This window comes from Coregonus clupeaformis, chromosome 17 (assembly GCF_020615455.1).
Source record: "Coregonus clupeaformis isolate EN_2021a chromosome 17, ASM2061545v1, whole genome shotgun sequence".
Classification (NCBI taxonomy): Eukaryota; Metazoa; Chordata; class Actinopteri; order Salmoniformes; family Salmonidae; genus Coregonus; species Coregonus clupeaformis.
Window position 1 is genome coordinate 34,132,373 of NC_059208.1, and position 71,750 is coordinate 34,204,122.

The 71,750-nt window shown below is 43.5% G+C and overlaps 4 protein-coding genes across 4 annotated transcripts in view; all 4 read right to left on the reverse strand.

The window, feature by feature from the left end:
* Window positions 1-4,600: 4,600 nt before the first annotated feature.
* Window positions 4,601-10,698, reverse strand: LOC121586286 (NADH dehydrogenase [ubiquinone] flavoprotein 1, mitochondrial-like). Its single transcript, XM_041902872.1, has 11 exons — window positions 10,619-10,698; window positions 9,744-9,862; window positions 9,546-9,628; window positions 9,162-9,332; window positions 8,737-8,920; window positions 8,329-8,518; window positions 7,867-8,079; window positions 7,357-7,523; window positions 7,023-7,104; window positions 6,736-6,881; window positions 4,601-4,840 (listed from the first exon to the last, which is right to left on the reverse strand). Exons 2-11 carry the CDS (start codon window positions 9,852-9,854, stop codon window positions 4,763-4,765), a joined length of 1,425 nt encoding a protein of 474 aa, XP_041758806.1. The 5' UTR covers window positions 9,855-9,862; window positions 10,619-10,698; the 3' UTR covers window positions 4,601-4,762.
* Window positions 10,699-26,879: 16,181 nt separating this feature from the next.
* LOC121586287 (potassium/sodium hyperpolarization-activated cyclic nucleotide-gated channel 2-like) lies at window positions 26,880-43,729 on the reverse strand. Its single transcript, XM_041902873.1, has 9 exons — window positions 43,487-43,729; window positions 42,453-43,017; window positions 31,650-31,854; window positions 29,970-30,194; window positions 29,192-29,353; window positions 28,748-28,966; window positions 28,332-28,478; window positions 27,833-28,073; window positions 26,880-27,493 (listed from the first exon to the last, which is right to left on the reverse strand). Exons 2-9 carry the CDS (start codon window positions 42,983-42,985, stop codon window positions 27,300-27,302), a joined length of 1,926 nt encoding a protein of 641 aa, XP_041758807.1. The 5' UTR covers window positions 42,986-43,017; window positions 43,487-43,729; the 3' UTR covers window positions 26,880-27,299.
* Window positions 43,730-52,735: 9,006 nt separating this feature from the next.
* On the reverse strand, window positions 52,736-64,334 carry LOC121585740 (alpha-tectorin-like). The gene is made up of 5 exons (XM_041902051.2): window positions 64,087-64,334; window positions 63,650-63,849; window positions 61,404-61,781; window positions 60,982-61,259; window positions 52,736-52,796 (listed from the first exon to the last, which is right to left on the reverse strand). Exons 1-5 carry the CDS (start codon window positions 64,145-64,147, stop codon window positions 52,736-52,738), a joined length of 978 nt encoding a protein of 325 aa, XP_041757985.2. The 5' UTR covers window positions 64,148-64,334.
* Window positions 64,335-64,342: 8 nt separating this feature from the next.
* LOC121585743 (IgGFc-binding protein-like) overlaps window positions 64,343-71,750 on the reverse strand; it is a 14,714-nt gene continuing 7,306 nt past the window's right edge. Inside the window, exons 8-14 of the mRNA XM_041902055.2 lie at window positions 71,020-71,587; window positions 70,583-70,782; window positions 68,306-68,707; window positions 67,554-68,121; window positions 67,117-67,316; window positions 64,840-65,241; window positions 64,343-64,654 (exon numbers count right to left, since the gene is read on the reverse strand). Of these exons, the coding sequence (XP_041757989.2) occupies window positions 64,343-64,654; window positions 64,840-65,241; window positions 67,117-67,316; window positions 67,554-68,121; window positions 68,306-68,707; window positions 70,583-70,782; window positions 71,020-71,587 (2,652 nt within the window). The remainder of the gene's footprint in view (window positions 64,655-64,839; window positions 65,242-67,116; window positions 67,317-67,553; window positions 68,122-68,305; window positions 68,708-70,582; window positions 70,783-71,019; window positions 71,588-71,750) is intronic.

The following is a 71,750-nucleotide window of genomic DNA, read 5'->3' on the forward strand; positions in this document are numbered from 1 at the left end:
TGTGATGTTCTTGGGGCATATCATCAGTGCGGATGGTCGTAGCTACAGATCCTGAGAAAGGCCATTGCAGGCATGATGGAAGACGGAACTGACATTCCCTCTCAGAAGAAACTGAGGTCATTCCTCGGGATGGTGGTGTATTTCCAACAGTTCATTGAAGGCTGCTCGACCATCGCAAAGCCTCTCATTGGGTTGACAACTGGGCACAAGGCTCTACGCTGCAAGATGAAGAAGCGACGCTCACCTGTCAGGAAGTTGACAGCAGTTGACTGGACAACAGTGTGCAAGCAGGCCTTCCTCCAGCTAAAGCAAGCCTTGCTGGACAAGGTCTTGTTGGCCCACCCCAACTTTGACAAACCCTTCCTACTCTCTGTGGATGCATCCAGCAATGGCCTAGGTGCTGTGCTATCCCAGGTACAAAAAGGGGGAACTACAGTGAGACCAATAGCCTTCGCGAGCAAGTAACTCAGTTATGCGCAGTCAAGGTATCCTGCACACAGGCCTGAGTTCTTTGCCATGAAATGGGCTATCTGCGACCAAGTTCCACCATTTGGCTACAGAGTCAGCAGTTCACCGCATGGACAGGTAACAATCCCTTGACATACATCCTGACAAAAATGAAGCTCAATGCTTGTGATTCGAGATGGGTTGCCAAGCTGGCACCGTAAGAGTTTGACATCAAGTACATCCCTGGTCCCAAAAATGTTGTTGCAGATGCCCTGAGCCGAGAGCCCTTCATACGACCCAGTGCACTCCACCTCCTGATGAGGGTTCCGTACAAGACGCTACTAACCGAAGATAATGCTGTGCGCACAGACCGAGTGCAAGATGTGTTTCGCTGGTCCACCCATCCCTTTGACAAAGCGTCTTAACACCAACGAGGTAGTCATTAACTGGCAGTCTGCTGTTGACACCCCATCTGGTGCTTTATCAAGACAGGAAGTTGCTGCTGTTCTTTACCCACACAGGCACTGTGTGGGGGAGGTGAGTTCCCGTGCACTACTGTTGCCACAGCTTCCACAGGCTGTGATGCCATCAGAGCAGTCTGATGTCGATGTCCTGCCACACGACCAACTGATGAGTAAGCAGCGCGTTCCAAATGGTTAGGAAAATTATATTGTAATCTATACAGCACCTGTTTGGCACACATAATATGCACGCAGCGCTTCCACCTTACCTTCTTTTTCTTAATCTCCATTATTTTCCACAACTAGTCACATTTATTCCACACATCTGACTTCCCCTTTACCTTCTGAGCAACCAGTAAACATTCCCCCATTTCGAGTTTATTTGTCACGTCCTCTGCATCCATTTTTCTATCACGTGTTACGGTGTTCAGTGTTTGTTATATCCAATTTATTGATGTGATTATGACATGCTATAGGTCAGGCCCTATAATGCCTTATTTGGACGGGATTCATTTTACTGGGGGAGGTCGGGTAATGTCATTATGTGCACGAGCACAAAACACCACATCTGTCATTTTAGTCCCATCCGAATCTGCCATGGCAGTAATTTGTACATGGCAGGAGAGTAATAATTCCAGCCAGAATAACCTACTGTTTTTTTGGCAAACTCCAAGGTCCTCTGATAATACTAGTCCCGTGCGAATCGACATCCCTGTGTTTTGAGAGAATGTGGCCTACATGTAGCCTATCAACTTTCACAGTGAATGCTTTTGTTTATATGTTTTGTGCGTTTATATTGAATATTGGCAAATGCATCAGAAAAAAATATTGAGCCAATTTAATGCAACCCTTGCTGTTAATAGATCGCAGAGCAGCATACAACTGACCTAAAAGATGATAAGTTAATATTCTCATCCATAGCCTTAAAACACATCTCAATTGCACTGTTTAGCTCACATCTGAAGGCTGGGGGTCATTTAGGACATACCGGGGATCGCTAAAATATCCTAATGATTATGATCACACTTCCTCAATTGAAATATTATGGTGACACTATACCAAAGATGGTTTGGTATGGTTTAGAAACTTGGTTATCAGTGTGGCCCTACCACCTGGACATGTTGAAATACTGTATCTTCACGACTAGAATAAAAACCTCCAGGCTTCCGTCATAACTGTTAATTTATTGAGCAAAAATATGAATTACAGGGGGCAATTTGGAGAAAAAATAATCCCGTCCGAATCGTCCTGTGAAATAACAGACATTCTGGAGTAATAATTACATAACCAACGTTCTCTAGTAATACTAGTCCCGTGCTAATAGGTCTTTGGTCACGTGAATGCGATGCATACATGTGTCACGTAAAGAGAGCAAGGGTTGAGGAAATAGGGAATGTTTTTCCTAAACAAATGAGGGATTTCTGAAACATAACTTTTCAGTCAGAAATTGCTGTAATTATGTTGCAGCTTCAGCAACACGGACAGCGCGATAAACACTTTTGTGTTCTGTGGAGGTCGCTGCAGCAGGGAGGAGAGCAAGACAACTGGTGCTAGGCACACAGCCACTGGCTTTTCTTTTAACACAGCGCAGCAAGTCGGAGCCCAGCCCGGCACAATCAAATCAATTGCTGGTCGGACTCCCTCTAGCCATTTGTGTGTCATAATTATTTAATAAAACAGTGTGCTTAAAGCATCAGACAAGCTCAGTGAATATAGTTGATTTGATTAAAACACATAGGATGTGTCAATATATGGAAAAATACACATTTAGTGCAGATCGAAATGTACAAGTTATATCAATTTGTTTGTAAACATTGCTGGAATATTGTACATGAGATGTGGTTTTCCTTTGTGAATATTTGTGGTGGCTGCATTGCATGACGTGCTATCCATGCCGTTTCTCTATCAGATAATATATCCCTGACTGGTGCTACCTGCTGGAGCACTTGACGATGATTGTTCACAACACAACGCAAGATGAGTACTGTTACATTAGGATGTGTCAGTTATCCCGTGAGAGCTTTTGTCCCGAACCCATTACGGTATTTTAGGTGTCAAGCTTATGCTCAAGTGGCAGCAGTGTGTAGGAGGGAGATATCTAGATGTGAGAAGTGTGCAGGAGGACATGAGACAAAGGAATGTGTAGTATCGGTGGGAAAAGTTGTCTGTAAACTGTATAGGGGTATCCATGGTGCTGGAGATCAGAGGTGGCCGGTGAGAGAAAGGCAGGTTGAGGTTGCCATGATCAGAGTGGTGCAGAAGGTGTCGTATGCTGAGGCAGTGAAGAGAGTAGTAGAGGAAGATGGGTCCAGGTTGAGGGATCCTAAGAGGATCCCTGTGAGTAGGCTGAGGTCAATAGAGAGTGATCGGAATAACATGTGCTTCAGTAAGGTTTAGTTTTTTGGCGTTCATGTCAATTGTACCGCAGGAATGGAACATAAATCGTAGAGGATAGATGTTGTGGTGTCAGCTGCAGAAAAGTATTTGGGTATATGAGATTTGACTTCAGAAGAGTTACAGGGTGTGTTGAATGGTGGTGTCCCGTCCTCCCAGGCCGTTGGCATGGTGCAGGAGCAGATAGGGTCAAAGTAGTGGAATGGGGTAGTGGGTTTTTTAAGTAGCTAATGTGGTTATCATACAGAACTACACATTTCTGTCTCAAGCATCACGTCACTCACCATGGCCATCCATGATGATCTGGATGAGACTGCCGGATCGAGGCAAAGGTAAGAATATCTGGATTAACTAGCTAATGCTAGTTAAATTTAGTAATGAATTAATAAATTGGCTAAAGTTGTTTCAATGGACAATTCTGTGAACTGTCTTGGGCACGTTTTAAATTGAAAATGCCTGTTATCTAACTAACTAGCTCAGCTAGGTTATGTAACCTTATTTAGTCCTACCTGCTATGGGGGTTTTAAATTAATTGGTATTCACACGTTTGTTTTTTGAGGTAGAATTACTGTCATGTTATTGATGCCAAATTGCAAACCTTATTTGCGCCTTATCTGTTCCAGAACCTCTCAACTAGGTAAGCTGTTTCAACCTGAAACACAATTCTCCTGCTTTGGTCTGTTTCAGTCATTGCAGGAAGTCCTGAAGAGCAGGCGTGTGTAAAGGGTTTTGTCCCAGCCCAGCTCTAACAGCTTACTTCAATAATCAACATACCGAATCACAGCGATAGGCTATGATTTGTAATCAGGTATGGGATGGGCAGGGGGGAAAAAAGTTATACACACTCCTGCCATTCAGATCTGGAGCTGTCCACCCATTTAAGTCATTCTGTACTATGGGTACAATTTGAGGGGGTATTTCTATATAACGCATGCTCCACTCTCAAGTTGAACTTGTTGACTGATGCCATGGCAGCGGCTACTAAGAAGGGAGTAGTCAGATCACATGCTAGACTGTTCTTGGTCCGTTTCACTCTGACATGGTGGACTGGATTAATCTATATCTGCTGTGAGAAAGTTAAATGACCTCATAAGGCAACTGCCGGATACTGATTCATAGTTCATTTGTATAGCATCATCGACAGCTGCAATTTCGTGTACCATGCGCCACGACAATATTCCTTCTGTTACACGACAGGAGAATCAAACACTGATTCATCAAAATTAAGAAACAAGTAGCAATTCCAAGATTCAATTTTGTAAGTCTCAAATGAACAATACATATATACAGTACAACTGTTTAAATTGTTTAACTATTTTAGGTTTCATACAGCTTTATTGGCGACTTCAGACAAAGGCAAAAACAGGAAGGCAATTATTCACAATGAATGAGAAGCAACACATTCTTGTTTAAATAACAATTTGTGAATGAAGGATGGAGGGAGGGGACGAAGGAGTGATTTAAGCCCTGGCCTGGTCCTTCTGCTGGAACTCTGCAATTCGGGTCTCCATGATAGGCCTGAAGTGTCTGATCAATCCCTACAGAGAAAGAAGAGTAGGAGAGAGTGAGTTAAGAAAAGGGCCAGTCAGCCAACTACACTACTACCAAATACAGTCTTTAAATAGTATCTCTGGACAGATGCAGGACCAGTCCATAGAAACCTGTATTACTAACCAACAACACACACTAATGCATAATTCACTCTATAGGGCTGACCCAAACTATACTGGCTTGGATATTTTCACTGAGGCATAGATGTGTAACCAGGCCAGACCAGTATAGCTCAGCTTGGCACTATAGTGTGAATCAGGCATAAGTTGAGCCTCAGTGAGTGTATATACAGTGTATTCAGAAATTATTCAGATCCCTTGACCTTTTCAACATTTTTTTATATTACAGCCTTATTCTAAAATTGATTAAATTCATTTTTTTCCCTCATCAAATCTACACACACTACCCCATATTGACAAAGTGAAAACAGGTTTAGAAATGTTTGCACATTGATAAAAAACATACCTTATTTACATAAGTATTCAGACCCTTTGCTATGAGACTCGAAATTGAGCTCAGGTGCATCCTGTTTCCATTGATCATCCTTGAGATGTTTCTACAACTTGATTGGAGTCCATCTGTGGTAAATTCAATTGATTGGACATTATTTGGAAAGGCACACACGTCTGTATAAGGTCTCACAGTTGACAGCGCATGTCAGAGCAAAAACCAAGCCATGAGGTTGAAGGAATTGTCCATAGAGCTCCGAGACAGGATTGTGTCGAGGCACAGATCTGTGGAAGGGTACCAAAAAATGTCTGCAGCATTGAAGGTCCCCAAGAACACTATGGCCTCCATCATTCTTAAATGGAAGAAGTTTGGAACCACCAAGACTCTTCCTAGAGCTGGCCGCCTGGCCAAACTGAGCAATCGGGGGAGAAGGGCCTTGGTCAGGGAGGTGACCAAGAACCCGATGGTCACTCTGACAGAGTTCCTCTGTGGAGATGGGAGAACCTTCCAGAAGGACAACCATCTCTGCAGCACTCCACCAATCAGGCCTTTATGGTACAGTGGCCAGACGGAAGCCACTCCTCAGTAAAAGGCACATCACAGCCTGCTTGGAGTTTCCCAAAAGGCACCTAAAGGACTCAAACCATGAGAAACTAGATTCTCTGGTCTGATGAAACCAAGATTGAACTCTTTGGCCTGTATGCCAAGCGTCACATCTGGAGGAAACGTGACACCATCCCTACGGTGAAGCATGGTGGTGGCAGCATCATGCTGTGGGGATGTTTTTCAGCGGCAGGGACTGGGAGACTAGTCAAGATCGAGGAAAAGATTAACGGAGCATGGTACAGAGAGATCCTTGATGAAAACCTGCTCAGGACCTCAGACTGGGGCAAAGCTTCACCTTCCAACAGGACAACGAGCCTAAGCACATAGCCGAGACAACGCAGGAGTGGCTTCGGGACAAGTCTTTGAATGTCCTTGAGTGGCCAAGCCAGAGCCCGGACTTGAACCCGATCGAACATCTCTGGAGAGACCTGAAAATAGCTGTGAAGTGATGCTCCCCATCCAACATGACAGAGCTTGAGATGATATGCAGAGAAGAATGGGAAAAACTCCCCAAATACAGGTGTGCTAAGCTTGTAGTGTCATACCCAAGAAGACTCAAGGCTGTAGTCGCTGCCAAAGGTGCTTCAACAAAGTACTGAGTAAAGGGTCTGAATACTTATGTAAATGTGAGTTGTTTTTTGCAAAAAAATTCTAAACCTGTTATTGCTTTGTCATTATGGGGTATTGTGTGTAGATTGAGGGGGAAAAAAACTATTTAATCAATTTTAGAATAAGGCTGTAAAATAAAATGTGGAAAAAGTTAAGTGGTCTGAATACTTTCCGAATGCACTGTATGTATGTATGTATATTCCTCTCTCGTATTTACCTGTACGGGCCACGCGGCTCCATCACCCAGGGCACAGATGGTGTGCCCCTCAATCTGCTTGCTGATTTCCCAGATCATGTCGATCTCAGCCGCCCGCGCGTCGCCCTTCACAAAGCGCCACATCATCTTGTTCATCCAGTCCACTCCTTCACACAGGCCAGAGAGAGAGAGAGAATAAGTAAGATACAGATGGGAATATGGTAAAAAGAGAGAGACAAACAGACTTGTAGAAGTCTTTAAAGGCACAACGTTTGGATCAAAATAGTTAAGTAAGTAGTCTTCCTTACCCTCCCTGCAGGGGGTGCACTGGCCACAGCTCTCGTGTTTGTAGAACTCAATCAAGCGGGCGATGGCTCTGATGACGTCCGTCTGCAATGACAGAGTACATCTCTCAATGTGTCAGATCTAATTTCGGTTATCCTAGATATAAGAATCACTTTCTCTTCAGTGTTATGCTGTTACTTGTACATACAGGGCCGGTTTCCCAGACACAGATTAAGCCTAGTCCTGGACTAAATAGCCTTTTCAACTGAGATTTTCCATTGAAAGTGCTTCTTATTCCAGGACTAGGCTTGATCAGTGTCTGGGAAACCAGCCCATACTGTGTGGATGAGAGCTTACAGATTTGTCCATAACGATGAGAGCGGCGGTGCCGAGGCCAGTCTGAGCCTGGACCAGGCCGTCAAAGTCCATCAGCACGGTGTCACACACTGAACGGGGGATGAGGGGTGTGGAAGAGCCTCCAGGGATCACACACAACAGATTGTCCCAGCCACCGCGCACGCCACCTGGGAGAGAGAGAGATTCACTTTGGTCAGTTGAATTGAGGCTGCGCGTGTGTCAATGAGCAAGTACGAGATATATACTGTGCCTTACTACTGAAAAAGGTCTGTAGTGGCATTAGTGTTTACTAGGCAACCTGATTCAGGGCTTTGATACAAAACCACCTGATAATCTTAATCCTCTGGATTGCTTTTTTACTCATTTAAGACAACATACAGTACATATTGGATATCTTGGAACTGACATGTTTGCTAACTGTTGTAACAATGGTGAGGTGGTTCGTCTACATTGGGACGAGAGATGCAACTCAGTTTTAAATACTCACGGTGGTGTACTGTAAGGACGTACCTGCGTGTCGCTCAATGAGGTCCTTGAGAGGAATAGACATCTCCTCCTCCACTGTGCAGGGGGTGTTGACATGGCCTGAGATGTTGAAAAGCTTTGTGCCTGAATTCCTCTCTCTGCCAAAGCCTAGGAACCACGTGCCACCACGGCGACAAATAGTGGGTGCCACGGCTACCGTTTCCACGTTGGCGACAGTTGTTGGGCAACCAAACACACCTTAGAGGGAACAAAATGGTCAACAAGTTTAGAATTAAACTTTTAGAAGAAAAGTCAAAGGATATTTGGATGTTATTGGTATTGCTGTAGAAGGTGTTCTGTTGAACCTCTAAATTGACCTATTATCATCAATAACATGCCATGTAAGAGCGTCTGCTAAATGACTAAAAATGTAAATGTCATGATTCATTCCATATTGTGGTATGACTACATCATGAGGAGGACTCCATCTACACCTCAGTAACTCACCCACGTCAGCAGGGAATGGGGGCTTCAGGCGGGGCTTCCCCTGCTTGCCCTCAAGGGACTCTATGAGTGCCGTCTCCTCTCCACAGATGTAGGCACCGGCCCCACGCATCACAAACACGTCAAAGTCGTAGCCAGAGCCGCAGGAGTTCTTCCCAATCAGACCAGCTGCATAGGCCTCGTTGATGGCCACCTGAGGTTAAAACCAGGATCAAGGAAGACGTGAATGAATGTCATTCAAAATCAATTACCTTAAAAGGAACCATACATGTGTTGAATTTACTAAGAACATTGGAAAAAGGTGAAAAAGTGTGCCACATCTAAGAAGAATATCAGCCTGTCCAGAGATCAACTTCTAAACCTTTGTAGTTATGAACTTGTTTTCCCTTTTCATGCAGTCCCTGCTCTCACCTGCAGGTTGGAGGACTCATTGTAGAACTCTCCCCTGATGTAAATGTAGGCAGCACGGGCTCCCATGGCCCTCCCGGCCACCAGGCAGCCCTCCACCAGCTTGTGGGGGTCATTACGCATGATCTCCCTGTCCTTACAGGTGCCAGGCTCTCCTTCATCAGCATTCACCACCAGGTACTTTGGTCTAAGGAGCAGATGAAGGGGGGAAAGGAGTTTTAGATTCCTTTCTCAGGTCAAAGTTGGCACAGAGTCAAATGGGGGTGTAGGGTAAAGTTGCCCCTGGATTCTGATCTTGGGTAAGTTTAGCATTCTCCCTACTAATGGTTAAGGTTAGGATTGGGGGAGGGGAAGCCGATCCTAGATCAGTACCTAGGGGAAACGTCACCACGGAGCTTCAAATGAGCAACATAGGCAGTACCACTGACCTGCCATCACTGGGCTTGTTCATGAAGCCCCACTTCATGCCGGTGGGGAACCCGGCTCCACCTCTCCCCCGCAGCCCTGAGACTTTGATCTCGTTGAGGATCCAGTCCACTCCCTTCAGCAGGATCTCCTTGGTCTTGTACCAGTCACCACGACTCTGAGCTCCCTTCAGCCTGGGACGACATACGGAGAGAGTGATAATATGACACCTAATTCCGAAGAATACTATCACATTAGCATATTACTATATGATTAAGTAATATGCATGCAATGTTATATTCTTGAACAGATGAAGAATGCTGGCCCAAGCTCTCATACCCCAAAGGCCAGCATTTCTGACATTGTGTAGAGTGTTATTGTGTATAGAGAACAGCTTGTGATGGTACCTCCAGTCATGTCGGCCATACAGGTTGGTGAAAATTCTATCCTGGTCAGCCAGGGGTCCAAATGTTGTCTTCTTTGGTGGTGCCTAAAGAGATTGCAAAACTTTAGGCCTAATCGTCTAAATACAATACAGAATATTTGCTACCAAGTCTGCAACTGTCAAGTTTGCACTTTGTTTCACAGGTTGTGCGGAAGGATACCTCAGCAGTTGTGCTGTTGAATCGTGTGATGGCAGTCACTCTGCCTTGACAGACAGCAACTTGGGCCCGAGCCGCTGCACACACCAAAGCCCACCGGGACAAGGACAGCATCCTGATGACTGGTTGAGGGACAGGATATACAGAATGCAGTCAAGAACACAAGTCGATAGTTCAAAAATAATTTCAAATGTAGCCACAATACAATTAAATCCGTTGGTCAACATCCAAGACAGGCTTCACTTCCATCCCCATTACAAAAGCTCGAGCAACAACATTACAAAACCCAATGGCAATGTCACACGACCCAATTACAACACAAAAACATTAGGCGCTGTTACATGAATGGCATCCATGTCCATCATAAAATCCATGACATGGAAGCGTACCTATTGCTTATGTACCAGGCAACGTGCCTAACGTCTCAAACAAGCAATTTTTCGCAGCCACTGAAGAAAGAATACTGTTGTTATTGTCAACTCAATACATAGCTAGCTAACGTTAGCTAATCAGAGGGGTTGGCTTGATAAGAATGCATAGCACTGAATAAATTGTAACTTTTCACGGGCCTAATGTTCAAAGGTGTATAAGGAGAAATCGTCAAATATATATCTAGCTAAAAGCCGAACACATTCTTCCCTGACACTGCACTAGCAGGACCTGCATATGTCCCACTATGACCTCCACTTTGATTGTGAAAGAGACCTACAGTAGCTAGTTAGCATGCTAAACAGGCTACGACAATCGACTTCTGATCCATAAAACTGCTCCAAATCTCATAAGAATCTTACTGTTTTTGTTACGGTTTGTATGATCTATTAATGTAGCTATGAAAACAACAATCACCAATGTTTTTGTTGCAAAAGAGGTTTTCGTACCTTTGTGTTGTGTCCCGAGCTTGTGTTACAAAATGATGAGCGGAAGCGGAAGCTGCTGCTGCTGCTTCTTCTTCTTCAATAATGAGGTTTAACGGCGGTTGGCATCCAATTTGTTGCATTACCGCCACCTACTAGACTGGAGTACAACTCCCTTTTCTTTTCCTTGAAAAAAAAAATAAAACAAAGCAAAGAAATACCCTACCATCTAACACTACACTCACAAATTCAAAACTCTTACTAATAATTAACCCCACCCTTCTCCACTATTTAAATATACTCACTCCTACCTCACGCCCTCAACCTGAAATGATGGGACATCACCACTTAACACTCCCTGTAACTCTTCTGCTGTCAAGTCTCGCACACCCAAATATCTCTGCAGCTGCCACCACAACCTCAATTTTCTTCGACTTACGTTCCATCCCTGCAGTACAATTAATAATCATTGCTATAAACGCTAAAAATCAAATCTTACTGAAACATATATCACTTGCTTGAAAATCCCACTATACTGGGACATATCTCCTACTCTCACCACTCCCCCCGCTTGACCCCTCTTCCTCTACTTTCTTCACTGCCTCCGCAAATGACAATTTCTTCTCTACTCTTACCCTGGACACCTCAACCTGCTTTTCTCGCACTGGACATGCCCCATGGCCACCCCTACAATTAGCACATACCACCACTTTCCCCACTGCTTCACACTCCTTTGTCTCATGCCCTTCTGCACACTTCTCAATACAGTGGGGGATACAGTGGGGGAAAAAAGTATTTAGTCAGCCACCAATTGTGCAAGTTCTCTCACTTAAAAAGATGAGAGAGGCCTGTAATTTTCATCATAGGTACACGTCAACTATGACAGACAAAATGAGAATTTATTTTCCAGAAAATCACATTGTAGGATTTTTTATGAATTTATTTGCAAATTATGGTGGAAAATAAGTATTTGGTCAATAGCAAAAGTTTCTCAATACTTTGTTATATACCCTTTGTTGGCAATGACACAGGTCAAACGTTTTCTGTAAGTCTTCACAAGGTTTTCACACACTGTTGCTGGTATTTTGGCCCATTCCTCCATGCAGATCTCCTCTAGAGCAGTGATGTTTTGGGGCTGTCGCTGGGCAACACGGACTTTCAACTCCCTCCAAAGATTTTCTATGGGGTTGAGATCTGGAGACTGGCTAGGCCACTCCAGGACCTTGAAATGCTTCTTACGAAGCCACTCCTTCATTGCCCGGGCGGTGTGTTTGGGATCATTGTCATGCTGAAAGACCCAGCCACGTTTCATCTTCAATGCCCTTGCTGATGGAAGGAGGTTTTCACTCAAAATCTCACGATACATGGCCCCATTCATTCTTTCCTTTACACGGATCAGTCGTCCTGGTCCCTTTGCAGAAAAACAGCCCCAAAGCATGATGTTTCCACCCCCATGCTTCACAGTAGGTATGGTGTTCTTTGGATGCAACTCAGCATTCTTTGTCCTCCAAACACGACGTGTTGAGTTTTTACCAAAAAAGTTCTATTTTGGTTTCATCTGACCATATGACATTCTCCCAATCCTCTTCTGGATCATCCAAATGCACTCTAGCAAACTTCAGACGGGCCTGGACATGTACTGGCTTAAGCAGGGGGACACGTCTGGCACTGCAGGATTTGAGTCCCTGGCGGCGTAGTGTGTTACTGATGGTAGGCTTTGTTACTTTGGTCCCAGCTCTCTGCAGGTCATTCACTAGGTCCCCCCGTGTGGTTCTGGGATTTTTGCTCACCGTTCTTGTGATCATTTTGACCCCACGGGGTGAGATCTTGCGTGGAGCCCCAGATCGAGGGAGATTATCAGTGGTCTTGTATGTCTTACATTTCCTAATAATTGCTCCCACAGTTGATTTCTTCAAACCAAGCTGCTTACCTATTGCAGATTCAGTCTTCCCAGCCTGGTACAGGTCTACAATTTTGTTTCTGGTGTCCTTTGACAGCTATTTGGTCTTGGCCATAGTGGAGTTTGGAGTGTGACTGTTTGAGGTTGTGGACAGGTGTCTTTTATACTGATAACAAGTTCAAACAGGTGCCATTAATACAGGTAACGAGTGGAGGACAGAGGAGCCTCTTAAAGAAGAAGTTACAGGTCTGTGAGAGACAGAAATCTTGCTTGTTTGTAGGTGACCAAATACTTATTTTCCACCATAATTTGCAAATAAATTCATTAAAAATCCTACAATGTGATTTTCTGGAATTTTTTTTCTCATTTTGTCTGTCATAGTTGACCTGTACCTATGATGAAAATTACAGGCCTCTCTCATCTTTTTAAGTGGGAGAACTTGCACAATTGGTGGCTGACTAAATAAAAAAAATTCCCACTGTATGCTGAGCTTATAAAAATGTACCTCTTCAATTTACCTCTCTAAATGACTTTGGGACCATCGACTGTCCGAGCCCCGCAGAGGGTATCCCATCCACCAGAACCAGTGAGTTTGGATCAGTCTGATTCTCTGTGCTCTGAGTCGGAGGGGGACCAGCTTGAGGTATGCTATACCTTCCAAAAGTGTTGAAAAGTACATATCTCCCATTTATAACACTGCCCTAATCCATCGCATTTTGTCCCAGTAAAGTTGAACATGTGTGTTTGCTTGTTTACGTCTCTGTCTCCTATCCTTTTCCCTTTAACTCTGCTCCTGTTCTCCAGGACCTAAGGGTTCTGCCCAACACCCAGACATGGATCCACCTGATGTCCTCCATTACCAACCACCCTTCATCTTTTCATTACATAATCTACAGCTACTGTTATAGTCATTTTGTCATTATCTGATAAGAACGTTTTCTTGCTCTATCATACTGGGCACATAATATGTGAGATACACAGATTAACTAAAAACACTAGCACTGCAAACACTCAGAACAAAGAGAGCAGCAGTGCCTCCCTCTTCAAGTCCCCCTTCCGAGACTGGCTGCCTGTTGAGAACCAGTGACAGGCAGAACCTCCCACCTACACAGCAACCACCTCCTCAATATTCCACACACCAGAATTCAGTATTTTTGTCTATGATTGTCATGTGAGTGTACAAAAAATCTGTTAAATATATTAAGTTTATCTATTGCCAGGTTGGTTTTCACAGCTGTTTCACAAGGTGTTCATTATTGTAAGTTGTAAGGTATCCTTTGATGGTATTTATTTGTTCCACATGATTCATTGTTGTATCCTACGATCTACAATAGATACATATATATTCAACCACAAGGGTGTACTAATGTGAGATAGAAAAAAATGAATCAATAGAGGACTACTGAAATTATATTATTTCAGTGTAGGAAGGGCAGGTTAAAATAAAAACATGACAGCCAGACAAGCCAGTGTATGATTCAAATGGATTTGCATATGAATGGAGTGGAAATTAGCTGACTTCGTGATCTGTAAGGTAGTAACTTTAACGTGTAAAGCAGATTACACGTTTTCTTTGCCATTTCCGAAACGTAGCAACGTTTAAGACATGGATTTAATGTTGTAACGTTAACAAGGTACCCAAAGGTAGTTTGAAGTAATGTTTTCATTTTATTAGTTAAACAAAACTTATTTAAACAGCGAAATAGTCGCGAAATCCAGCCTTGTTTGCGTAGCGATGATGAAAATAACGTCATTTAGGCTGTAATGATGTCCAAAATTCTAATCATTAGGTCATCACACCGTTGATATAGCAACGGACGCTAATAGTTTATCGAATCCCATTGTGACACAGAGGGGGACACTATTTGGCTGTGTAGTGCTAGGGCAAAAACCAAAATGTGCACCCAGGGGGGACCCAAGGACCGAATTTGGGAAACCCTGTTTTAAGGGAGTATGCGAGCACACTAGTTCGGATTCCGAATTCAGCTAGACACCAGCCGAACTGAAGCATGCTGACGCCTTTAGGCTTTGTCCAACGAACCATGGCGGAGTTGGTGCCTACAAAAGCCATTACTATTGCCCTCTATAGTAATTGGTTGTCACTAGTTACCACAGCCGCAAAGTTAAAATTGACTAAATAGTAAAAGTTAATGAAAACAAAAATCAGCTTTTGGTCTTAATTTAAGGTTAGGGTTAGGCATAAGGTTAACAGCATAGCCGCGGGAAGTAGGGGTGCTAAATAAAAACTATTTTAAAAAGTGTATATATATATATATATATATATATACACTGCTCAAAAAAAAAGGGAACACTTCAACAACACAATGTAACTCCAAGTCAATCACACTTCTGTGAAATCCCCAATAAAGGACTGGTTTTGCAGGTGGTGACCACAGACCACTTCTCAGTTCCTATGCTTCCTGGCTGATGTTTTGGTCACTTTTGAATGCTGGCGGTGCTTTCACTCTAGTGGTAGCATGAGATGGAGTCTGCAACCCACACAAGTGGCTCAGGTAGTGCAGCTCATCCAGGATAGCACATCAATGCGAGCTGTGGCAAGAAGGTTTGCTGTGTCTGTCAGCGTAGTGTCCAGAGCATGGAGGCGCTACCAGGAGACAGGCCAGTACATCAGGAGACGTGGAGGAGGCCGTAGGAGGGCAACAACCCAGCAGCAGGACTGCTACCTCCGCCTTTGTGCAAGGAGGAGCAGGAGGAGCACTGCCAGAGCCCTGCAAAATGACCTCCAGCAGGCCACAAATGTGCATGTGTCTGCTCAAACGGTCAGAAACAGACTCCATGAGGGTGGTATGAGGGCCCGACGTCCACAGGTGGGGGTTTTGCTTACAGCCCAACACCGTGCAGGACGTTTGGCATTTGCCAGAGAACACCAAGATTGGCAAATTCGCCACTGGCGCCCTGTGCTCTTCACAGATGAAAGCAGGTTCACACTGAGCACATGTGACAGACGTGACAGAGTCTGGAGACGCCGTGGAGAACGTTCTGCTGCCTGCAACATCCTCCAGCATGACCGGTTTGGCAGTGGGTCAGTCATGGTGTGGGGTGGCATTTCTTTGGGGGGCCGCACAGCCCTCCATGTGCTCGCCAGAGGTAGCCTGACTGCCATTAGGTACCGAGATGAGATCCTCAGACCCCTTGTGAGACCATATGCTGGTGCGGTTGGCCCTGGGTTCCTCCTAATGCAAGACAATGCTAGACCTCATGTGGCTGGAGTGTGTCAGCAGTTCCTGCAAGACGAAGGCATTGATGCTATGGACTGGCCCGCCCGTTCCCCAGACCTGAATCCAATTGAGCACATCTGGGACATCATGTCTCGCTCCATCCACCAACGCCACGTTGCACCACAGACTGTCCAGGAGTTGGCGGATGCTTTAGTCCAGGTCTGGGAGGAGATCCCTCAGGAGACCATCCGCCACTTCATCAGGAGCATGCCCAGGCATTGTAGGGAGGTCATACAGGCACGTTGAGGCTACACACACGACTGAGCCTCATTTTGACTTGTTTTAAGGACATTACATCAAAGTTGGATCAGCCTGTAGTGTGGTTTTCCACTTTAATTTTGAGGGTGACTCCAAATCCAGACCTCCATGGGTTGATACATTTGATTTCCATTGATAATTTTTGTGTGATTTTGTTGTCAGCACATTCAACTATGTAAAGAAAAAAGTATTTAATAAGATTATTTCATTCATTCAGATCTAGGATGTGTTATTTTAGTGTTCCCTTTATTTTTTTGAGCAGTGTATATATATATATTGTGGCAGACCAGGGGGTTTGATCTAAACATTTACACAGATCAGACACAAGTGTGATACCTCAGTTTCAAGGGTGTTTATTTAAAACAATAAAGAAAAAGAAAAGAAACTGGTCTCCTCCAGGAGACCTCTTCCGGGTTACCACCTTCTGGGCTCCGGGGAATGCTGTCTCCTCTGGGATAGAACACCGAGCCCCTCGGTTCTAACAGAACGGGAGGACATCTATCTGGTAGCAACCTCTCACTACCTCCAACCTCTCCCCTGTGCTGCCCTCCTGGTAGCATTATGGGCCCCGTATGGCTGGTGAGCAATCAGCCCCTTGATTATTAACCAGCCTCAATCAGACCCAATTAGTCCTGGCAGGAGGACCCGTCGAGACCTGGCACGTCCAGCAGAGGGAGCCACCGCCAAGTGATGTAGACTCCGTCTGTCGCCAGGCCTCGACGAGTCTCCCCCTGGTGGCTTGTCTACCAAGGTATCACGGCTCAGGCTAAGACCCAGATGCAGATACAGGAGGCGGATAGTACAAGTCTCAGAGTTTATTATAGTACAAGGGGCAGGCAAAATGTAAGTCAAGGCAGACAAAGAGTCGTAATCCAAAGAGTCAGGGAGGTACAGGACGGCAGGCAGGATCAGGGTCAGGACAGGCATAAAGGTCAGAACTGGGAAAACTAGGAAAAACTCAAACTAGAGCACAGGAAACACGGGAACATGCTGGTAGGACTTGACGGAACAAGACGAACTGGCAACAGACAAACAGAAAACGTAAGTATAAATACACAGAAGATAATGGGGACAAATGGGAGACACCTTTTGGGGGGTGGAGACAAGCACAAGACAGGTGAAACAGATCAGGGTGTGACTGTACCCCCCCCTTCTAGGGGCGCCACCTGGCATCCTACCCGGGAACATACTTGGTTGACCGGGGTACCGGCGGCGGAACTCAGCGATGAGGGCTGGGTCCAGGATGTTCCTAGCGTTGGGCCTGGAAATAGGAGACAAAGGGCTGTGAGACAGGGGTTTAATTCTAGATAAATGGAAAGTGGGATGTATACGGAGAGTGCGGGTCAAAAGAAGGCGATCAGCAGAGGGACTAAGGACCTTAGAGATGGGGAAAGGGGCAATAAAACGTGGGGAGAAAGTTTGCGGGACTCCACCCGGAGGGGCAGATCCCGAGTGGAAAGCCATACCATCTGCCCAAGACGGTAGAGGGGAGCAGGGGTCCGGTGGTGGTCCGCTTGTCGTTGATACCTGGAGGTGGTCTTGAGAAGAGAGGCCCAGGCTCTCTTCCAGGTACGGCGACAGCGACAGACGAACATCTGGGCAGAAGGTGTGCTGACCTCTTCCTCTTGCTCCAGGAAGAATGGGGGCTGATATCCCAGGGAACACTCAAAAGGCAAGAAATCCGTAGCAGAACAGGGATGGATGTTGCGGGCATATTCCACCCACCCGAGTTGCTGGCTCCAGGTGGTGGGATTGGTGGAGACAAGGCAACGAAGAGTCGTCTCCAGATCCTGATTGGCTCGCTCCGACTGGCCGTTAGACTGAGGATGAAAACCAGAGGACAGGCTGGCCGACGACCCAATGAGGGCGCAGAACGCCTTCCAGAACCGGGATGAGAACTGAGGACCGCGATCAGAGACCATGTCGACCAGAAGTCCATGGATCCGTCTCCTTAGCTGAGGGAAACTTAGGAAGGGGAATAAAATGGGCGGCTTTGAAAAACCTATCCACCACCGTAAGGATGGTGGTGTTGCCATCTGACGGAGGGAGACCCGTGACGAAGTCCAAGGATATATGGGACCAGGGGTGGTGAGGAACAGGGAGTGGTTGAAGGAGGCCAACCGGAGTTTCCGCAGAGTCTTGTTCTGCGCACACACAGTGCAGGCGGCAAGAAACGTGGAGACGTCAAGAACCATAATGGGCCACCAAAAACGATGTTGGACAAAAGCCAAGGTCCGACGGGAGCCAGGATGACAGGTGAGTCTCGAGGAATGAACCGGAGTATTGGCAGAGTCCAGGACAAACAGCCTAGCACCCCCCCCCCTCACATTTCTCCGCCTTCACAAAAAGCTGGTTCTCCAGGAGACGCTGAAGGACATGTCGGACATGGAGGACGTGCTCTTGAGCTGACTGGGAATGAATGAGGATGTCGTCGAGGTAGACAAACACAAATTGGTTCAACATATCATGGAGCACATCATTGACCAGGGCCTGGAACACTGCGGGAGCGTTGGTCAGTCTGAACGGCATCACCAGGTACTCGTAGGGCCCACTAGCAGTGTTAAAGGCTGTCTTCCACTCGTCTCCTTCCCGTATCGAACCAGATGGTAGGCGTTCCGAAGGTCCAACTTGGAGAAGTTGTCCGCCCCCTGGAGAGGCTCGAAAGCTAAGAGATGAGTGGAAGCGGGTAACATTTTTTAACCGTAATGTCATTAAGACCCCGGTAGTCGATACACAGACGCAGGGTCTTGTCCTTCTTCTCCGTAAAGAAGAACCCTGTGCCGGCAGGGGAGGAAGATGGACACATAATCCCTGCAGCGAGAGAGTCCTCAATATACAGTGGGGAAAAAAGTATTTAGTCAGCCACCAATTGTGCAAGTTCTCCCACTTAAAAAGATGAGAGAGGCCTGTAATTTTCATCATAGGTACACGTCAACTATGACAGACAAAATGAGAATTTCTTTTCCAGAAAATCACATTGTAGGATTTTTAATGAATTTATTTGCAAATTATGGTGGAAAATACGTATTTGGTCAATAACAAAAGTTTCTCAATACTTTGTTATATACCCTTTGTTGGCAATGACACAGGTCAAACGTTTTCTGTAAGTCTTCACAAGGTTGCTGGTATTTTGGCCCATTCCTCCATGCAGATCTCCTCTAGAGCAGTGATGTTTTGGGGCTGTCGCTGGGCAACACGGACTTTCAACTCCCTCCAAAGATTTTCTATGGGGTTGAGATCTGGAGACTGGCTAGGCCACTCCAGGACCTTGAAATGCTTCTTACGAAGCCACTCCTTCGTTGCCCGGGCGGTGTGTTTGGGATCATTTTCATGCTGAAAGACCCAGCCATGTTTCATCTTCAATGCCCTTGCTGATGGAAGGAGGTTTTCACTCAAAATCTCACGATACATGGCCCCATTCATTCTTTCCTTTACACGGATCAGTCGTCCTGGTCCCTTTGCAGAAAAAACAGCCCCAAAGCATGATGTTTCCACCCCCATGCTTCACAGTAGGTATGGTGTTCTTTGGATGCAACTCAGCATTCTTTGTCCTCCAAACACGACGAGTTGAGTTTTTACCAAAAAGTTATATTTTGGTTTCATCTGACCATATGACATTCTCCCAATCCTCTTCTGGATCATCCAAATGCACTCTAGCAAACTTCAGATGGGCCTGGACATGTACTGGCTTAAGCAGGGGAACACGTCTGGCACTGCAGGATTTGAGTCCCTGGCAGCGTAGTGTGTTACTGATGGTAGGCTTTGTTACTTTGGTCCCAGCTCTCTGCAGGTCATTCACTAGGTCCCCCTGTGTGGTTCTGGGATTTTTGCTCACCGTTCTTGTGATCATTTTGACCCCACGGGGTGAGATCTTGCGTGGAGCCCCAAATCTAGGGAGATTATCAGTGGTCTTGTATGTCTTCCATTTCCTAATAATTGCTCCCACAGTTGATTTCTTCAAACCAAGCTGCTTACCTATTGCAGATTCAGTCTTCCCAGCCTGGTGCAGGTCTACAATTTTGTTTCTGGTGTCCTTTGACAGCTCTTTGGTCTTGGCCATAGTGGAGTTTGGAGTGTGACTGTTTGAGGTTGTGGACAGGTGTCTTTTATACTGATAACAAGTTCAAACAGGTGCCATTAATACAGGTAACGAGTGGAGGACAGAGGAGCCTCTTAAAGAAGAAGTTACAGGTCTGTGAGAGCCAGAAATCTTGCTTGTTTGTAGGTGATCAAATACTTATTTTCCACCATAATTTGCAAATAAATTCATAAAAAATCCTACAATGTGATTTTCTGGATTTTCTTTTCTCAATTTGTCTGTCATAGTTGACGTGTACCTATGATGAAAATTACAGGCCTCTCTCATCTTTTTAAGTGGGAGAACTTGCACAATTTGTGGCTGACTAAATACTTTTTTCCCCCACTGTATGTCTAGGCAGCGAAAAAGGTAAAAGAAAGTGCTAGTGTGTTGGTTACTGTGGAGACACAGAGGTACAAAGATGTAGGTGCCGATTGCAAGGTACAGGATCCAGATATCGTTGTCATGAAGAGGGTGAATTTTTTGCCGTTTACAGCAATGGAAATAAACTGCACTGCTGGAGTAGACAATAATTCAGGAAGGATTGCTGTCATCATATCTGTAACTGAGCGATTCTTGGGACTGACGAATGTCACAGGCAAGGAGCTACATGAACTGCTGGCTGGAGCAGTTCCGTCCTCTCAGGTCCCCTGTGTAGGGCTCTGAAGGAATTGTGAAAGAATGAGAATGACTTCTGCATTTTTTCTATCCAGTAGTTGGCCAAATAAAACTTTTGGCATGTACTCCGCCCTAAAACCCCATCGAAGAAGAAGAAGCGGTATTAGCGGGCTGAATTTAGTACCATGCCGACTCGAAGCGGGAGGGAAGGCTGTTTGTATGGCTGGCTGGAATGCAGCTGCAGGGAACAGCTCAACCTTTTCTCAAAACAGTGCAGGGGTAAAGATGGCTGTAGTCAGAGATCAGCAGTATTTATGTTACATGTATTTGAAATATGTATTTCAATACTTCTGAGTATTTTGTAATTTGTATTACATGATACATTCCAATGTATTTTGTAACAAGATACTTTCGAGAGCTGTAATTTGTATTTTCAAAATATAAAATACTTTTATATACCATTGTCTTTATAGCGGTTCACCATTTTGTGGCCCCCTTTCACCCTGCATTGGTATCAGAAGTCTGATGGCAGTATGGTGTGATCAGAGTGTCTGCTAAATTAACTAAACATAAATGTGCACTACCAGTCAAGTTTGGACACACCTACTCATTCAAGGCTTTTCTTTATTTTTACTATTTTTTACATTGTAGAATAATAGTGAAGACATCAAAACAATGAAATAACACATATGGAATCATGTAGTAACCAAATAAGTGTTAAACTGCTATAGCCCATCCGTGACAAGGACCGATGAGTTGTGCATTCCGAGATGCCATTCTGCACACCACTGTTGTACTGTGCCGTTATTTGCCTGTTTGTGGCCCGCCTGTTAGCTTGCACAATTCCTGCCATTGTCCTTCGACCTCTCTCATCAACGAGCTGTTTTTGTCCACAGGACTGTCGCTGACTGGATGTTTTTTGTTTGTCACACCATTCTCTGTAAACCCTAGACACTGTTGTGCGTGAAAAGCCCAGGAGGCCGGACATTTCTGAGATACTGGAATCGGCGCGCCTGGCACAGACGATCATATCATTTGTGTTGTGACAAGGTGTGGGGGGGGTATACAAAAGATAGCCCTATTTAGTAAAAGACCAAGTCCATATTATGGCAAGAACAGCTCAAATAAGCAAAGAGAAACGACAGTCCATGATTACTTTAAGACATTAATGTCAGTCAATACTGAACATTTCAAAAACGTTGAAAGTTTCTTCAAGTGCAGTCGCAAAAACCATGAAGCGCTATGATGAAACTTGCTCTCATGAGGACCGCCACAGAAATGGAAGACCCAGAGTTACCTCTGCTGCAGGGGCCTCAGAAATTGCAGCCCAAATAAATGCTTCACAGAGTTCAAGTAACAGACACATCTCAACATCAACTGTTCAGAGGAGCGTGAATCAGGCGTTTATGGTCGAATTGCTGCAAAGAAAGGACACCAATAATAAGAAGAGACTTGCTTGGGCCAAGAAAGACGAGCAATGGACATTAGACCGGTGGAAATGTGTCCTTTTGGTATGGAGTCCGAATTTGAGATTTTTGGTTCCAACCGCCGTGTCTTTGTGAGATGCAGTGTGGGTGAACGGATGATCTCTGCATGTGTATTTCCCACCGTAAAGCATGGAGGAGGAGGTGTTATGGTGTGGGGGTGCTTTGCTGGTTACACTGTCTGTGATTTATTTAGAATTCAAGGCACACTTAACCAGCATGGCTACCACAGCATTCTGCAGCGATACGCCATCCCGTCTGGTTTGGGCTTAGTGGGACTATCATTTGTTTTTCAACAGGACAATGACCCAACACTCCTCCAGGTGTGGCAATTTTACGAAGAATGAGAGTGATGGAGTGCTGCATCAGATGACCTGGCCTCCACAATCCCCTGACCTCAACCCAATTGAGATGGTTTGGGATGAGTCGGACCGCAGAGTGAAGGAAAAGCAGCCAACAAGTGCTCAGCATATGTGGGAACTCCTTCAAGACAGTTGGAAAAGCATTCCAGGTGAAGCTGGTTGAGAGAATGCCAAGAGTGTGCAAAACTGTCATCAAGGTAAAGGGTGGCTATTTGAAGAATCTCAAATATAAAATATATTTTGATTTGTTTGACACTTTTTTGGTTACTATATGATTCCATATGTGTTATTTCATAGTTTTGATTATTCTACAATGTAGTAAATAGTTAAAATAAAGACAAACCCTTGAATGAGTAGGTGTTCTAAAACTTTTGACCGGTAGTGTAAATGCAACATGCAACAATTTCCAAGATTTTACTGAGTTACAGTTCATATGAGGAAATCAGTGAATTGAAATAAATTCATTAGGCCCTAATCTATGGATTTCACATGACTGGGAATACAGATAAGCATCTGTTGGTCACAGATACCTTACAAAAAATGGGCCTCACAATGGGCCTCAGGATTTTGTCATGGTATTTTTGTGCATTCAAATTGCCATCGATAAAATGCAGTTGTGTTCGTTGTCCGTAGCTTATGCCTGCACATACAGTACCATAACCCCACCGCCACCATGGGGCACTCACAACATTGACATCAGAAAACTACTCGCCCACATGATGCCATACACATGTTCTGCGGTTGTGAGGCCGGTTGGACGTAATGCCAAATTCTCTAAAACGACGTTGGAGGCGGCTTATGGTAGAGAAATGAACATTAACTATGGCAATAGCTCTGATGGACATTCCATATTTTGTTTTGTTTTTATTATTGATTTTACTTTTTACCCCTTTTTCTCCCTAATTTCATGATATCCAATTGGTAGTTACAGTCTTGTCCCATCGCTGCAACTCCCGTTCGGACTCGGGAGAGGCGAAGGTCGAGAACCATGCGTCCTCCGAAACATGACCCTGCCAAGCCGCACTGCTTCTTGACACACTGCTCGCTTAACCCGGAAGCCAGCCGCACCAATGTGTCAGAGGAAACACCATACAACTTGGCGACCGTGTCAGCGAGCATGCGCCCGGCCCGCCACAGGAGTCGCTAGGGCGCAATTGGGGACATTCCGGCTGGCCAAACCCTCTCCGGACGAATCTGTGCCAATTGTGCGTCGCCTCATGGGTCTCCCGGTCGCGGCAGGCTGCGACACAGTGGTGTACATTCCTGCAGTCAGCATGCCAATTGCACACTCCCTCAAAACTTGAGACATCTGTGGCATTGTGTTGTGTGATAAAACTGCACATTTTAGAGTGGCCTATTATTGTCCCAAGCACAAGGTGCACCTGTGTAATGATCATGCTGTTGAATCAGCTTCTTGATATGCCACACCTGTCAGGTGGATGTATTATTTTAGCAAAGGAGAAATGCTCACTAACAGGGATGTAAACAAATTTGTGCACAACATTTGAGAGAAATAAGCTTTTTATGCATACAGACAATTTCTCGGATCATTTATTTCAGTTCATGAAACACTTTACATGTTGCATTTTTATTTTTGTTAAGTATTGGTAAAGCATAATTTAAGGGTTTACGAAAGGTAGAATATTAAACAGCATTATCGTGAATGTCCTCACTAACCTAATGCAGAAAACTACTAGCCAGTGAAGCCAATGCAAAATAGCTCTGGCATCGTGAGATGAGGTAACATCACATGTGCCTTCAGAAAGTATTCACACCCCTTGACTTTTTCCACATTTTGTTGTGTTACAGTCTGAATTTTAAATGGTTCAATTGCGATTTTGTGTCACTGACCCCATAATGTCAAAGTGGAATTATGTTTTTTGATTTTCTTTCCCAAAAAGCTGAAATGTTTTGAGTCAATAAGTATTCAACCCCTTTGTTATGGCAAGCCTAAATAAGTTCAGGACTAACACTTTGCTTATCAAGTCACATACGTTGCATGACCTCTGTGCAATAATAGTGTTTAACAAAGATACAGGCGTCCTTCCTAACTCAGTTGCTGGAGAGGAAGGAAACCGCTCAGGGATTTCACCATGAGGCCAATGGTGACTTTAAAACAGTTGCAGAGTTGAATGGCTATGATAGGAGAAAACTGAGGATGGATCAACAACATTGTAGTTACTCCACAATACTAAGCTAAATGACAGAGTGAAAAGAAAGAAGCCTGTATAGAATACAAATATTCCAAAACATGGATCATGTTTGCAATAAGGCAATAAAGTAAAACTGCAAAAAATGTGGCAAAGAAATTAACTTTATGTCCTGAATACAAAGCGTTATGTTTGGGGCAAATCTAACACAACACATCACTGAGTATCACTCTTCATATTTTCAAGCATGGTGGTGGCTGAATCATGTTATGGGTATGCTAAGCACAGGCAAAATCCTAGAGGAAAACCTGGTTCAGTCTTTCAACAGGACAATTACCTAAAACACAAGGCCAAATATACACTGGAATTGCTTACCAAGACGACATTGAATGTTCTTGAGTGGCCTAGTTACAGTTTAAATTTAAATTGGCTTGAAAATCTATGGCAAGACTTGAAAATGGCTGTCTAGCAACAACCAACTTGACAGAGCTTGAAGAATTTAAAAAATAATAATGTGCAAATATTGTACAATCCATGTGTGGAAAGCTCTTAGAGACTTACCCAGAAAGACTCACAGCTGTAATCGCTGCCAAATATTATTCTAACATGTATTGACTCAGGGGTGTGAATACTTATGTAAATAAGGTATTTCTGTTTTTTATTTTAAATACTTTTGCAAACATTTCTAAAAACCTGTTTTCACTTCTTCATTATGGGGTATTGTGTGTAAATGGATGAGAAAAAAATGATTTAATCCATTTTGAATTCAGGCTGTAACAACAAAATGTGGAATAAGTCAAGGTGTATGCATTCTTTCTGAAGGCACTGTATCAGTACATAGTGCATTCGGAAAGTATTCAGACCCTTTTTCCACATTTTGTTACGTTACAGCCTTATTCTGAAATGGATAAAAAAAGTAAAAAATCTACACACCAATCTACACACCCTACAATGACAAAGTGAAAACAGGTTTTAATAAATGTTTGCAAATGTATTTAAAATAAAAAACAGAAATACCTTATTTACATAAGTATTCAGAACCTATGCTATGAGACTCAAATTGAGCTCAGGTGCATCCTGTTTCCATTGATCATCCTTGAGATGTTTCTACAACTTGATTGGAGTCCACCGAGACAGGATTGTTTCGAGGCACAGATCTGGGGAAAGGTACAGAAAAATGTCTGCAGCATTGAAGGTCCCCAAGAACACAGTGGCCTTCATCATTCTTAATTGAAAGAAGTTTGGAACCACCAAGACTCTTCCTAGAGCTGGCCTCCCGGCCAAACTGAGCAATCGGGGGAGAAGGGCCTTGATCAGGGAGGTGACCAAGAACCCGATGGTCACTCTGACAGAGCTCCAGAGTTCCTCTGTGGAGATGGTAGAACCTTCCAGAAGGACAACCATCTCTGCAGCACTCCACCAATCAGGCCTTTATGGTAGAGTGGAGACGGAAGCCACTCCTCAGTAAAAGGCACATGACAGCCCGCTTGGAGTTTGCCAAAAGGCACCTAAAGGACTCTCAGACCATGAGAAAAAATATTATCTGGTCTGATGAAACCAATATTGAACTCTTTGGCCTGAATGCCAAGCGTCACATCTGGAGGAAAACTGGCACCATCCCTACGGTGAAGCACGGTGGTGGCAGTATCATGCTGTGGGAATGTTTTTCAGCGGAATGGACTGAGCGACTAGTAAGAATCAAGGGAAAGATGAACGGAGCAAAGTACAGAGAGATCCTTGATGAAAACCTGCTCCAGAGCGCTCAGGACCTCAGACTGGGGCAAAGCTTCACCTTCCGCAACGACCCTAAGAACACAGCCAAGACAACACATGAGTGGCTTTGGGACAAGTCTCTGAATGTCCTTGAGTTGCCCAGCCAGAGCCTGTACTTGAACCCGATCGAACATATCTTGAGAGACCTGAAAATAGCTGTGCAGCGACGCTCCCCGTCCAACCTGACAGAGCTTGAGAGGATCTGCAGAGAAGAATGGTAGAAATTCCACAAATACAGGTGTGCCAAGTTTGTAGCGTCATACCCAAGAAGACTTGAGGCTGTAATCACTGCCAAAGGTGCTTCAACAAAGTACTGAGTAAAGGGTCTGAATACTTAGGTAAATGTGATATTTCAATTTTTAATTTTTAATACATTTGCAAACATTTCACAAAAACAGTTTTTGCTTAGGGTATTGTGTGTAGATTGATGAGGGAAAAAAACAATTTACTCAAAATGTGGAAAAAGTCAAGGGGTCTGAATACTTTCCATATGCACAGTATGTGGAGGACCGGGTGTGAAGAGTGGAGGGGGGGGGTACTATTTATTTTTATTTTTAAAAAAATTTCCTGTTGGTTTTGATGTGTCCATTTTGTTTTGGTTTATATTACTGTTATCTTATCTGTTAAAAAGGGAAGCTCATTGATATGTTTGTTCACTTGTTTACATTGTAATATGCTTCTTCATAAACATATTTGAAGTAGAACTTTCTATAAGTAGGTTTCCAAATTAAAAACAACCGCAACATGTCCATTGTCCATTGACTGTCTGATCTTTATCAGTTGAATGCCGTCCATCTTGTCACAGAGGTTTACACTGTGCTCTCCTCTATGTTCCCATAAGTGTCAGTCAGTCATGAGGGGTTCTCGCCCCTGTACCCGGTCCAGGCGGTCCACAGCCACGCTCTCAAAGGCCCTCCTCATCAGCGGGTGCTCCTCCAGGACCTCGTTGAAGCTGTCCACGCTCAGGGAGTAGAGGCGGCAGTACGTATCAGCCCTCACGCTCGCCGTCCGACGTCCACGGGTCAGCAGGCAGATCTCTAAGGGAGGAGAGGAGATTTGACCCAGTTTATCCCATGTACTCAACATACATGTAATGTTTAAGGTGAATAATATTTCCCAACAAAGTTGTCTGTATTAAACAGTTACATTGATTGTTTCGCAGTGTTGGGGTGCTACGGTATTAAACAGAATTGAGTAAAGAGAAGGGAAGAGGAGTAGCGATATAGAGGAAGATCAAAAAGATCAGAAAGAGAAAGGGAAGAGTTTAGGACAAAGGGAGAGAGTTCAGAGAAGAGTAAATCAAAGGGGTGAATGAGAAAAGAGGGTGTAAAACATTGGTGGAGAACACTTTCCAACCACTCTCGCAAACAGCTCACCCCCAAAGTAGGCTCCATCGCTAAGCTGTATCTCCTTTTTTCCGCGGGGGAGCACGGTGACGCAGCCGTGTTGGACAAAGTACATCTTCCGCCCCAGTGTGCCCTCCCGTATGATGAAATCATTAGGTTGAAAGACCTCAAAGCGCAGCTTGGTCAGAATCACTGTTACAAAATGAGGGTCTGTATTGGCAAACAGCGGCATGTTGGCTACCAACCCGCGGCAGTTGAAGCTCACAATTTCCTAATGGAGAAGAGAAGAGAGGAATCATTACAGGAGTACTGTAGGAGTACAGTACAGGAGTATGTAGAGAGTATGTGACAGTGAAATAGAGATAGACCACATCTTGGGCAAATATAAATAGTTTTCTTTTGTCTTTCTATGTTTGCTCCAACTGTTTTGAAAGGAGAGATTGCAAGTATGTAAGGGTATAGACAGAGAGAGAGAGAAAGAGAGAGAGAGAGAGACACAGAGAAGAGATTGAGGTGTAATGAAAGAGACCTCCTTGAGCGGGTCGCTGAGTTCTCCCAGAATACTGTCTTCGTCAAACATCTTGCCCTGGAAGCGAATCTCATAGTACTCATGGATCCTCTGCCTCACGTCCGCCGGCAGCTTATGGAACGACATGTACTGCTCCACCTGCTTATACTGAAAACATGGGTTCCAGACAGAGAACATTGTGAGTGGATCTGTTTTATTTGTTTTAACCTTATCCAGTAAGTCCCGTTGAGGTCAGAAGACCTCTTTTACAAGGGAGACCTGGCTAAGAGGGCAGCAGACTGTACATATTTGATGTAAAACTTAGATTTATGTGGTACTGTACTGTGTTGAACAAAGCACAACAATGTTCTAGAGTATATGTTTCTCATCTATTTGTAAAAGTACTCTTTGCTCATGTGAGACAAAGAGCTGGGTACCTTATCCTGATACTGTCGTCGGGAGGCGTCTATGGACTGAACCAGGTTGGCGGCATGGCCCAGAAACATGGCATAGCAGGTGGCACCCACGATCATACTCATGATGGTCAGCCATACGTCCGTCATGCCCTCGGGAGCCTGGGCACCATATCCTATACATAGCATGTGACTCATCGCCATGAACAGGGCATATGAGTACTGTATATGCCATGTGGAATTCTGTGAAAGAGAGAAACAACGGGTGAGGAGGTAAGACTGAGGTAGCAAAGGGGTGTCATATTGAATAGGAATGTATTCGATGAGCAGGATATTTTGATTGCTTTCTTATCTTGCTGATTATCTTGCTGACTATGTAAAGTAACTTTGGGTGTTAAAATAAAATGTATTATGATTATTTATTGTTATAACCCACGTGGGCACTGCCACCTTCCAGTCCTCACTCACCACCATGTTGTTCTTGGTGACCCAGCACTCTGGTGGGAAGTCCTGCAGCATGGGCACCATGAACTGCATGCAGCCGTCCCAGTGGCACAGCAGTAGCATCATACCAATCAGGTTCACTATACGCACAACAGCACTGGCCAGGTCATAGGTCATGTGGAAGATCTGAGAGGGAGAGTTATAGAGAGGAATGTCAACACTGGCAAGGACTTACAATGGCTGTGTCCTAAATGCACCCTATTCCCTTTACAGTGTGATACTTTTGACCAGGTCCCATAGGGCTCTGGTCAAAAGTAGTGCATTTTAATGGGAATATGGTGCCATTTGGGACACAATAATAATTATATGGTATACAGTGAGCTCCAAAAGTGTTGGGACAATGACATTTTTTGTGTGTATTTTATGCAATACTTTTTCTCCCCTAAAATGTGGGGACTATGTACAAAAAGTGCTGTAATTTCCAAAAGGTTCACCCGATATGGATGAAAATACCCTTAAGTTAAATCATTTCAAATCCAGGTACTGGAGTACAGGGCGTAATGAACACAAATGTGTCACTGTCCCAATACTTTTGGAGCTCACTGTATTCCATGCCGATAGAGAGGTATGGCTATTGGATCCATTTCTAGACAGTATGAGTATGAGTGAATCTTTGACTGAGTGATTTTACAACGTGAGTGTGTGAGTATACAGCGTTTAAGTATATAGCCTTATCCTATATCAAATATGCTCAGTCCACTATTGTCCACACTAAAACTCCTCCCTTCCCCCTCTCCCTCACCTCCTCCCACTGATGGATGTAGCGGATGAAGCGGGACAGTCTCAGGAGGCGCAGCAGGCTGAGGATCTTGGTGAAGCGGACGATACGGAGGGCGCGGGCCGTGCGGAACACGTCCGAAGCCTCCATCTGGGCCTCCAGGTCCACTATCAGGAAGATGTAGTCCATGGGGATGGAGGAGATGAAGTCCACCACAAACCAAGTCTTCAGGTAGTGCATACGGATCACCTATGATTAAATGATTGATTGATTGACTGATTGATTTGACCTTCATCAAATCATTGAATCAAAACGTATTTATTAAGCATATTTCATACAATAAAATGCATCAGTGCAAAGGGCTTCACCTACCTACAGAATGAATAATAAAAATGTATTATTTCTAGACAAGGTGTAAATAGATATTATTAGTAAAATAACAGTGGACTTGAGAGGCTAATGCAGCAAAGCCCGTCACTAGTGGTAACACTCCCGGCCAGTCAGATATACTCCCCACCGGAGACTTGGGTTCAGCTGCACCATTGAGAGCATCTTGACTGGCAGCATCACCGCTTGGTATGGCAACTGCTCGGCATCTGACCGCAAGGCGCTAAAGAGGGCAGTGCGTGCGGCCCAGTACATCACTGGGGCGAACTCCTTGCCATCCAGGACCTCTATACCAGGCGGTGTCAGAGGAAGGCCCTAAAAATTGTCAAAGAGTCATAGACTGTTCTCTCTGCTACCGCACAGCAAGCGGTACCGGAGCGCCAAGTCTGGGACCAAAAGGCACCTGAACAGCTTCTATCCCCAAGCCTTAAGACTGCTGAACAGTTAATCAAATGGCTACCCAGACAATTTACATTGACCCCCTTCATTATTTATTTCTTTATCTTAATTGTTTTGCACTGACTCCCTTGCACTGGCTCTATGCACACTCACTAAACCAGGGTTTCCCAAACTCGGTCCTAACCTTAACCCTAACTCTAAACCTAACCTTAAAACTAACCCTAACTCCTAACCCAAAACCTAAACCCAATACTAACCCTAACACTAATTCTACCTTAACCCTAATCCCCCTAGAAATAGCTTTTGACCTTGTGGGGACTAACAAAATATCCCAGTTGGTCAAATTTTTGTTTGTTTAATATTCTTGTTTGGAATTATGGTCCCCACAATTATAGTTAAACATGTCCACACACACACGCACACGCACACACACACACACACACACACACACACACACACACACACACACACACACACACACACACACACATGCATATTGACGCCGCACACACACTTTCACACTTCACATATGCTGCTGCTTCTCTGTTTATTATATATCCTGATTGCCTAGTCACTTTTACCCCTACTCACATGTACATACTGTATTACCTCAACTACCTTGTACCCCTGCACATTGACTCGGTACTGGTACTCCTTGTATATAGCCTCTTTATTGTTTTTTATTGTGTTACTATTTTCTTTTTTCTTTAACAAATATTTGTCTTACTTTTTAACTCTGCATTGTTGGGAATGGGCTCGTAAGTAAGCATTTCACTGTAAAGTCTACACCTGTTGAATTCTCAGCATGTGACCAATACATTTTTATTTGAAATCCCTGTGTCCACCCTTCCTACTGTTCTACCATTTGTCAATATCCCCCTCTGTTTCCAGCTGTCTTGAAATTGTGTGAAATGTAACCTTGGGATCCAGGATGATCTGGTCGTCTCCCTCTAGGATGCCTGTGCGGAAGTTGAGGACCAGGTCGACCAGAAAGCAGGTGTCAGAGATGACGTTGAAGGAGATCCAGGGCAAAGTTTTCTGGTCTTCGAAGAAGGTGATGCCCCAGGGGAGGATGACCAGGTTGCACATCATCAGGAGTAGCATCACAATGTCCCAATAGAACCTGGATAAGATTCAAGGTGGGATCATAGGTATATTCAATATTCAACTCATGGTTGGTGTCTTGACGAATTTGTCCAAAATCGTGTGACATAAAACATTACTTTTATGTCAATGCATTTATGTCAGTGTAAATTGTCGTTATATCATATATTAAGCATCAATCAGTTAAATTACACATCTAACTTGATCCCTGTAAGAATCCTGGATCTAGCTGTTGGACAGTTTTTTGTATAGAGGTCTCAGAAATGCAGTGTTATTATATAACATTTCCTGACTCCTTATGTTATGGGGTAAAACAGTTTTCATGGATACACAAAGAATCATGCGATTGCAAAATCTAATGCTTCTAACCGAAAGAGTCACCTTATGTTGATACTTAAAACCTAAATCGATACTGTCATTAACGTGGTTCTTCAATATGTATGCATAATACTTGTTGGATGTGCATTTGATGTCAAGCTGTTTAATTATGCCATGTTATTTTCACACATCATCTGATCCACTAAGGAATTTTCTGAATTACAGTAAAATGACGAACAGCTGTTGTCAGACCCGGCGCCAGAACGAATCAGTTGGACAGGCATTTATTTGATTTCCATAGGCGGGCCCGTTTTTTCACGTGACATCCTATGTGTGCACACGCTGGCACGCATTTTTTAAATGGGTGTAATAGTAAAGACCACAGGCAGCTCGTGAGTTTCAAGTTTGGGGAAGCTTACAATTTTTCCTACCATTTCTACGGATCTGCGTGCCAGTTATGAATATTTATATATGCACATTTTCGTGGAACAGTTTCATTTCAATAATAATGTTTTCATTTCTCAAAATCATTGTCACATGCTTAATCACAAAAATCTGAAGTAAAATTATAAAAATCTAAAAGTTAAAATTAAACTATGGCTAGAGCACTAGCCTCTGCCATATGGACACATTGATACACTGATCTATTGGCGGCTAAAGAAATTAGAGCATATAACTCAGAGATAGCCTATAGGCCAATGCAGCTGTAGGCCTATATTTTTCATAATCAACTAAGTAAAATATATAGGACTAAAGCCGACAAAATAAAAACAGTAGAAAATATCCTGATGAAAATGTTGGTTCTTTCAATCACATTAATTACATTAATCTCTTCTCCATCTATCTGCATCCCTTTCTATCTGTCTTGACCTGAGCTATTGCAAGTGAAGTTCAACATTGTATCAAATTATCACAGGGTCCGGCCAGAAGCTGTAGTTAATTAACTTGCAACATTATATCAACTAGCCTATTCCATGCGCTCAAAGTTTCTTTCGCCAGTGAGCTCGGGACAGAAAGCAGTTTTTTTAATGACATTTCCACTGGATATATGGGATCATCAGATCGTTATATATTGCTCTTTCACACCGAAGCTTGGTAATTATCGAGGCAGGGAGTGATTTTTCAAATACTGAGGAACTATCATTCGCAATGGATGTAAAAACAAACAAACAGACTTTGTTGACTTGTTTGAGGCGAAGAAAAAATGAGCGGTGTATGTGGTGAGTTAAGACAATCAGAAAATAAGACATTGCCAAATGGCCACTTTCCTACATATGCATGCTTTCTGGAGGCGCACCATATCTTCGCCACACTCCCCTCCCCTTCTTCTTGATGGAACATTTTTTATTATACTCAAGACACATTATCTTCAAACATATTTTAGACGCTTTTCACTTACAGCCTCAACTCAATCAGCTAGACCTATTGCCACGTGCACTATCCAAATTTCGGGCTTCCCAAACACACTTGTGTGTTCACAGCAAAAATGTTTAAAGAAGCTAATGGTCCTCTGTGGCTAAGTCATGCTCCCAGGTTAAGTATTTTGAATGATTTTATTTAGACAGGAGTAATTATATAATTTTGACGAAACATCTATTTACTTTAGGGCAATCCAGCATCCAAGCAGTGCACTGTGCACCCGCCAACTTTCCTTTCCTATTCGCAAGAGGCTGAAACCAGAGATCTGTATATAATGACGAGATGCTCATGTCTCCGCCAGAACAATGGGATCTTTGTCCCAAAGGCGGGAATGCAGGCGACAAGCTTAGGTCTGCATATTATTCCCATAGAAACACATTGGGTTTATACTGGACAGATTTAAGCGAGAGTGAGCCCTGTCGCTTCGCCTCTTCCTCTCTGCTGAAACTATATCACCGGAGAAAGCATCCGGGCGAGTGAAACAGCGCCCCTCTATATGTAGCCCATGTATCTGAAGCTGTCTGGCCAGAAATAGTATGACATGACATGGTCTACACATACTGATACAGAGGGGTGCTGTTTCGCTCGCTCGGATGCTTTAACTGAAATTGATGTGTCTTTCTGTCGGCGAGCGTCTCGGTCAACTAAATTATCAATATTTCAATATTTTATTTGGATGGGCAAGGAGGTTCGTATCCCCCAGGGCAATTGAACTTATTCCAGAGGCTGCTCCAAAACACAGCCGGCGGAGAAGAGGTATTCGGAGTGGACTTCTAGTCTGACTCAGGAGGCGTGCACACCATCCACCGCTTCCGAGTATATTACTAGCTAATGTTCAGTCTCTGGACAATAAAGTAGACGAGCTCAGGGCGAGGATCTTCTTCCAGAGAGACATCAGGGATTGTAACATACTCTGTTTCACAGAAAACATGGCTCTCTCGGGATGTACTGTCCCCATCCATACAGCCAGCTGGGTTCTCAGTACATTGCGAAAACAGGAATAAAGAACTCTCCGGGAAGAAGAAAGGTGGGGTTGTGTGTTTCATGATTAACTACTCATGGTGTGATTGTGATAACATACAGAAACTCAAGTCCTTTTGTTCACCCGGCCTAGAATACCTCACAATCAAATGCCGACCGTATTACCTCCCAAGAAAATTATCTTCAGTTATAGTCACAGCCATGTATATTCCCCCTCAAGTCAATACCCAATGACAGCCCTCAAAGAACTACACTGGACTTTATGCAAACTGGAAACCACATATCCTGAGGCCGCATTTATTGTAGCTGGGGATTTTAACAAAGCAATTTTGAGGAAAACGCGACCGAAGTTCTACCACCACATTGACTGTAGTACTCGCTCTGGGAAAATATTGGACCACTGCTACTCAACTTTACGAAATGCCTACAAGGCCCTCCCCCACCCTCCCTTCAGCAAATCTGATCACGACTCCATTTTGCTCCTCCCTTCCTATAGTCAGAAACTCAAACAGGAAGTACCTGTGCTAAGGTCTATTCAATAGTGGTCTGACCAATCGGAATCCATGCTTCAAGATTGTTTTGATCACGCGGACTGGGATATGTTCCGGGTAGCCTCTGAGAATAACATAGACGAATACACGGATACGGTGACTGAGTTCAATACACTGTGACTATCAAAACCTACCCAAACCAGAAACCGAGGATAGATGGCAGCATTCGTGCAAAACTAAAAGCACGAACAACCGCATTTAACCATGGCAAGGTGACTGGGTATATGCCCGAATAAAAAACAGTGTAGTTATTCCCTCCGTAAGGCAATCAAACAGGCAAAATGTTAGTACAGAGACAAAGTGGAGTCACAATTCAACGGCACGGACACGAGACGTATGTGGCAGGGTCTACAGACAATCACGGACTACAATGGGAAAACCAGCCACGTCACGGACACCAACGTCTTGCTTCCGGACAAGCTAAACACCTTCTTTGCCCGCTTTGAGGTTAACCCAGTGCCACCGACGCAGCCTGCTACCAAGGACTGTGGGCTCTCCTTCTCCGTGGCCGACGTGAGTAAGACATTTAAGCGTGTTAACCCTCGCAAGGCTGCCGGCCCAGAAGCATCCCTAGCCGTGTCCTCAGAGCATGCGCAGACCAGCTGGCTGGAGTGTTTACTGACATATTCAATCTCTCCCTATCCCAGTCTGCTGTCCCCATTTGCTTCAAGATGTCCACCATTGTTCCTGTACCCATGAAAGCAAAGGTAACTGAGCTAAATGACTATCGCCCCGTAGCACTCACTTCTGTCATCATGAAGTGCTTTGAAAGGCTAGTTAAGGATCATATAACCTCTACCTCACCTGACACCCTAGACCCACTTCAATTTGCTTACCACCCCAATAGACCCACAGATGATGCAATCACCATAGCAATGCACACCGCCCTATCCCATTTGGACCAGAGGAATACCTTTGTAAGAATGCTGTTCATTGACTATAGCTCAGCATTCAACACCATAGTACCCTCCAAGCTCATCATTAAGCTCGGGGCCCTGGGTCTGTACCCCGCCCTGTGCAACTGGGTCCTGGACTTCCTGATGGGCCGCCCCCAGGTGTTGAAGGTAGGAAACAACACCTCCACTTCGCTGATCCTCAACATGGGGGCCCCACAAGGGTGCATGCTCAGCCCCCACCTGTACTCCCTGTTCACCCATGACTGCGTGGCCACGCACGCCTCCAACTCAATCATCAAGTTTGCAGACGACACGATAGTGGCGGGAAAAAAATGAAACTGGCCAGGAAACATCTCTCACAAAAACGGATAAAAAACGTAATCACGGATAATTACCAACAATGACGAGAAAATAACCTCTCACTCAACGTCAACGAAACAAAGGAGCTGATCGTGTACTTCAGGAAACAGCAGAGGGAGCACGCCCCTATCCACTTCAATGGGACCGCATTGGAGAAGGTGGAAAGCTTCAAGTTCCTCGGTGTACACATCACTGACGACCTGAAATTGTCCACCAACACAGACAGTGTGGTGAAGAAGGTGCTACAGCGCCTCGTCAACCTCAGGAGGCTGAAGAAATTTGTCTTGGCCCCTAAAACCCTCACAAACTTTTACAGATGCACAATTGAGAGCATCCTGTCGGGCTGTATCACCGCCTGGTACAGCAACTGCACTGCCCGCAACCGCAGGGCTCTCCAGAAGGTGTTGCGGTCTGCCCAACGCATCACCGAGGGGAAACTACCTGCCCTCCAGGACACCTAAAGCAGCCGATGTCACAGGAAGGTCAAAAAGACAATCAAGGACATCAACCACCCGAGCCACGGCCTGTTCCAGAAGGTGAGGTCAGTACAGGTGCATCAACGCTGGGACCAAGAGACTGAAAAAAAGCTTCTATCTCAAGGCCATCAGACTGTTAAATAGCCATCACTAGCCGGCTTCCCCCCGGTTACGCAACCCTGCACCTTAGAGGCTGCTGCCCTATATACATAGACTTGGAATCACTGGCCACTTTAATAATGGAACACTAGTCACTTTAAAAATGTTTACATACTGCTTTACTCATCTCATATGTACAGTTGAAGTAATTTTTCCAACAACTGTTTACAGACGTTATTTCACTTATAAATCACTGTATCACGATTCCAGTGGGTCAGAAGTTTACATACACTAAGTTGACTGTGCCTTTAAACAGCTTGGAAAATTCCAGAAAATGATGTCATGGCTTTAGAAGCTTCTGATAGGCTAATTTACATCATTTGAGTAAATTGGAGGTGTACCTGTGGAGGTATTTCAAGGCCTACCTTCAAACTCAGTGCCTCTTTGCTTGACATCATGGGAAAATCAAAAGAAATCAGCCAAGACCTCAGAAAAAATATTGTAGACCTCCACAAGTCTGGTTCATCCTTGGGAGCAATTTGCAAATGCCTGAAGGTACCACGTTCATCTGTACAAACAATAGTACGCAAGTATAAACACCATGGGACCACGCAGCCGCCATACCGCTCAGGAAGGAGACACGTTCTGTCTCCTAGAGATGAACGTACTTTGGTGCAAAAAGGGCAAATCAATCCCAAAACAACAGCAAAGGACCTTGTGAAGATGCTGGAGGAAACAGGTTCAAAAGTATCTATATCCACAGTAAAACGAGTCCTATATCAACATAACCTGAAAGGCCGCTCAGCAAGGAAGAAGCCACTACTCCAAAACCGCCATTAAAAAGCCAGACTACGGTTTGCAACTGCACATGGGGACAAAGATCATACTTTTTGGAGAAATGTCCTCTTGTTTGATGAAACAAAAATATAACTGTTTGGCCATAATGACCATTGTTATGTTTGGAGGAAAAAGGGGATAGCTTGCAAGCCGAAGAACACCATCCCAACCGTGACGCACGAGGGTGGCAGCATCATGCTGTGGGGGTGCTTTGCTGCAGGAGGGACTGGTTCACTTCACAAAATAGATGGCATCATGAGGAAGGAAAATTATGTGGATATATTGAAGCAACATCTCAAGACATCAGTCAGGAAGTTAAAGCTTGGTCGCAAATGGTTCTTCCAAATGGACAATGACCCCAAGCATACTTCCAAAGTTGTGGCAAAATGGCTTAAGGACAACAAAGTCAAGGTATTGGAGTGGCCATCACAAAGCCCTGACCTCAATCCTATAGAAAATATGTGGGCAGAACTGAAAAAGCGTGTAAGGAGGCCTAAAAACCTGACTCAGTTACACCAAGCAAGGAGGCCTACACACCTGACTCAGTTACTCCAGCTCTGTCAGGAGGAATGGGCCCAATTTATTGAGGGAAGCTTGTGGAAGGCTACCCGAAACGTTTGACCCAAGTTAAATACTTTAAAGGCAATGTTACCAAATACTAATTGAGTGTATACTTCTGACCCACTGGGAATGTGGTGAAAGAAATAAAAGCTGAAATAAATCATTCTCTCTACTATTATTCTGACATTTCACATTCTTAAAATAAAGTGGTGATCCTAACTGACCTAAGACAGGGATTTTTTTACTAGGATTAAATGTCAGGAATTGTGAAAAACTGAGTTTAAATGTATTTGGCTAAGGTGTATGTAAACTTCCAACTTCAACTGTATATACTGAATTCTATTCTACTGCATTTTAGTCAATGCAACTCCGACATTGCTCGATCTAATATTTATATATTTCTTAATTCCATTATTTAACTTTTAGATTTGTGTGCATTGTTGTGACATTGGTAGATACTACTGCACTGTAGGAGCTAGGAACACAAGCATTTCGCTACACCCGCAATAACATTGCTAAATATGTGTATGTGACCAATAAAATTGTATTTTATTTGATGTTGATGTTTTTGTTGCTCGGATTGGACACATAGTCTACTGTGCGCAATTATAATGACAACAAATTACATAGCCTAGTGGGATTCTTCAAAATATGATCTAGTAATGAAATAACATGACAAATACATTTTGGTTTCCATGTTACACCTGCAATTTTAAACAATACAAGGGGCTTGAAGTAGTCTACTTGAACTAGATTTTTTGTGCTCAGAAATTCAAGTACTGGATAGGCCTACCTTGAAAATCATAAATTTCCTCAATTTGGTACTTGAAAAGGCCTTGTAATTATTGTAGCCAATGTATACGTTCTCCTGGTCCATATTAGGCCCTATATGTACAATTATATAAATTATACAATTGTATAATATTGCGGTCCTTGAAAATGACAATTAAGTGTTTGAAAAAGTCTCTGAAAGTCCTTGAATTTCACTTGCCAATGTCTGTATGAACCCTGCTTGAAGGATGTATAGTCCTAGGCCTATGTTGTTGTATAGGTGGAGTTATGGGCCAATTTCCATATATTCCTCGAAATACACACAGTCTGCATTAAAAAAATAAAAATAAATAAATTCAAACCATTTTGTCACACATTGCATGAGCCTAACACAGACAGTCCCTGCTGTAAAAGGAAAGCCATTCATTAAACATTTCCATCTCACCAAGTAGGCCTACAGTCCTCTGCAAAATTCCATGAAGAGAAACAGAGGAGGGTCTGCTACTGTACAATACACATCCAGATTAATTGCTATGTCTGTTTTTCCAAAGCGGTGTCAGTCACTCAGCGGATCTCTTTGCCACTGAATGCCTGCGTCCAATGGCACCCTATTCCCTATAGTGCACTACTTCTGACCAGGGCCCATAGAGCTCGGGGCAAAAGTAGTGCACTATAAAGGGAATAGAGTGCCAGAATAGAGTGCCATTTGGGATGCAAGCAGGGGTGAAAGTAGATTTAATTTCTTCCCAGTACGGGACCTCAAACATTTTTTATGGGCCTAATAGCAGTGTTGGGGAAGCTACTCTGAAAATATAGTTTACCAAGCTACCAATTACTTCACACTGGAAGAAGTTAAGCTACACTAAAGCTACCCTTAAGAAAAACATAAGTTACTTAGTGAAAAATGATCATATGTAAATCAGAAATGTCATAGACTACAAATTGCAATAACAGATCACTTTGGGGTCATATTTTAAAGGTAGACAGCGATATGACGTAGATGCAGAAAGTAAATTGCATAGTGGGTCAATTTCCACAACAACTAAGAGTGTTGAAGCGCGAGGCTCAACTTCTCTGCTGTTTTGATGCCCTGTCTACCACGCTGTGAACAACATGAAGCGAACTCGTGCACATACGCAGATACTGTGTGTGACTGTGTGAGAGCGAAGTCTTGCATCTCGCTCATCTCAATATCTGCAGTGCTGTTCGTGGCAAAGTCATTTAGCTGAGTCTACCTTTAACTGGATGTGTTATTTAGCCCATTAAACACAAAAACAATGTTTCAAGTGAGAATTAGGCAGTTCTGATGTTGAAAAAGAAAGGAAATGATACTTCACCCATATTTTATTTTATTTGTGCAGAAAAAGTAGTATGTAGTTCCAGTAGTTAGTTACACTGCTACAAGGCAAAAAAAGTAAGGAACTACTGACAACTCTACCTAGATTTGACTTTAGTTCAACTACCAACAAGCTACTGCAAAATGTAGTTAAATTACTAGTTGAACTAAATGTAGTTCACTAGTCCCCAACACTGCCTAATAGTAAAGACATGTCATTTAACTGTAAAAATGTATTACCTTTTAATGGTGCAACCTGGCATGATGTTTTCATCTGATTGTCAAACAAAGTAGGCTACATGGGCACTTCCGATCCACTTAAAAATAATTCCAACATCTTAAACAGTGCACTGTGCACCCACCATTTGATAAATGGAAAGAGACTCCTATTGAAATACCAAAAAGTGTGATGACATTTGGCGATTGGCACACTTGTAGCCTGAATTGATTGATGCATCCACTGCTGTTCGCCCGCGTCTCGGCCCTGGCCAGTTATTTCTGCATTTTGGAACATATACCACCAGTTTTCAAGTACATTCGCTAATTTCTCATGTGACTGACAGGCGGTAATGATAAATGATTGCGTAATAGTCTACAGTTTTCTTGCCATCTTGGTTTTAATTATTGTAATAGGCTAATGTTTTACCGGTACGGTACCCTGTACCGACACTATTTATTTTGCCGTTAATCCGTACCGTACCAGACCTTACCGGCTTAATTTTCCCCGGCCACCCTTCCTCTAAGTTTTTTACCTGCACTCATGTAATGGCAGTTTAAAAGTAGATGTTTGTAGTTGTACTGTAAATCCACAACAAGAGAGTATATTCTCACTTGCCCTTATTACTGACTCTATAAATGTATGTGAGCACGTGTCCATTCAAGTTTCAGAACAGTATTTCCTTTTTAGATTGATAACATTGGTAAAGTAATCAATTGGATGTATAGATGTATGTTTTCAAAACCTACCCCCATTAAAGTGAAGGTTGAACATGAGGTTGAAGAGGGCAGAGGGCAGACCTACAGTAATCTTCCTCTCATCTGTCTCAGTATTTATGACATAATACAGAGCAAGATTGGAATGATGGGGTTTCTTCTTGTTGGCAATAATCCCTTAGCATGGATTTAACCTCACTGTCTGGCATTGGCCTATATAGTGTTGAGCACACGTGGAAAACGTATGATGTTTATATATAGACATTAAAGCCACTGCCACAGCCAAATTGACTGGCTTTACTATATGTTCCATGAAAAGTGTTTGGATACAATTCTAAAAGCTGAACACGCTCCTATTGAAAACGATACATATTCCTGAATTGATTGCAACTTTTGTGGGAGTTTGGATTAGCACATGCATGGGGTTTAAAGATTTTCCTTTAGGGTTAGGTTTACAGACAGGGCGAGACACAAAGGTACGCTGGGTTCTGTTCTAATCCAGATGATCTCATTCAATATACTGTATCACCAATCAAATCCCTTCATCTTCTTATCACCACTGCAGGCTGCCCTTGAAAAATAAATCATAGCAGGTTTATACCCTCTAGCATCCATCTAGTTACTGTACACTTGGAGCCGGTTTCCAGGACAGAAGTCAAGCCTACTCCTGGACTAAAAAGCTTTTTCAATGGAGACTTTCCATTGATCTTGCTTTTTCTAGACTAAAAATCATTTTCTTGCTTTTTACTCCAGGACTAGGCGTAATCTGTGTTCAGGACACTACCCTTGATGTAACTAGTTTGTGGTAGGCCTAATTAATAAAGCATTTTTGAGTTGCTATTATATGTTTAGAAGTTATGGACAAGAAATAGCATGTTATCATGGATGTCTCTATCTAATCTGAACCAACATTTTATCATGGATGGTTGTAATCTGAACCCGGATTATTAATCTGAGTCATTTAATAATCTGATTGGCCTCCTCCATTGGTCTTGCCACTCTGTCTAGGCCTCTTTTTATTTATCCAATCCTCTGTGCTCTCTATGTAGCCCTGTTCCACTCCCACTTCTCTGAGTTACCTGAAGTCACTGTAGGGGTGGATGATCCACACTCCAAAGGATTTGACCCTGGCCTGCTCCGCCGCTACGCCCTTGTGACTACCAAACATGCGCAGGGAGAACTTGTTGACCCCTGGCTGCAGCAGCGCCCCAAACTGCCTCTGAAAGTAGGTGGACTGGTCCACATGGTCATTCTCCTCTGTCTCTGAGGCCGGAGGGGCAGTAATGACTTCTGCTCCTTTGGAGAAGGTGGTAGTGGCGGTATTGGTGGTGGTGGTGGTTGTGTCAGGTTCCGCTGACACCCACAGTTGGCCCTTGGGATCTGCTGTGGTGCTGTGATGGTCATTGTATTTGGAGTTGACAATGGAATGAAGTCTCTTACTGACGTTGCTCCCTAGATCTTCCTTTTGGGAGGACTGGGAGGATGAGCGCCATGTGGCAAAGGCGCAGAAGCTGCCCATGGTGCTGCCTCGGTGCCTGGACTCCCCATTGTGGGCAGGGCTCTCCTCCACACCTGTCTGTCCATCAATACTTCTAGTAGGACTAGTATCCATCTTTACACCATGTAGGTTACCTTCATCAGCCCCTGAATGACAGAGGAGGAGCACAGTCTCTTTTATTTTCAATATAAAAAACAGAAATTAGATTTCTATATCTATGTCTTTCAACACTTGCTTCAAGGAACAAAACAATGACAGTAAAAATAGGCCTATGCCTATTCTAGTCAGTCATATGCAGCCTGTCGAAACGCGCGCGTGCGCGCTAAAACCAACATAAATATAGCCAGATGCATAAATTTCACATGATTACTGTTCAAAATAAAACTTTGAATCAACAATATGCATTTGATTAACAACCTTAAAATATGACAACCTTTCCATGCGCTTTAGTGTTTTCCGCTGGATAGCCTAAACGTTCACAGAGAATTCCTCTATACATTCCGACATGGATAAAATAGTTAGGCTAGTTCATCAAAGAAAAGTTGCAACGTTGCCCTACAAGTACTCTCTCGTTAGTTCTTCTATTACAACTAGTATAAACATAAAAATAAATACCCCTTGTTCAGTGCATGCGACGGTTCTTCTAAGTGCGTCTTGCTCCTAAGCACTGTTCGTATGCACATAAATAGCCTGCACAGATAAGGGTGTCAATGTAATCGGATTGTTCCTGTCACCTCTCTCTCATCCTGCTACTACCGAATGTCCCTCTCCCGACGGAGACGCGCGAGTCTCGAAGGTGCACGTGTCGGATTGCACCGCTTACCTGTTGCTGCAGGAGCAACAAATGACAGGGACAACACCAACATAGCACAAGGAGATGGAGATCTTAGAGGGGAAATCTCCTCCTTAAAAAAATTAAGTACTGCCTGAAGTTACTAACAAACAGTAGGCTAAACTAAACTAACAGTCACTGAATATTTATTGCAACATCTAGACCCCTATTGCTGATTATTCAAGGTGAATTCTGTAACAAACAAAAAATATAGGTGATTTTTTTTTGGTGTGTGTGTGTGTGTGTGTGTGTGTAGGCACCTGTTCTGAAAGGCCCCAGAGTCTGCAACACCACTAAGCAACGGGCACCACCAAGCAAGCGGCACCATGAAGACCAAGGAGCTCTCCAAACAGGTCAGGGACAAAGTTGTGGAGAAGTACAGATCAGGGTTGGGTTCTAAAAAAATATCAGAAACTTGGAACATCCCACGGAGCACCATTAAATCCATTATTTAAAAATGGAAAGAATATGGCACCACAACAAACCTCCTCTCCATGACAGACGCAGGAGGGGGGCCGCTAACTTCTATCCACTCCCGTCTGACCAACGCTCTATAACCAGCGCCTCATCCGTTTCCAGTGCCAGTTTTTTATCCAACGAGAGGCTGGGCAGATGTAAGCGCGGAGGTGGCCGCGGTCACGTGTACCGACGAGATGCCGTACACGACGGGGTAAGAAGAAACGACAACCAGAGGCAGAGGGGGCCGTTCACACGGTCCCAGAACCCACGGGACTTTAATTTATCAAGCAAGATATTGAGTCCTGCCCATGTCTCCTTACTTAATAAAGGGTTATCTTTTGTGCCTACAACTCAGTGCAACGATTTCGATGTTAATGTAGACATGTTTAAGTTTTTTAGAAACATCCGTTTAAAGGAATACTTCAGCTCCCCTAATTGTGATATTTCAACTGAACATGTAGGTGGCTCACCTGCACATACTCCGACTCCTTTCAGAAGTAAGAGTTATTTTGTACCTCCAGCCAATCGCAATCACTCTATTGAGACGTATTGCAGACTCATTGAAAAAGATGTTGGTAATCTCCTTAAGAACAAACAGGAGTACATATCTTTTCAAAATTTACCCAAGGATGAAAAACAAGCTTTGCTTGATTTACAATCCGATACGTTAGTTCTTACCCACCCTGCTGATAAGGGTGGGTCAGTTGTACTCATGGATAGTACAGTTTATGTAAATGAGTGTCACAGACAACTGCTTGACAACACCTTTTACAAGAAACTCAGAAGTGACCCCACTTCCCAATTTCAGAACACTATCTGTTCTGTCCTAGATGGATATTTAAGTTCTGGTCAAATCACCAAAAAAGAACACGATTTTTTGGCTATTCAACACCCTAAAATTGCTACTTTTTATACTTTGCCGAAATTACACAAGAATGTTACAAAACCTCCAGGGCGCCCTATTGTAGCAGGTATTGATGCAGTAACAGCCCCTTTATCGACCTATGTTGACTTTTTTATTTAGACCTCTCGCAGAACAGCTCCCCTCCTTTGTAAAGGACACCAGCAGTATGATCTCTATTGTTGAATCTCTTGATCCTCTCCCTGATAATACCTTGTTAGTTACTTTTGATGTTAAGTCGTTATACACGAATATTCCACACGAGGGCGGTATTGAAGCCATGGAACATTTTCTTCTGCAATGTGACCCTAATGAACTACCTTCCAGTGCATGCATTATAACATTGCCTGAAATAGTACTCACACACAACTACTTTATGTTTCTAAATGATTTCTTTATTCAGACGAAGGGTACAGCTATGGGATCCCCTATGGCTCCTAACTATGCTAATTTGTATGTGGGTTACATTGATAAACAGTCCATTTTCAATCCTCTAAAAACATTTTTTATTGACTAACATTATTATTTGGAAACTGTACATTGATGATATTTTTGTTCTATGGAGGGGTGATTCTAAACAGCTCCAGGCATTCCATGCTTTTCTTAACTCTTGTTCTGAGCACCTGAGATTTACTATGCAATCTGACACACGTCAAATCAGTTTCCTTGATCTTCTGATTTTGAGTGAGGATAATGTTCTATACACTGATCTTTACAGGAAACCTACTGATCGTAACAGTTTGAGGGCTGATAGCTGTCACCCACTTCCCTTGAAAAACAGTTTGCCTTACAGCCAATTCTGTCGAATCAAAATAATTTGTAAAAAACAATCATATTTCATATTGCTCCCACAGTTGATTTCTTCAAACCATTAAGATAATAAGATTATAATTTTTTTTTTTTTGTATCTGTGTTAGTAATCTTCTCTCTAACACAGGGTTCTTCAATTCCGGTCCTGGAGTTCAGATACAAAAAAAAATAATTTTTTCCCTCACTGTATGCCCTTATTAAGCCAAATGTTAAAGCCAGCATCCAGCAATCCTGGCCCAAAATCTGGGTTGTTAAGAATCGTGGTAAGAGCAGAGGTTAGTTTGGACCTTCCCAAAAAACGTTGAACTGACCTCCATGCTTTGAGTGTGTTAAGTGTAATGGGATTATTGCAGTGATCTTTTACAGACTTGAAACTTCTGAAAAATAAAAGATCCTGCAAGGGGTATTTTGAAAAAGAAGTCTCAATGTCTAACCAAATAGAGGAATCATCATTTGTGATCCAGTCAGAAATATAACATAAGTGGGCACACCACTGATAAAAACCTAATATTGGGCAGATCCAAGCCGCCCATAGAACCTGGCAGCTGCAATATTGCCATCTTAAGTATTGGCTTGCGTTTACTCCATATGAAGGAACTTAACCAGCCATTTAAATATTTTAATACCTTATTGGAAAGTAAGACTGGGATCATTTGGATTGGGTAAAGTAGTCTAGGTAAAATGTTCATTTTCAAGAGGGATATTCTACCCAACCATGATATCAGAAGAGAGTTCCAGCGCTCCAGATCCTGTCTTATTGTATCAAACAAGGGAACAAAATTGGCTTTGTAAATTTTCTGGAATTTAGGAGTTACGAATATACCCAGATATGTAAAACCTGAGGGAGACCATTTAAAAGGAAAGGGGGTAGAGGTAGTAGGGACAGAGCTAAGACTACCAAGTGGCATAGCCTTTGATTTAGTTAAATTAATCTTGTAGTCTGAGAATTCACTGAACAATTAAATAATATTAACAAGAGATGTAATTGAAGTCTCGGGGCTAGAGATGAATATCAGAACATCATCAGCATACAAGCGTATTTTATGATGAGCGTAGACCCTGTCTAGCAGGTGTTACTCTGATGGCCTCAGCCAGTGGTTCCATAGTGAGTGCAAATAGGAGAGGGGACAAAGCACAGCCCTTCCTGGAACCTCTGAAGCTATTTGACCATAGCCCATTAGTAAGGACAGCAGCCTGAGGGTCATCATATAAAACCTTAACCCATTTTATAAAGTTGTCCCCTAGACCAAATTTAGTCAGAGCAAAGAATAAGTAGGACCACTCCACATGGTCAAATACTTTCTCAGCATCTAGGGAGAGCACAAGACCATCCATAGCACTTTGTTGATAGGCTTGAATAACATTAAGAAGCCACCTGACATTGTTACATGACTTATGGCCCTTATTGAAGCCAGTTTGGTCCTCTTTCAGAATTAGTGGCAATAAGTACTCTAGTCGTGTGGATAGGATTTTAGAAAGCAATTTTCTATCCACATTCAGAAGGGCAATGGGTCTGTACGAGAAACAAGACTCTGGACATTTTCACTTTTTGAGAATAAATGATATGTTGGCTAACCTCAGCGTTTGAGGGAGGTGGTCATTTGAAAATGTGTGGTTAAACATACAGTGCCTTGCAAAAGTATTAAACCCCCTTGGCATTTTTCCTATTTTGTTGCATTAACCTGTAATTTCAATGGATTTTTATTTGGATTTCATGTAATGGACATACACAAATAGTCTAAATTGGTGAAGTGAAATGAAAAAAATAACTTGTTTCAAAAACATCTCTTTTTTTTTTATACGGAAAAGTGGTGCATGCATATGTATTCACCCCCTTTGCTATGAAGCCCATAAATAAGATCTGGTGTAAACAATTACCTTCAGAAGTCACATAATTAGATAGATTGCACACAGGTGGACTTTATTTAAGTGTCACATGATCTGTCACATGATCTCAGTATATATACACCTGTTCTGAAAGGCCCCAGAGTCTGCAACACCACTAAGCAAGGGGCACCACCAAGCAAGCGGCACCATGAAGACCAAGGAGCTCTCCAAACAGGTCAGGGACAAAGTTGTGGAAAAGTACAGATCAGGGTGGGTTATAAAAAAATATCCGAAACTTTGAACATCCCACGGAGCACCATTAAATCCATTATTAAAAAATTGAAAGAATATGGCACCACAACAAACCTACCAAGATAGGCTCGCCCATCAAAACTCACGGACCAGGCAAGGAGGGCAATAATCAGAGAGGCAACAAAGAGACCAAAGATAACCCTGAAGGAGCTGCAAAGCTCCACAGCGGAGATTGGAGTATCTGTCCATAGGACCACTTTAAGCCGTACACTCCACAGAGCTGGGCTTTACGGAAGAGTGGCCAGAAAAAAAAGCCATTGCTTAAAGAAAAAAATAAGCAAACACGTTTGGTGTTCGCCAAAAGGCATGTGGGAGACTCTCCAAACATATGGAAGATGGCACTCTGGTCAGATGAGACTAAAATTGAGCTTTATGGCCTTCAAGGAAAACGTTATGTCTGGCACAAACCCAAAACCTCTCATCACCCCGAAAAACACCATGTTTTTCATCGGCAGGGACTGGGAAACTGGTCAGAATTGAAGGAATGATGGATGGTGCTAAATACAGGGAAATTCTTGGGGGAAACCTGTTTCAGTCTTCCAGAGATTTGAGACTTGGCTTAGTCAAAGCCCAGAACTCAATCCAATTGAGAATCTGTGGTATGACTTAAAGATTGCTGTACACCAGCGGAACCCATCCAACTTGAAGGAGCTGGAGCAGTTTTGCCTTGAAGAATGGGCAAAAATCCCAGTGGCTAGATGTGCCAAGCTTATAGAGACATACCCCAAGAGACTTGCAGCTGTAATTGCTGCAAAAGGTGGCTCTACAAAGTATTTACTTTGGGGGGTGAATAGTTATGCACCCTCAAGTTCTGTTTTTTTTTGTCTTATTTCTTGTTTGCTTCACAATAAAACATATTTTGCATCTTCAAAGTGGTAGGCATGTTGTGTAAATCAAATGATACAAACCCCCCAAAAATGCATTTTAATTCCAGGTTGTAGGCAACAAAATAGAAAAAATGCCAAGGGGGGTGAATACTTTCGCAAGCCACTGTATCAAGCAATTGCTCAAGGATCAGGCCATGGAACTCCTTATAGAACTCACTACAAAACCTGTCTGGTCCTGGGGCCCTACCATTAAGGAGAGACCTCTGTTCTTCAGAAATAGTAGAGAGCTCAATCTTAGAAAATAAGTCCATTAGTTTGAATGCATCATTTGTCAGTTCTGAGGCATAAAGATTTGTATAACATTTCTTCAATGACTCATTTATCAATTTATTTTCATATAAATGGTTGTCATCAGAATCAGTAATAGTAGCAATTGACTGGGAGTCAGCTCTCTTTTTAGCTAGGTATGCCAAATATTTTCCTGGTTTATCGCCATGTTCATAAAGCTAATTTTCTTTTCAGCGTCCTGTGTTTGGAGAGAGTCCAACGTTGATCTAAGGACTGATATTTCCTTTAATAGGGCAGGAGTGGGAATTTTAATGTAGTCCTTCTCTTTAGTTCCTAATTCAACCTCTAATGTTTTTTGTTTTTCATGTTTTTTCCGCCTCTTACTGGCTGAGTATGAGTATACAAAATCAGACCCCTGGCATACGCTTTACAGGTTTCCCAAAGGAGTGAGGGGTTATCTGTTAATAGAGGAAAGTGCTTTAAACTCTGTAATAAATTATGACGTAAATGTATGGTCTTTAAGAATGGTTGTATTCAATCTCCAATGTCTTGATGGATTGGGTGCCCTTTTGAGTTTTATGTCCAGCATCACCTCAGCATGATCAGATATGACTATGCTTCCTATATTAGCAGATACGACAGACTGCAAAGACATCATGGGCATAAAAAGTAATCTATTCTAGTCTGACATCCACGAGGTGCAGAGAAAAAGGTGAATTCTCTGTTGGAGGGATGAAAGGTTCTCCAAACCTCAGCATACCCCAGATCATCACATATAGCTTTAAGCGACCTAGATTGAGGAGAGGGTGAAGCTATGCCGCTGGGAAACTTGTCAATAAGGGGGTTCAACAAACAATTAAAATCTCCTCCAACCTCCGCAGTGTCTGAATTTTAATTCAGAGAAGTCTAGAAATGCCTTAGTGAGAAAATCAGGGGAGTGGGTAGGGGGAAAGTAAATATTCATTATGGAAATGTTCTACCCTCGTAAAGTACCTTTAATTATAACAAAACAACCAAATGTATCTTTCACACAATTCAAGACCTTAAGGGGTAGGTTCTTTTTCACAAGAATTGCCACACCTCTACTTCTGGATGTAAATGATGAGAAAAACACTTGTTGCAATTTCAGATGCTCCTTAACATCCAAATGAGTTTCTTGCAACAGCAATTTCAATATTGTCTGTCACGTTCGTTTACAGACGGGTCAGACCAAGGCGCAGCGTGATATGCGTACATGCTTATTTAAACTGAATAAACACACGACAAAACAATAAACAAACGAAACGTGAAGTCCTAACGTTTAACACACAACAAACCTTACCCGGAACAAGATCCCACAACTACACAGTGCCAAAAGGCTGCTTAAGTATGGTCCCCAATCAGAGACAACGAACGACAGCTGCCTTGATTGGGAACCACACCGGCCAACATAGATATATACATACTAGAACACCAACATAGAAATACACAACATAGAACATACACACCCTGACTCAACATATACGAGTCCCCTGAGTCAGGGCGTGACAGTACCCCCCCCAAAGGTGCGGACTCCGACCGCGCAACATAAACATAACAGGGTAGGGGCCGGGTGGGCATTCCGCCTCGGAGGCGGATCCGGCTCCGGGCGTGATGACCTCTTACTCTCCGCCTCCCTGTTGCGCCCCTGGTCTGGTCTGGACCTCGGCGCGCTGCTTCCCCTCTCCTTCCTCCCACGAAGTACCAAGCCCTGTCTGGACCCTGGTGTGGGAGACCCCGAGCCTGGAGAGGGGCTGACGTCTGGGTCTGCACTGGAACCGCTAACTGGAGCTGGACCCGACGACGGTGGAGCGAACTGCTCTGGCTCCGGAGTGGAGCCGCTGACAGGAGCTGGATCAGGCACCGGTGGAGCGGACTGCTCTGGCTCCGGAGTGGAGCCGCTGACCGGAGCTGGACTGGGCTCCGGTGGAGCGGATTGCTCTGGCTCCGGAGTGGAGCAGCTGACCGGAGCTGAACTGGGCACCGGTGGAGCGGACTGCTCTGGCTCCGGAGTGGATCCGCTGACCGGAGCTGGACTGGACCCTGGTGGAGCGGATTGCTCTGGCTCCGGAGTGAAGCAGCTAACCGGAGCTGGATCAGGCACCGATGGAGCGGACTGCTCTGGCTCCGGAGTGGAGCAGCTGACCGGTGCCGGACCAGGCACCGGTGGAATAGGCACGGGCCGTGCCGGACTGGACACACGCACCACTGGTCTGGTGCGAGGAGCAGGCACGGGCCGGACCGGACTAGGAACACGCACCACTGATTTGATGCGAGGAGCAGGTACGGGCCGGGCCGGGCTGGCTACACGCACCACTGGCTTGGTGCGAGGTGCAGGAACAGGCCGGGCCGGGCTGGCGACGCGCACCACTGGCTTGGTGCGAGGAGCAGGAACGGGCCGGACCAGACTGGCGACGCGCACCACAGGCTTGGTGCGAGTACAGGAACGGGCCGGGCCGTACTGGGAACACGCACCACTTGCTTGGTGCGGGGAGCAGGAACGGGCCGGGCCGGGCTGGCGACGCGCACCACTGTCTTGGTGCGGGGAGCAGGTACAGGCCGGGCCGGGCTGGCGACGCGCACCACTGGCTTGGTGCGAGGAGCAGGAACGGGCCGGGCCGGGCCGGACTGGGAACACGCAGCACTGGCTTGGTGCGGGGAGCAGGAACGGGCGGGCCGGACTGGCGACACGCACCATTGGCTTGGCGACACGCACCATTGTCCCCCTCCTCCTCAGAACAGCCTCAATTCGTCAGGGCATGGACTCTACAAGGTGTCAAAAGGGTTCCACAGGGATGCTGGCCCATGTTGACTCCAATGCTTCCCACAGATGTGTCAAGTTGGCTTGATGTCCTTTAGGTGGTGTGCTATTCTTGAAACACACGGGAAACTGTTGCGCATGAAAAACCCAGCAGCGTTGCAGTTCTTGACACAATCTGGTGCGCCTGGCACCTACTACCATACCCTATTCTATCATGTTTCAGGAGAAGACCCAGATGCAGACAGTGTCGAAGCAACAACATGTTATTTAAGAAAACAGGGGGCAGGCAAACGACAGGCCATGGGCATGCAGAGGTCAGTAATCCAGACCAGAGTCCAAATGGTACAGAACGGCAGGCAGTCTCAGGGTCAGGGCAGGCAGAATGGTCAAAAACTGGGAAAACTAGAAAACATGAACTTGAGAAAGACAGGAGCAAGGGGAAAACCACTGGTAGGCTTGACGAAACGAAACGAACTGGCAACAGACAAACAGAGATCACAGGTATAAATATACTGGGGAAGATGGGCAACACCTGGAGGGGGGTGGAGACAATCACAAAGACAGGTGAAACAGATCAGGGTGTGACACATTCAAAGACACTTAAATATTTTGTCTTGCCCATTCACCCTCTGAATGGCACACATAAACAATCCATGTCTCAATTGTCTCAATGATTAAAAATCCATATTTAACCTGTCTCCTCCCCTTCATCTGCACTGATTTGAAGTGGATTTAACAAGTGACATCAATAAGGGATCATAGCATTTCCAGTCTTGTAAGAAGGAGCTGGTATTTTTCCACTCTGCCTCTGTTCAACTTAGTTACACGGTCAAGACAAAGACTCTCTGAGAGTGACCACAGTGTCCCAGTCTATCCTGTTCTTCTCATATCTTTCAAGGGCACAGAGGTGTGGAGATATGAGGTGAACAGAGTCTGGCTTGAACAGAGAGGAGTAACGGAACTAACGTTATCACTTCTTTTTGCGCTATGACCCGATTCAAATAGCCACAAGAAGAAAACAAGGTAGCTTATGATGCCCTGATCTGCCGGGGAGGGGTGGAACCAGCCATGACTAAGCATTTTTAGGTCCACTATATAAGACATCAGCATTTCCTGTTTGTTAGGCTCTCAACAAATCACCTATGGGTGGTCGTTGACCAGCTCCATTATTGCAATAATTAATCGATTACAAATAAAGATGATTGTTTGAAGAAATGACGAAGTCGCTCGCACTTGATTAGAATTTCAACAACAGAAGGTACAGGTTTGCCTAGATGTAACAATAAAAGAGGCACAGTACTGTATGAGTGTGTTTAAAGGCATTATAGATGTACAGATGTAGGATCTTAATTTGAGTCAGTTTGCTACAGCAGGAAAATAATCCTGCCGTAACAGGAAATGTGAATTGTTATGTGGATTATAATGAATTGACATTTTTGTCAATTTTTCGTAAGGGAAAATCATGTCTGAAATTTCAAAGTGGAAATTACAAACTTCAGAAGCCTTTTCAAACCTCAAATACACTACAAGTTAAATATTTTCTGCATTGCAGAAAAGTTGTCCTGCAACAGGGTGATCAACAAGCAAATGCTTGAGGTTAAGTGTTACCAAAATTATTCTTAAAATATGTGTACCAGAAACGTTTACAGAAAACCTGGCCCTCAACAAATTTCCTTCCACTCCCAAATGAGACTGTGCTGACTGGTATGGGATCCTCAGGGTTGTGAACAAGGAATGCTGTGTCGACCCCCATACCTTCCGACTCGATAACCTAACAAAATATTATGTAGAAATAGATAAGATAACAAGATAAATATTTACTTAAATTAGATGTACAAAAAAAAAGAAAAAGACAATACCTAAAAATGCTTATAGGAAAATAGTTGGCGAAAAGACTGAAATCCTTCTGTAAGAATAATATGCCTGTTCTCTGTATCTTAAATCTGTATCTCAAATCTAACTCCAACTATCAAATGCAAATACATTACTTTTTTGAAGTAAAAGTTTAAAAATGTCATTATTTACTATTGTGACCCTATATATTCCCACCATTGATTTCAGCCGTCTTAAATCATCTTTGACTTTTAAGGCCTCCAGGTTCCCCGTCAACTCCTGACCTCTTGCCTCCTGTTTGCCTCCTCACTGTAATGGGCTTTTGTGGCAGGTGGTAATGCCTGCCATTTGCCCTGTATACCTGCCATAACTCCTGACATACAACAGAAAACATGACAATGTCAGTGACATTGTTTTATCTATCTATTCTATCAAGGCATTACAACAACAAAATATTTACTTGTTGAAAGAAAGTAGAAATATGTGTCAGATGGAGTCAGTAGACTTTAGAATTTGTTGTTAGACCCATAAAGTTCTGAAGAGAAACCCCTCTTATAATTCATCCAAAAAACCTAAACAAAAATACATCAAAGGCACACCGATTGAGAAATGCATACAGTCCACAATACTTGAATGCCTGCCTTGCTCTTGTAATTGCAAACAGGTAATTAAAGCCAAACCTGCACAAACCTTCTGCTTTAAGGTGGTGCCTCATAAACAGCTTGTAAGCTGACACATAACTTTTGTAGAGCTTAGTTTTTTGGGGGAGGGACAGCTTGACTCTGATCCAGTTTTCTTCTTTCATTCCCTAACCAATTCTAGAGGAAACGATAGGAAGACAACACAATAGTAAAGAATACTGCATCACATTTTCAAATCAGAGTAATTGCACATTAAACTTTATCAAAAGAGTAGAAACAAAAATATTGCTCCACCAACTAATCTTTTTATCTAGCAGATGATTGAAAAAGGAGCCCTTATATACTATGAATGATCTGTATTGTGTCACAACCAGAGGGGCAGTGAGGGGTGTTTTGAATCTGGGTTTTACGAGGCAATATGAAACAAAAGGCAAAACACAAATATCTACTGGAAAAAGTTAAAATAACATAAGAATCAACATTATTATGGCAAGTTCCCATTCAGTTGTCAAAATATAGGTTGGGACATGCATGCATTGGCAGGCCAGCTGCAGAAGGACGAGCAAGCTACTATTCCCCATCGTTTCAGTGCACTTTTGACAGCCAACTAGTTAAAAAAGTTTGAGAGCATTTATGTAATGTTCCCGCGTTAGATTTTTTGCTTATCTCGCTCTGGCTATTAGTTGTTGATCTTGTTGTTGTTGATGTGCATAGGCAATTGAGGGAGAGAGAGCCTGCCTTTTCATGGTTGTTCGATCAATAGGACTGTGAAGTTTCCAAATGGAAGAGGACTCCCGTGGTATTTACATATTTGCAGAAATCCATTCAGGTGTATTTTGTGGCTTTTGGCGATGCGTTCTAATGATCTAAAGTCGAGCTGTTGCTACTGCCTGCTAACACACAGTCCAGTTCAAAGTCAATGATGGCAGACCCTTTGGCAAATGTGATCGACTGGCTCTATTTGGTCTTATTTAGCAACATTTGAAATTGTGTTTTTTACATTGGATAAAAGTAGAGACTCAGAGCTAGAAAATTGTATATTATACACTACAGTTGAGGAACAATGGGAAAGTAATTCTGCTTTGAATGTTGATAAACTTGTAACCTCACTTTTGAGAAAATGGCCTTTGAATGTTTTGGTACACCTATTGGAGAGCTCTTCTTTGTCTACACCCATTCAGCATCGTTCACACCCTCTTAAACTTTAGCCCCACACATCTCTGTAAGGGTTGATCCGAGCGTTCTGTCCTAACAACAGCAGTGAAGCACCCAAGCTAACTGGCCAACGTTGGCTAGCTTGCTAGCTACTTCCATACACAAATTAGAGAACAGCTCACTCTGACCATTTTACTCGCCCTAGCAGAGCTGGTTAGGCTGTTTTTATGTTATCCAGAGCGTTGCTGACTGCAACTGTCCTGCTGGCAACAATATCTGCTTTTTTGCCAACATTTACTGACACTGGCCATATTCAACAGGTGTTGAGCGTTTGTAATTTGTCAGTTATTCTGCGCTCTGGCACACTAAGACGAGAGTGCTCTGAAATCGGAGTAGATAGCCAGAGTGAAATGACCAGCTACGTCTATCAACAGTTGTCACAGTGACATCATTAACATTCTATTGAAATTGTTACTTGCATAGAGGAGTCTTTTGTTATGACATGTAGCTAGCTAGCTAAACAAGGAACCATAATCCAAACTCATGACGTTACTACCCTGCATGTATCCCGGATACTTCTAGTATGGATTTTGGAGCGCTGTCTGTGACTCGAACGTGGATGTGTAAAAGTCTCACTGATATGTGTCTGTGATCTTTTTAGATAGTGTAATCCTTGATGTCAGACAACTGTTTTGCGGTGCACATCTGCTAGAAATCTGGAGTTGTTCTGTCACAGTCCATGGTGTGCCAGAGTGAAGAGAGCTGCCAGGTCAAGGATGGTATACAGGAATGCTATCCCATCTGCCACCTTAATGCAGGGGTACATGGTTGAGTAAGTAGCCTTTGACTTCCCCCAATGGTGAGCCACTTCACCATAATGTTCTATGATTATGAACCTAACCTTCAATATATGAGACCGTGAAGGACTGTTATTCAGTCTAAGGAATCCAAATATAGAGCCTTAGCTTACCAGTATGGTGTCAAACAATGGTGTTTGTGGGGTTATGGACTTGAAACTTGTTATTTTAACTTCCATAATGAAGGTTTGAAAGTTAAAGTCCACACTGTCTTTTGAAAACATAGCAGCAGGTGTTAGCATTCATGCTTACATGACAGATTCCAGTGGGAAATGATATGCACTCACAACTCTCCCCTTCTCTTTTACAGTGATATGAGAGAACTGACCATGCTACAACTGAAGAACAGTCTGCTATTGGAGAATCCCACCAAGAATACATATTGCCTAAATCACTGTGACCATTTGTCAATGATTTGTAACAAACAGTAATTACAATATTTGTAGAAGGAATGCCATTTTCTGCCAAACCCTCACCTCAGATTTTCAAAACAATTCCAGTAAGTAATTTGTAATGGTCAAATCATTACAATGGTAATCAAGTCGATTTAAAATATTCACTATGTAATAGAAAGTACTAAGCTGTATTTGCTGGATTAATTATCTCTACATGTAATTTGATATCTAAATGATACTGAATTATAAATTAGTGTTGTGACGAATGTATCCTTCCGAATACACATTCTTGTTAATAAAAAATACAATTAAATCATAAACGTGTATATTACATCAAGGAAATAATGCTGTGGTGACCAGTCAAATACAAGCTTGTTCCTTGTTCATGTAAAATATTTCCCATGCCCAGAAAACACTACAGTCACCAGTGAAAGTCTACACACCACTTGCACAGTCTTCACATTTTGCTGCCTTAAAATTAAATCTAAAAAAGGATGAAATCTCTAAATGAAAATTATAGAACCTGTCGTAGCCGGCCGCGACCGGGAGACCTATGGGGCGGTGCACAATTGGCCCAGCGTCGTCCAGGGTAGGGGAGGGAATGGCCGGCAGGGATGTAGCTCAGTTGGTAGAGCATGGCGTTTGCAATGCCAGGGTTGTGGGTTTGATTCCCACATGGCCAGTATGAAAAATCAAAAAAGAATGTAAGTCGCTCTGGATAAGAGCGTCTGCTAAATGACTTAAATGTAAATGTAATAGCTAGGACTGACTGAATGGATAGTTCAGCATTTCTGCTCTTTTCTATGACCTGTAGGGAACACGTGGTCTATACTTGGCATGTAGGTTTCTCACTTATTGGTGGCACAAATTGGGATATGGGGGAGGGGAATGGGCAAGGTATAAGCAAATTAAATACTGTAGTATATACTATAGTAATTACTGTAGTGTTTTTGCAGACTGTAGTGTTTTTGTGGACATTACTGTAGTATTTACTGAAGTGTTTTTGCAGTCTGTAGTATACTGTATTTACTATAGTATTCTACAGTATACTACAAAATTATATACACTGCTCAAAAAAATAAAGGGAACACTTAAACAACACATCCTAGATCTGAATGAATGAAATAATCTTATTAAATACTTTTTTCTTTACATAGTTGAATGTGCTGACAACAAAATCACACAAAAATGATCAATGGAAATCAAATGTATCAACCCATGGACGTCTGGATTTGGAGTCACCCTCAAAATTAAAGTGGAAAAACACACTAAAGGCTGATCCAACTTTGATGTAATGTCCTTAAAACAAGTCAAAATGAGGCTCAGTAGTGTGTGTGGCCTCCACGTGCCTGTATGACCTCCCTACAACGCCTGGGCATGCTCCTGATGAGGTGGCGGATGGTCTCCTGAGGGATCTCCTCCCAGCCCCCCAAAGAAATGCCACCCCACACCATGACTGACCCACCGCCAAACCGGTCATGCTGGAGGATGTTGCAGGCAGCAGAACGTTCTCCACGGCGTCTCCAGACTCTGTCACGTCTATCACATGTGCTCAGTGTGAACCTGCTTTCATCTGTGAAGAGCACAGGGCGCCAGTGGCGAATTTGCCAATCTTGGTGTTCTCTGGCAAATGCCAAACGTCCTGCACGGTGTTGGGCTGTAAGCACAACACCCACCTGTGGACGTCGGGCACTCATACCACCCTCATGGAGTCTGTTTCTGACCGTTTGAGCAGACACATGCACATTTTTGGCCTGCTGGAGGTCATTTTGCAGGGCTCTGGCAGTGCTCCTCCTGCTCCTCCTTGCACAAAGGCGGAGGTAGTGGTCCTGCTGCTGGGTTGTTGCCCTCCTACGGCCTCCTCCACGTCTCCTGATGTACTGGCCTGTCTCCTGGTAGCGCCTCCATGCTCTGGACACTACGCTGACAGACACAGCAAACCTTCTTGCCACAGCTCGCATTGATGTGCCATCCTGGATGAGCTGCACTACCTGACTCACTTGTGTGGGTTGTAGACTCCGTCTCATGCTACCACTAGAGTGAAAGCACCGCCAGCATTCAAAAGTGACCAAAACATCAGCCAGGAAGCATAGGAACTGAGAAGTGGTCTGTGGTCACCACCTGCAGAACCACTTCTTTATTGGGGGTGTCTTGCTAATTGCCTATAATTTCCACCTGTTGTCTATTCCATTTGCACAACAGCATGTTACATTTATTGTCAATCAGTGTTGCTTCCTAAGTGGACAGTTTGATTTCACAGAAGTGTGATTGACTTGGAGTTACATTGTGTTGTTTAAGTGTTCCCTTAATTTTTTTGAGCAGTGTAGTAATTACAACACATAATCGAGGTATACTACAGTGTGTAGTACAGTATTCTACAGTATACTACACTTATGTAATTGTACTGCTGAAAAAGAAAACGCTATCGCATGGTTAGGATTTCAGAAGTCTTCAGCATGTTTTCCTCTAATGTTCTACCTGGGCTTTGCTCCTTTCCCATTTCGTTTGTTTCTGACAAACTCCCCAGTCCTTGCTGGTGAAAGTCATACCCATAACATGATGCTGCCACCATAATACTTGAAACTGTACGACAAAATGAAAAGTCTGTGTTAAAAAAGCCACTCCAAAACAATCATTCAAAGCCATTAAGTAATACTGCAAGACAACACAGCAAATAAATAACCTTTTGGCATAAATGATAAACTACAGGTTTGGGTCAAATCCAATACAACACAACACAGAGTGAACCCCTCTGCATTTTCAATTATTGTAGTGCCAGTATCATGTTATGGGCATGCTTGTCACCTGCAGGGACTGGGGAGTTTTTCAGGATCAAAAGACATATGAAAGGAGCAAAGCCCAGGTAAAAAGTTAGAGGAAAACCTGGCTCAGTCTTCTGAAAACCTAACAGTGGGATCATTTTATTTTTCAGCAGGAGAATTTCACAAAGTTTAATGCCAACGACACACCAGAATGGCTTTCCAAAAGGTGTTGAGTGTTCCTGAGTGGTCCAGTCTCTGTCCTGAGTTAATATTGCATGAAAATCAGAGACAAGGTTTGACGTAAAAATGTATGCACACATGACGGTAAGTCGCTTTGGATAAAAGCTTCTGCTAAATGGTTTATTATTAGTATTATTATTGAATATTGCTGTCCATCAATGATTCCCAAACAAATGTAATGACAAAAACAATGGATACATTTTGCAATAAGAGTTTGGCAATGTTGGTAGAATCTTATTCAGAATGATTCACAGTTGTAATGGCTGCATAAGGTGCTTCCACCAAGTATTAACTCTCGGGTGTGAAAACATACACTCTTAGAAAAAAAGGTACTATCGAGAACCTAAAAGGGTTCTTTTGCTATGGAGAACCCTTTGAAGAACCCTTTTTGTTTCCAGGTAGTAGGTTTTTTGGGTTCCATGTAGAACCCTCTGTGGAAAGGGTTCTATCTGGAAACAAAAAGGGTTTTCCTATGGGGACAGCCGAAGAACCCTGTTGGAACCATTTTTTCTAAGAATGTTCACGAATAAAACATCTTCGTTCATTAGGAAAATGCTCTATAATTTTCTTTCACTTTGAAAGTGTGGAGTAGATTGTGGAGATCTGTAGGGGGTAAAACAATCTAATTGAATCCCTTTTTAAATTTAATTTTAAAACAGCAAAATGTGAAGATTGTGCAAAGGGTGTATATACTTCCACTATGCACTGCATGTCTTGCCATGACATCACAAGGAAGCCATATACTTCTGTGTACATAATCAACTATTTTCTATAACCTGTCCCTAATGTAATCCCCTATGCAGAACATAGTAAAAGACCATGGAATTAATGATCATCTGGAGAAGTACAATAGAGACAATACATCAGTTCTTGATGCTTTTCTTGCAGACATTTTATTGTTTGGTTTTTACAGAATCATTCATAAAATGTAATTGTTCGGTAAGAATAGAATGAAAGTCATAACAAACATTTATTAAAGACTGATTCTCTATCATGGGTGATTAATCTGGGTAGTTAAATTGTCTTGTGGATGAAAGAACGTTCCAAGGTGTTCAAAGGCCGACACTGTAAGGGGTCAAAGAGCATACAACTGAGGTAGCTTTAACCCTAATTAAGTATACATTTTCACAACTTGAATGTTATTGATTGCTTTTCAGATTTGAATCAGTTTCAGATTTATACAGTAACTCACCTGCAGGTGGGGAAGTCTGGTGCGTTCCAGCCGTCCATGTATTCCTGCATAGTCAGGAAACTAGGGACCGGGATAACGTCTCCTGAAGGAACCAGTCTTCCACAAGCTCCACACACCTTGTCAGCCATGTGGGCACTCACTGTCACTATGATCTCCTGAGAGAGGCTGTATGACACCTGAAGGCCTGACATCCTCTCAATCATCACTGTCTTGTCAGAGACCTTCACTGAGACTTCATTACTCAGCAGGCGTGGTAGAGTCACCTTCTTACCATTTATCTGTGAACAACATTGAAAAACAAAGTAACACTGATGGAATAGTATACAATCTTACAATCCTAGATACTGAAGGGAATTGGTGTCATCCATAAACAATACTTAATAATCTATGAATTAATATATACTGTATATGAGGTGACTCACCCAAGTTTCATGCTTGCTGTTGACAGTGATCATCAGATCATTGAAGTAGACGTACACAGCAACAACGCTCTTGAGGCCAGACTTCCCACAGGCCTGCAACGTCACCACCACTCTGAACCACTCTTCCACCAGAGCATTGTCACAAACTTTGATTATCTCATAGGCCCCCATGGCTGTGATTGCACCACTTCTTCCATTGAAAAGGGTGAAGGCGCCATTAGTCTCCAACAAACACTTTTTGAGATAGCAGCCCAGGTGACCATTCTTGACCTGGCAGCTCTCGTCAGCCTTGCACTTGGTGGCCTCACATTTCACATCACCAGAGGCAGTGCAGGTGCAGAGCTCCTGGCAATCCTCTGACAACACAGACTCACCAATCTGAGGGAGAGAAATAGGTACAGTACATTGTTATTGTGGCAGTGTTATAAGGATGCAGTTCTTATAATAGAGGGACATACACTTTATCTTTGAATTTACATTGAATAATACCTTATTGGACTATACATTTACAATAAACAATTGTACATTACAGTATACACGTATTTTCTGAAAGATATATCTGACAATAATGTGTATTTGTGGTACATAATGTTCTATTGTAAAGTAAACACAACACATTGTTGGAACAGTGGGGAAAAAAAGTATTTAGTCAACCACCAATTGTGCAAGTTCTCCCACTTAAAAAGATGAGAGAGGCCTGTAATTTTCATCATAGGTACACGTCAACTATGACAGACAAAATGAGGAAAAAAATCCAGAAAATCACATTGTAGGATTTTTTATGAATTTATTTGCAAATTATGGTGGAAAATAAGTATTTGGTCAATAACAAAAGTTTCTCAATACTTTGTTATATACCCTTTGTTGGCAATGACACAGGTCAAACGTTTTCTGTAAGTCTTCACAAGGTTTTCACACACTGTTGCTGGTATTTTGGCCCATTCCTCCATGCAGATCTCCTCTAGAGCAGTGATGTTTTGGGGCTGTCGCTGGGCAACACAGACTTTCAACTCCCTCCAAAGATTTTCTATGGGGTTGAGATCTGGAGAGTGGCTAGGCCACTCCAGGACCTTGAAATGCTTCTTACGAAGCCACTCCTTCGTTGCCCGGGCGGTGTGTTTGGGATCATTGTCATGCTGAAAGACCCAGCCATGTTTCATCTTCAATGCCCTTACTGATGGAAGGAGGTTTTCACTCAAAATCTCACGATACATGGCCCCATTCATTCTTTCCTTTACACGGATCAGTCGTCCTGGTCCCTTTGCAGAAAAACAGCCCCAAAGCATGATGTTTCCACCCCCATGCTTCACAGTAGGTATGGTGTTCTTTGGATGCAACTCAGCATTCTTTGTCCTCCAAACACGACGAGTTGAGTTTTTACCAAAAAGTTCTATTTTGGTTTCATCTGACCATATGACATTCTCCCAATCCTCTTCTGGATCATCCAAATGCACTCTAGCAAACTTCAGACGGGCCTGCACATGTACTGGCTTAAGCAGGGGGACACGTCTGGCACTGCAGGATTTGAGTCCCTGGCGGCGTAGTGTGTTACTGATGGTAGGCTTTGTTACTTTGGTCCCAGCTCTCTGCAGGTCATTCACTAGGTCCCCCCGTGTGGTTCTGGGATTTTTGCTCACCGTTCTTTTGATCATTTTGACCCCACGGGGTGAGATCTTGCGTGGAGCCCCAGATCGAGGGAGATTATCAGTGGTCTTGTATGTCTTCCATTTCCTAATAATTGCTCCCACAGTTGATTTCTTCAAACCAAGCAGCTTACCTATTGCAGATTCAGTCTTCCCAGCCTGGTGCAGGTCTACAATTTTGTTTCTGGTGTCCTTTGACAGCTCTTTGGTCTTGGCCATAGTGGAGTTTGGAGTGTGACTGTTTGAGGTTGTGGACAGGTGTCTTTTATACTGATAACAAGTTCAAACAGTTGCCATTAATACAGGTAACGAGTGGAGGACAGAGGAGCCTCAAAGAAGTTACAGGTCTGTGAGAGCCAGAAATCTTGCTTGTTCGTAGGTGACCAAATACTTATTTTCCACCATAATTTGCATATAAATTCATAAAAAATCCTACAATGTGATTTTCTGGATTATCTTTTCTCAATTTGTCTGTCATAGTTGACGTGTACCTATGATGAAAATTACAGGCCTCTCTCATCTTTTTAAGTGGGAGAACGTGCACAATTGGTGGCTGACTAAATACTTTTTTTCCCCACTGTATATGTTCTAGGTAAACCCCACCTTGTAGGTGCGTCCTTTGTGGTAACAGCTGCACAGGTCCCACTTAACACAGCCTGTCCCGTTGAAGTAGTAGTCTGTATTGCAGGCACAGCCCTCAGCACAAGTGGTGGGGCAGGTGATAATGTCAGAGAGGCCGGGACATGGGGTGGCACAGATCTCAGAGCAGCTCTGGTAGTGGCTGTTGGCAGGACAGTCCAGGGCTACAGAGGAATAGATTAAGTAATTAGACATGCAATATAATGTCCAGCCACAACACTCAATACTCCAGCCTGCAGGAATCAAAATCACCTTTATTTGCCAAATACATTTACAAGTACCAGGAATTTGACCTGATGAAATGGTGCTGAAAACAAGAGTCAGAATATACAGACAGAATATATAGATGAAAGAAAGCCAAAGCCAAATGTGTCCCAATCCACAGGTTGGTAAATACTTACGACAGAAGGTTGGTGTTCTCCAGTTACTGATGTTAACCCCAAAGTCCTGGCAGTCGATCATGTATGCTGATATGCTGTGACAGAGAACCTTACGGTCTCCCTCAGACAAGCAGACATCATAGACACAATCTCTGAAGTAAGAGGCAGGGTCTATCACATTGTGGCAGGCGGCGAAGGGACCTTTAGGGTTTGTGATGATACTACAGTCGGCCTCAAATATGGCTTTTTTATTAGCGTCACACTTGGGGCAAAATTCTCAGCTGCATCCATCCTCACAAACCACATGCGGCACACTTATCTTCCAGGCTGCCCCAAAGGTCAGGAGGTCCTTGGTGATTTTCCCATCAGGCAGTTGAAACTCATCATTCTTGTTGTCGTTGAAATTGCCACACAGACCACAGGTCTTGCCTCGGTAGTTGCCAGGGACGGTGACCATGACGTGGTACACAAGGTCATAGGTGACTCTCAGACCGAAGTCTGTTATGATGACATCGTAGGTGCCCTCTTGGTAGGCCTGCACTGCTCCGTTGTTTAGATTCACAGGGAGGCTCATCATAATTCCATTTACCTGGATGAATGACATATCAAATATGACAAGCCTTACCTAATTATATGCACTAGGTTAGTTATAGTTATATACTTGATGACCTCTTTTATTATCTTAAAGTGATTACGGAATTGTCTCATGTTAATTAATCAAACACAAAAAATAGTATGTGTGCATTTGTCACACCAGTCAAATTAAATACTAACCATTATCATTCCTGCTTGATTCTTCCTTAGAACCAGGGTGTTACCATAGACTTCTACAGCCACAAGCTTGGCAACGGCTACCTTTGGATTATTTGACATGGCGTACCACTTCTCGTTCTCCACCACTACAGAGAAGGGGTTGAGGCGGGTGCCCTCTAGATGGCAGCCTTGAGCTGCAGTGTAGGTGCAGGTACCTTGGAAGTCATAGGTGCTGTTGTCAAAGGTCTTGTAATGTGGGTCACCTGAGATGGTGCAGACTCCCTTTCTAACACAGCCCAGGTGACCATTCATGACCTGGCAGCTCTCGTCAGCCTTGCACTTGGTGGCCTCACATTTCACATCACCAGAGGCAGTGCAGGTGCAGAGCTCCTGGCAATCCTCTGACAACACAGACTCACCAATCTGAGGGAGAGAAATAGGTACAGTACATTGTTATTGTGGCAGTGTTATAAGGATGCAGTTCTTATAATAGAGGGACATACACTTTATCTTTGAATTTACATTGAATAATACCTTATTGGACTATACATTTACAATAAACAATTGTACATTACAGTATACACGTATTTTCTGAAAGATATATCTGACAATAATGTGTATTTGTGGTACATAATGTTCTATTGTAAAGTAAACACAACACATTGTTGGAACAGTGGGGAAAAAAAGTATTTAGTCAACCACCAATTGTGCAAGTTCTCCCACTTAAAAAGATGAGAGAGGCCTGTAATTTTCATCATAGGTACACGTCAACTATGACAGACAAAATGAGGAAAAAAATCCAGAAAATCACATTGTAGGATTTTTTATGAATTTATTTGCAAATTATGGTGGAAAATAAGTATTTGGTCAATAACAAAAGTTTCTCAATACTTTGTTATATACCCTTTGTTGGCAATGACACAGGTCAAACGTTTTCTGTAAGTCTTCACAAGGTTTTCACACACTGTTGCTGGTATTTTGGCCCATTCCTCCATGCAGATCTCCTCTAGAGCAGTGATGTTTTGGGGCTGTCGCTGGGCAACACAGACTTTCAACTCCCTCCAAAGATTTTCTATGGGGTTGAGATCTGGAGACTGGCTAGGCCACTCCAGGACCTTGAAATGCTTCTTACGAAGCCACTCCTTCGTTGCCCGGGCGGTGTGTTTGGGATCATTGTCATGCTGAAAGACCCAGCCACGTTTCATCTTCAATGCCCTTACTGATGGAAGGAGGTTTTCACTCAAAATCTCACGATACATGGCCCCATTCATTCTTTCCTTTACACGGATCAGTCGTCCTGGTCCCTTTGCAGAAAAAACAGCCCCAAAGCATGATGTTTCCACCCCCATGCTTCACAGTAGGTATGGTGTTCTTTGGATGCAACTCAGCATTCTTTGTCCTCCAAACACGACGAGTTGAGTTTTTACCAAAAAGTTCTATTTTGGTTTCATCTGACCATATGACATTCTCCCAATCCTCTTCTGGATCATCCAAATGCACTCTAGCAAACTTCAGACGGGCCTGGACATGTACTGGCTTAAGCAGGGGGACACGTCTGGCACTGCAGGATTTTGAGTCCCTGGCGGCGTAGTGTGTTACTGATGGTAGGCTTTGTTACTTTGGTCCCAGCTCTCTGCAGGTCATTCACTAGGTCCCCCCGTGTGGTTCTGGGATTTTTGCTCACCGTTCTTTTGATCATTTTGACCCCACGGGGTGAGATCTTGCGTGGAGCCCCAGATCGAGGGAGATTATCAGTGGTCTTGTATGTCTTCCATTTCCTAATAATTGCTCCCACAGTTGATTTCTTCAAACCAAGCTGCTTACCTATTGCAGATTCAGTCTTCCCAGCCTGGTGCAGGTCTACAATTTTGTTTCTGGTTTCCTTTGACAGCTCTTTGGTCTTGGCCATAGTGGAGTTTGGAGTGTGACTGTTTGAGGTTGTGGACAGGTGTCTTTTATACTGATAACAAGTTCAAACAGGTGCCATTAATACAGGTAACGAGTGGAGGACAGAGGAGCCTCTTAAAGAAGAAGTTACAGGTCTGTGAGAGCCAGAAATCTTGCTTGTTTGTAGGTGACCAAATACTTATTTTCCACCATAATTTGCATATAAATTCATAAAAAATCCTACAATGTGATTTTCTGGATTATCTTTTCTCAATTTGTCTGTCATAGTTGACGTGTACCTATGATGAAAATTACAGGCCTCTCTCATCTTTTTAAGTGGGAGAACGTGCACAATTGGTGGCTGACTAAATACTTTCTTTCCCCACTGTATATGTTCTAGGTAAACCCCACCTTGTAGGTGCGTCCTTTGTGGTAACAGCTGCACAGGTCCCACTTAACACAGCCTGTCCCGTTGAAGTAGTAGTCTGTATTGCAGGCACAGCCCTCAGCACAAGTGGTGGGGCAGGTGATAATGTCAGAGAGGCCGGGACATGGGGTGGCACAGATCTCAGAGCAGCTCTGGTAGTGGCTGTTGGCAGGACAGTCCAGGGCTACAGAGGAATAGATTAAGTAATTAGACATGCAATATAATGTCCAGCCACAACACTCAATACTCCAGCCTGCAGGAATCAAAATCACCTTTATTTGCCAAATACATTTACAAGTACCAGGAATTTGACCTGATGAAATGGTGCTGAAAACAAGAGTCAGAATATACAGACAGAATATATAGATGAAAGAAAGCCAAAGCTAAATGTGTCCCAATCCACAGGTTGGTAAATACTTACGACAGAAGGTTGGTGTTCTCCAGTTACTGATGTTAACCCCAAAGTCCTGGCAGTCGATCATGTATGCTGATATGCTGTGACAGAGAACCTTACGGTCTCCCTCAGACAAGCAGACATCATAGACACAATCGCTGAAGTAAGAGGCAGGGTCTATCACATTGTGGCAGGCGGCGAAGGGACCTTTAGGGTTTGTGATGATACTACAGTCGGCCTCAAATATGGCTTTTTTATTAGCGTCACACTTGGGGCAAAATTCTCCGCTGCATCCATCCTCACAAACCACATGCGGCACACTTATCTTCCAGGCTGCCCCAAAGGTCAGGAGGTCCTTGGTGATTTTCCCATCAGGCAGTTGAAACTCATCATTCTTGTTGTCGTTGAAATTGCCACACAGACCACAGGTCTTGCCTCGGTAGTTGCCAGGGACGGTGACCATGACGTGGTACACAAGGTCATAGGTGACTCTCAGACCGAAGTCTGTTATGATGACATCGTAGGTGCCCTCTTGGTAGGCCTGCACTGCTCCGTTGTTTAGATTCACAGGGAGGCTCATCATAATTCCATTTACCTGGATGAATGACATATCAAATATGACAAGCCTTACCTAATTATATGCACTAGGTTAGTTATAGTTATATACTTGATGACCTCTTTTATTATCTTAAAGTGATTACGGAATTGTCTCATGTTAATTAATCAAACACAAAAATAGTATGTGTGCATTTGTCACACCAGTCAAATTAAATACTAACCATTATCATTCCTGCTTGATTCTTCCTTAGAACCAGGGTGTTACCATAGACTTCTACAGCCACAAGCTTGGCAACGGCTACCTTTGGATTATTTGACATGGCGTACCACTTCTCGTTCTCCACCACTACAGAGAAGGGGTTGAGGCGGGTGCCCTCTAGATGGCAGCCTTGAGCTGCAGTGTAGGTGCAGGTACCTTGGAAGTCATAGGTGCTGTTGTCAAAGGTCTTGTAATGTGGGTCACCTGAGATGGTGCAGACTCCCTTTCTAACACAGCCCAGGTGACCATTCATGACCTGGCAGCTCTCGTCAGCCTTGCACTTGGTGGCCTCACATTTCACATCACCAGAGGCAGTGCAGGTGCAGAGCTCCTGGCAATCCTCTGACAACACAGACTCACCAATCTGAGGGAGAGAAATAGGTACAGTACATTGTTATTGTGGCAGTGTTATAAGGATGCAGTTCTTATAATAGAGGGACATACACTTTATCTTTGAATTTACATTGAATAATACCTTATTGGACTATACATTTACAATAAACAATTGTACATTACAGTATACACGTATTTTCTGAAAGATATATCTGACAATAATGTGTATTTGTGGTACATAATGTTCTATTGTAAAGTAAACACAACACATTGTTGGAACAGTGGGGAAAAAAAGTATTTAGTCAACCACCAATTGTGCAAGTTCTCCCACTTAAAAAGATGAGAGAGGCCTGTAATTTTCATCATAGGTACACGTCAACTATGACAGACAAAATGAGGAAAAAAATCCAGAAAATCACATTGTAGGATTTTTTATGAATTTATTTGCAAATTATGGTGGAAAATAAGTATTTGGTCAATAACAAAAGTTTCTCAATACTTTGTTATATACCCTTTGTTGGCAATGACACAGGTCAAACGTTTTCTGTAAGTCTTCACAAGGTTTTCACACACTGTTGCTGGTATTTTGGCCCATTCCTCCATGCAGATCTCCTCTAGAGCAGTGATGTTTTGGGGCTGTCGCTGGGCAACACAGACTTTCAACTCCCTCCAAAGATTTTCTATGGGGTTGAGATCTGGAGACTGGCTAGGCCACTCCAGGACCTTGAAATGCTTCTTACGAAGCCACTCCTTCGTTGCCCGGGCGGTGTGTTTGGGATCATTGTCATGCTGAAAGACCCAGCCACGTTTCATCTTCAATGCCCTTACTGATGGAAGGAGGTTTTCACTCAAAATCTCACGATACATGGCCCCATTCATTCTTTCCTTTACGGATCAGTCGTCCTGGTCCCTTTGCAGAAAAACAGCCCCAAAGCATGATGTTTCCACCCCCATGCTTCACAGTAGGTATGGTGTTCTTTGGATGCAACTCAGCATTCTTTGTCCTCCAAACACGACGAGTTGAGTTTTTACCAAAAAAAGTTCTATTTTGGTTTCATCTGACCATATGACATTCTCCCAATCCTCTTCTGGATCATCCAAATGCACTCTAGCAAACTTCAGACGGGCCTGGACATGTACTGGCTTAAGCAGGGGGACACGTCTGGCACTGCAGGATTTTGAGTCCCTGGCGGCGTAGTGTGTTACTGATGGTAGGCTTTGTTACTTTGGTCCCAGCTCTCTGCAGGTCATTCACTAGGTCCCCCCGTGTGGTTCTGGGATTTTTGCTCACCGTTCTTTTGATCATTTTGACCCCACGGGGTGAGATCTTGCGTGGAGCCCCAGATCGAGGGAGATTATCAGTGGTCTTGTATGTCTTCCATTTCCTAATAATTGCTCCCACAGTTGATTTCTTCAAACCAAGCTGCTTACCTATTGCAGATTCAGTCTTCCCAGCCTGGTGCAGGTCTACAATTTTGTTTCTGGTTTCCTTTGACAGCTCTTTGGTCTTGGCCATAGTGGAGTTTGGAGTGTGACTGTTTGAGGTTGTGGACAGGTGTCTTTTATACTGATAACAAGTTCAAACAGGTGCCATTAATACAGGTAACGAGTGGAGGACAGAGGAGCCTCTTAAAGAAGAAGTTACAGGTCTGTGAGAGCCAGAAATCTTGCTTGTTTGTAGGTGACCAAATACTTATTTTCCACCATAATTTGCATATAAATTCATAAAAATCCTACAATGTGATTTTCTGGATTATCTTTTCTCAATTTGTCTGTCATAGTTGACGTGTACCTATGATGAAAATTACAGGCCTCTCTCATCTTTTTAAGTGGGAGAACGTGCACAATTGGTGGCTGACTAAATACTTTTTTTTCCCCCACTGTATATGTTCTAGGTAAACCCCACCTTGTAGGTGCGTCCTTTGTGGTAACAGCTGCACAGGTCCCACTTAACACAGCCTGTCCCGTTGAAGTAGTAGTCTGTATTGCAGGCACAGCCCTCAGCACAAGTGGTGGGGCAGGTGATAATGTCAGAGAGGCCGGGACATGGGGTGGCACAGATCTCAGAGCAGCTCTGGTAGTGGCTGTTGGCAGGACAGTCCAGGGCTACAGAGGAATAGATTAAGTAATTAGACATGCAATATAATGTCCAGCCACAACACTCAATACTCCAGCCTGCAGGAATCAAAATCACCTTTATTTGCCAAATACATTTACAAGTACCAGGAATTTGACCTGATGAAATGGTGCTGAAAACAAGAGTCAGAATATACAGACAGAATATATAGATGAAAGAAAGCCAAAGCCAAATGTGTCCCAATCCACAGGTTGGTAAATACTTACGACAGAAGGTTGGTGTTCTCCAGTTACTGATGTTAACCCCAAAGTCCTGGCAGTCGATCATGTATGCTGATATGCTGTGACAGAGAACCTTACGGTCTCCCTCAGACAAGCAGACATCATAGACACAATCTCTGAAGTAAGAGGCAGGGTCTATCACATTGTGGCAGGCGGCGAAGGGACCTTTAGGGTTTGTGATGATACTACAGTCGGCCTCAAATATGGCTTTTTTATTAGCGTCACACTTGGGGCAAAATTCTCCGCTGCATCCATCCTCACAAACCACATGCGGCACACTTATCTTCCAGGCTGCCCCAAAGGTCAGGAGGTCCTTGGTGATTTTCCCATCAGGCAGTTGAAACTCATCATTCTTGTTGTCGTTGAAATTGCCACACAGACCACAGGTCTTGCCTCGGTAGTTGCCAGGGACGGTGACCATGACGTGGTACACAAGGTCATAGGTGACTCTCAGACCGAAGTCTGTTATGATGACATCGTAGGTGCCCTCTTGGTAGGCCTGCACTGCTCCGTTGTTTAGATTCACAGGGAGGCTCATCATAATTCCATTTACCTGGATGAATGACATATCAAATATGACAAGCCTTACCTAATTATATGCACTAGGTTAGTTATAGTTATATACTTGATGACCTCTTTTATTATCTTAAAGTGATTACGGAATTGTCTCATGTTAATTAATCAAACACAAAAATAGTATGTGTGCATTTGTCACA

Excerpts from the sequence above, each read along its gene's own strand:
- LOC121586287 (XM_041902873.1), bottom strand. The coding sequence starts at position 42,985 with ATGGATACTAGTCCTACTAGAAGTATTGATGGACAGACAGGTGTGGAG. Across the intron at positions 30,195-31,649 it reads AGATCATCCTGGATCCCAAG|GTGATCCGTATGCACTACCT; the intron begins GTTACATTTCAC and ends ATTTAATCATAG. Across the intron at positions 27,494-27,832 it reads CGATGGAGCCTACTTTGGGG|AGATCTGCCTGCTGACCCGT; the intron begins GTGAGCTGTTTG and ends CTCCTCCCTTAG.
- LOC121585740 (XM_041902051.2), bottom strand. The coding sequence starts at position 64,147 with ATGATCGACTGCCAGGACTTTGGGGTTAACATCAGTAACTGGAGAACA. Across the intron at positions 61,782-63,649 it reads ACAAAGGACGCACCTACAAG|ATTGGTGAGTCTGTGTTGTC; the intron begins GTGGGGTTTACC and ends TCTCTCCCTCAG. Across the intron at positions 61,260-61,403 it reads ACAGCAAGCATGAAACTTGG|ATAAATGGTAAGAAGGTGAC; the intron begins GTGAGTCACCTC and ends TGTTGTTCACAG.
- LOC121586286 (XM_041902872.1), bottom strand. The coding sequence starts at position 9,854 with ATGCTGTCCTTGTCCCGGTGGGCTTTGGTGTGTGCAGCGGCTCGGGCC. Across the intron at positions 9,333-9,545 it reads TATGGCCGACATGACTGGAG|GCTGAAGGGAGCTCAGAGTC; the intron begins GTACCATCACAA and ends ATGTCGTCCCAG. Across the intron at positions 8,519-8,736 it reads ATGAGTCCTCCAACCTGCAG|GTGGCCATCAACGAGGCCTA; the intron begins GTGAGAGCAGGG and ends TTTTAACCTCAG.